The 72089-nt window shown below is 38.4% G+C and overlaps 2 protein-coding genes, 2 long non-coding RNA genes and 3 other non-coding genes across 11 annotated transcripts; 5 read left to right on the top strand and 2 right to left on the bottom strand.

Annotated features, from left to right (window-relative positions):
- Positions 1–5288: 5288 nt before the first annotated feature.
- LOC130376928 (zinc finger protein with KRAB and SCAN domains 1-like) lies at positions 5289–13271 on the top strand. Of its 5 annotated transcripts, XM_056583862.1 has the most exons (11): positions 5289–5844; positions 6823–6875; positions 6951–7006; positions 8352–8586; positions 8709–8982; positions 9151–9241; positions 9421–9686; positions 9865–9931; positions 10434–10699; positions 10878–10944; positions 11446–13271. In XM_056583862.1, exons 1-11 carry the CDS (start codon positions 5563–5565, stop codon positions 12456–12458), a joined length of 2670 nt encoding a protein of 889 aa, XP_056439837.1. In that variant the 5' UTR covers positions 5289–5562; the 3' UTR covers positions 12459–13271. The 5 variants fall into 5 exon arrangements, with proteins under 5 accessions (XP_056439837.1, XP_056439836.1, XP_056439834.1 ...); XM_056583861.1 differs by having other exon boundaries at positions 6823–7006; positions 9868–9931; positions 11446–13270; XM_056583859.1 differs by having other exon boundaries at positions 6823–7006; positions 11446–13270.
- Positions 13272–13983: 712 nt separating this feature from the next.
- On the top strand, positions 13984–25328 carry LOC130376939 (uncharacterized). Its single transcript, XR_008894105.1, has 3 exons — positions 13984–14815; positions 16376–16550; positions 23913–25328. It is a non-coding gene; the product is annotated as an uncharacterized LOC130376939 (long non-coding RNA).
- On the bottom strand, positions 17563–26432 carry LOC130376938 (polyunsaturated fatty acid lipoxygenase ALOX15B-like). Its single transcript, XM_056583874.1, has 13 exons — positions 25757–26432; positions 25554–25641; positions 25154–25294; positions 24550–24653; positions 23895–24061; positions 23573–23716; positions 23230–23433; positions 22851–22937; positions 22506–22675; positions 21406–21527; positions 21183–21283; positions 20069–20239; positions 17563–17919 (listed from the first exon to the last, which is right to left on the bottom strand). Exons 1-13 carry the CDS (start codon positions 25974–25976, stop codon positions 17740–17742), a joined length of 1899 nt encoding a protein of 632 aa, XP_056439849.1. The 5' UTR covers positions 25977–26432; the 3' UTR covers positions 17563–17739.
- Positions 26433–37250: 10818 nt separating this feature from the next.
- On the bottom strand, positions 37251–38848 carry LOC130376941 (uncharacterized). The gene is made up of 5 exons (XR_008894106.1): positions 38269–38848; positions 38065–38166; positions 37622–37753; positions 37391–37471; positions 37251–37301 (listed from the first exon to the last, which is right to left on the bottom strand). It is a non-coding gene; the product is annotated as an uncharacterized LOC130376941 (long non-coding RNA).
- A 12103-nt stretch (positions 38849–50951) lies between these two features.
- Positions 50952–51070, top strand: LOC130377772 (5S ribosomal RNA). The gene has a single exon (XR_008894356.1). It is a non-coding gene; the product is annotated as a 5S ribosomal RNA (ribosomal RNA).
- A 6111-nt stretch (positions 51071–57181) lies between these two features.
- On the top strand, positions 57182–57300 carry LOC130377771 (5S ribosomal RNA). The gene has a single exon (XR_008894355.1). It is a non-coding gene; the product is annotated as a 5S ribosomal RNA (ribosomal RNA).
- A 1588-nt stretch (positions 57301–58888) lies between these two features.
- LOC130377770 (5S ribosomal RNA) lies at positions 58889–59007 on the top strand. Its single transcript, XR_008894354.1, has one exon. It is a non-coding gene; the product is annotated as a 5S ribosomal RNA (ribosomal RNA).
- Positions 59008–72089: the final 13082 nt, after the last annotated feature.

The raw sequence follows: 72089 nt of genomic DNA, 5'->3' as shown, positions 1-72089 counted from the left end.
CTAATGGATTGATTCATATTTTAAGGTTCTCGGAGTGAGACTTTAAGTGGCTGCAGCAGAAGTGTTGAGACGAAAGATGATATCAAGAGATTTATAGAATATTCCCATTCACATTATGATTCTTCGTCGTAACATCCGACCAAACATCCTTCACATTCACAGAGCGAAGATTATGAAAGTCCAGGCTCAATAAGTGCTCCATCTCGTTGCACCTGCACCCAGCGGCTCGCTTGCAAGATTTTGGCCTGAAGATCTTCCCAGACCAACACCCTAGCCATCCAACATGCATATCTGAGAATCAGGCCTCTCTTTAATAATGACATAAAGTTATGAGAGAAACACACATTAACTTTTTGTTATCTCATAAGCGGCGTGGTGCCGGCTCCTTTTGACCTTTTGACCCCAGACTTCAAAGACGTGGCCACAGGCCAGCTGTGTCTACACACATTAAGCCACAAATGTACACCTCCATCCCGCAAAAAATGGGGCCTAGAAACTAACCTCTGTCTTATATACATTGACTGTACTGTTGGAGGTCACGCCCCTTTTCCAGCCTTTTCGAGATAGCTAGGGATGCTAAAATGTTGACACACATTTCCCGGGGCCCCGAGAACGACATATGCAAGATTTGTAGTTCTAGCCCATAGAGAAAAAAAGTTTTCCCAAATGGACTGTCATTTGGACAAAGCCCCTTCAGAAGTGTTGCCTGCGAGACCTAATGGTTCAGAATGTGGTGGAAAAAAAGTTTTTGAGATAGGAAGGTCCTACCGCCCTGAAATTTGAATACCATATTCTAGGGCCTAACTGGGACCCCCGCACCGAAACTTGGCCCGGTCGGACCCCGAGGGCAGGAAGGGGGGGCCTGCCCTCGGGGTCTGACCGGGCCAAGTCTCGGGCAGGAAGGGCCCCCCCTTCCTCCCCTCGGGGTCCGACCGGGCCAAGTTTCGGTGCGGAGGTCCCAGTTAGGCCCTAGAATAAGGTATTAAAATTTCAGGGCGGTAGGACCTTCCTATCTCAAAAACTGTTTTTCCACCACATTCTGAACCATTAGGTCTTGCAGGCTACACTTCTGAGGGGCTTTGTCCAAATGACACTCCATTTGGGAAAACTTTTTTTCTCTAAGGGCTAGAACTCCAAATCTCGGATATGTCGTACACGGGGCCCCGGGAAATGTGTGTAAACATTTTAGCATCCCTAGCTATCTCGAAAAGGTCGGCAAAGGGGCGTGACCTCCAACAGTACAGTAAATGTACATAAGACAGAGGTTAGTTTCTAGTCCCCATTTTTTGTGGGATGGAGGTGTACATTTGTGGCTAAAGGTGTGTAGACACAGCTGGCCTGTGGCCACGTTTTTGAAGTCGGGGGTCAAAAGGTCAAAAGGAGCCGGCACCACGCCGCTTATGAGATAACAAAAAGTTAATGTGTGTTTCTCTCATAACTTTATGTCATTATTAAAGAGAGGCCTGATTCTCAGATATGCATGTTGGATGGCTAGGGTGTTGGTCTGGGAAGATCTTCAGGCCAAAATCTTGCAAGCGAGCCGCTGGGTGCAGGTGCAACGAGATGGAGCACTTATTGAGCCTGGACTTTCATAATCTTCGCTCTGTGAATGTGAAGGATGTTTGGTCGGATGTTACGACGAAGAATCATAATGTGAATGGGAATATTCTATAAATCTCTTGATATCATCTTTCGTCTCAACACTTCTGCTGCAGCCACTTAAAGTCTCACTCCGAGAACCTTAAAATATGAATCAATCCATTAGAAGTATGAAAATATGTTCCCGGTGGTGCAACAGAGCAAACAAGGTGTCCTTTGACATCTACGTTTCGAGACGATTGCAACAGTGCCACACATGATCATATTTGAATATGTTTCGGGGTAGTAATTAGCTGTCGATTTTGGAGGCCTTTATCAATAATGACCAGCTATAGATTTGCTTCCCGATGGAGATTTTTGACAAATTACATGTTAATTAGCATCTACACGTTAAGCTGAGTCCAATGAGATCAAGCTCGGCCTCTTGCTACACCGAGATCATGTCCTAGACCTAGGTGTACCATGTCAAATACATGTTACCATTAGCTAGAGTGTCGTTCTTGGTGTCATTGGACTCAGCTCAACGTGTAGATGCTAAATAACATGTCATTTGTGACAAATCTTTATCGGGAAGCAAATCAATAGCTGCTCAGTATTGATTAAGGCCTCCAATTTCGACAGCTAATTACTACCATTAAACATGTTCGAATATGCTCATGTGTGGCACCGTTGCAATCGCCTGGAAGCGTAGATGCTGAAGGACACCTTGTTCGTCCTCTTACCCCACCGGAAAGATATTTACATGCTTCTGATTGACTAATGAATTGATTCAGCTATTCCCCCAGAAGTCTGGGGTCAAAAGGTCAAAAGGAGACAGCACCACGCCGGGGTGGATCCAGATCTCGGGCAACAGCGCAGGGTTGCCAGGTCCTGCAAAAAACGTGCCCCCCACATACCGTTCAAAATCCACCCAAAATGTCCTGGAAGCATCCCAAAAAAAAAAGATATTATTGGCCATTTTGGCCAACGTTTTGAAAGTAATAATATTTGAGGAAATATTTTTTTGTTGTTGTTTTAGCAGCGAAATGCACCGTGTGCGTGTGTGCGTGTGTGTGTCTGTGTCTGTGTCTGTGTGTCTGTGCGTGCGTGTGTGTGCTTGTGTGTGCTTGTGTGTGTGTGTGTCTGTGCATGTGCGTGCGTGTGTGTGTGTGTATAACACGCTATTTTATGTTGAAATGCGACGTAATCCAGTGTTCACGAAACGTACACTGTCAACGTAGGTATGTTTTTGGCGACTGGGTTGGCTCTCAGATATACGTGTTTCTAACAAGATGATATCATTAAAAGTTACATAAAGTAACAGTTTAATAACACAAACGCAGTAAGCACGTGAGCTGCTAGTTTAGCGAAAGCAACCTGACGTCGTTGAAACATGCGAGCGAGCCGATCAACTCCTAATAACTATAAAACTAAAGATCAGACACAATCACTGACTGAAGATTATGCAATTAAAAAGTATATTTCTCGCTAGAAATGTTATTAGAAACACGTTTAACGGTGAATCGGTCCTAAAATATTGCATTTCCCATTCAGATAATAAAGATTAATAAAGATCATACACATTCACTGACTGAAGATTATGTAAGGAAAATGTACATTTCTCGCTAGAAATGTCATTAGAAACGCGTTTAATGGTGTATCTGTCCTAAAATATTGCATTTCCCATTCAGATAATAAAGATTAATATAAGCTACGCCGTGTTCCGGAGCCGCGGGGGATTCTGGGAATTGGGGTTCTCAGTTGACAAATGGGGCTTTTGTTAACTTGTTTTGTTGTTAGGATTAAGTGGGGTTAATGGGTTCGGGATGTTATGTGGTTGTGTGTTGTTCTATTAACATTGTCCGTGTGTTCATTATTGTCGACACCGTCACCGAGAGTGACGTGACCATCGTTTCGCGCAGCTGTTCCGTGTTGAAGTCTCGTTCAATAAAAACCAACTCTCGTTGTCGAGAGTTCAATAAAAACCAACTCTCGTTGTCGAGCGTGCCCCCCCCCTACAAACGTGTCTCACCCCCCCTCAACAAACGTGTCCCCCCCCCCCCCCTTCAACTAACGTGTCGTCGTCGTCCCCCCCCCCCCACAATCGTGTGTCGTCCCCCCCCCTCAACAAACGTGTCTCCCCCCCCCTCCCCGGTCAACAACAGTCTCTCCCCCCCCCCTAAACAATCGTGTCCACAATTTGCCGCGAAAGCCGTGAAACCCAAACCCCGAAACCCGCCTCCACAGCGGCACACGTGGATACTGTAGGTATAACACGCTATTTTTTACGTTGAAATGCTACGTATCCAGTGTTCATGGAAACGTACACCACTGACGTTTTTTCTTGGCGACTGGGTTGGTCAACCGCCACACAAGCATCGGTTTTTAGACCCTTCTCGTCCTTCAGTTGCCGCAAACGTTCAAAAGCAGCGCCTAGGATTATTCTTGATTTCAGTTTTTCTCTTTCAGCGTTTTTATTATCAATTACTCTCTGAAAAATAGTTTTCCTTCTCTTTGCTGGTGGTGGTGGTGGTGGTGGTGGTGGTGGGGATGGTGGCGTCTTTTCTGCCATGGAAATTGTCTTCTACTGCTAGGTCCAAATGTGGATTAACTAGTTCCAGTAGATACCGCAGGATAACAACAAACAGGAGCTTGCTCTGGGTCACGAGCTCTGGGTCACGAGTACTGCACGAAGGGGTCGCGCGCGGGGGAGGGGGGAGGGGGAGTACAGTACGACCGTTTGATTGACGTACTTACTGTCCAATGAAACTCGGTGGCAATGGAAATGATTGGCTGGAGTTTTTCGAGCCCTGCCCGTTCCACAGATGATTGACAAGTTTAATTTTCATGTCAGTACTTCTAACTCAGTGGCTGTAAGCGGGTTATGATAAGGATTTCAAGTAATTTTGCAAAAAGGGCCAAAAAAGCGAATCACCTGCGCAACCTTTAAATATATTAAAGATTTGCGCGAGAATCTATATCTCTCCACTCCAGCAAAAAGTCATCCAATATGCCAAGATGTCGAGCCGTGGTCTTATCAATCGCTCCCGGTGGATTGCACGTATAATTTGCGCTCTGATATCAGCAGTTCTCTCATCAAAAGGGCATGCCATTGTGAACACATGAAATCTGCGGTGAACGCCGGTTGAAATACCCAAAACCGGGTTATGTTTCAAACTTAACCTGCGCAAAACCTGGTCCGACCAGGTTTGATTCAGAGCATATGTTGCAATAGCAACTAACATACCGTGATCCTTTTGGAACGGAAAACCTAGGGTTACAGCAAACCCTGGGTTAACTTACCCGGTTATGTGATAAAACCGGCTTTGTGGAACACCCGACAGTTCTCACCACACAACGACGTCTCATCTTTGCTCCTTGAATGTCGATATGTAATGGTATGGAGTTATTGAAACTTACTACGTGTAAAAAAGACTAGAAATTGAATATTTATTTTTCATTGAATGTTTACATAAAGTTGCACTGGGTGCCTTTAAAGGGCCTAGTATGCTTTTCTTTATTTTTTTTCTCCTATTGCGCTTTATGTACTACACAGGAACTTGTGCGCTTTACAAGTTCCTGTGTAGTGAGTGTAACATAATTCACCTACAGTATTTTGTAATGTGTTGTTCTTTACACTGTGTTAGGCATGTCGATTGTCTTGGTGGTTCAGGGATCGCTGTCCCTTTAAGGATTACGAGCGTCTCACGACGTGGAGCCCGATGCGGGATATGTTTACTTGCAGCACGTTTTGATTTCCGGTTTCCTCTCTAACTAAATAAACGAGTCGCACAGTCTGTGTGCTCAACGTGCGAAATTGTATCTTTCATTCAACGCAAATTTCCACACCGGTACGAGGTGACGAAAAGTTGTACTTTGGCTGGGAGTCAATGGCATAGATATATTATCGGAGCGCTTCATCAGTTCACAATCACTAAGAAGAACAGTTTGATTTAGCTACTCTCAGCTAGTATTTGTTTAACAATGGTAAGAAGGTGTTTTTTTCGTTGTGAAGGAACATCTCCCTTGTATGCGTTGCCAAAGCCAGAGCCTTCACGTAGCCATTGGCTGGAGTTCATTTTTAACCCTATTTTTAACCCTATTCCCCCAACTGTACCGAACCTTTTTCTGTGTCGCCACCACTTCACGGAGGGCTGCTTCAAGAACCTGCGTTCGTTCACTAGTGGATTCGCAAAGCTGCTAACTCTGAGGATAGATGCTGTTCCAACTCTGTGTGGCCCAATGGGTGAAGATGTCTCTCAACATGTAAGTAAACTGATCATGAAAAAGTGTCTCTGTAGTGTTTTATCCAGATGCCTCGGACTCCAGCCTTAATACCACGTTGGTCTTTTTAATGTTGATTTTAAATACTCTTACAAACTTGAATACATTGCTACTTTATTCCGGTCACCAATTGATGCATTGCACGATCTTGCTGTGGGTGCCATACAATGTCAAGTTGTGGTGTTTGTTTTCGAGCTGGTTGCTTAAGAGGCTAATGCTGCTATCCATTTGGATGGTACGCTGGTACGAACGACCAGCTTCAGCGAGAACGTGACGCATTTCCCTTGCTCCAGCCTTCCAGTTTGCCATTTGTGTTTCTGTCGAGCCACGAGGGGGAGTAGTAGCAGGCTAGTCATCATTAGCGACATAGCCTCTTTAGCAAACCAGCTTCAAAACAAAGCTTTACATTGAATTGCACGCAAAGCAAGACCGTGCAATGCATATATTGGTGACCGGATTAAAGCAGCAAAGAAATAAAGTGTGTAAGAGGCTTTAAAAACGACATTAAAACCACCAACGTGGTACAAATAGAAAGAAAATACATCTCATCCCCCATTAACAATGGGCGCAGCCATCTTCTTTGCGAGTTGTACAGCTCTGCTCGCTCTACTTTGATTGAAGGGGTCGTGCCTCAGTGAAATGCCGCAAGAAAGCTGGGAGATTTGCGACTTTAACACTTCGTAAATCCAAATGGATAGCAGCATAATGTAGCTAACAATAATAACGACTAGCCAATGAAAAAAGGGAATGCTATAAGTGCTGCAAGCCAGGAAATTACGTCACGTTGTCGATAGAGCAGGTCGGGCGTACCGGTGTACCATACAAATGGATCACAGCATTAGCTGTGTGTGAGGTGTTACTATCAGGCGGGTTAAATGGCCACAACCTGTTTCAGAGGTTAATTGTAAGTGTGTACTGTGTAAATTAATTTTCGTCGTGATTTGTGTGTGATCATTTCAGCAGGACTGCAGTGCCTATTATCGCCCCTTCCAACACGTCGGATGCCAGACCGACTCGCCTCCGATTATATCGGCGGGAACCCAAACCATCACGTCTGTGGGAATACAAACTGCACGGTTCAAGTCGACATCAGTCGGCACACAGTTTTCCATGGGATCGCTAAAGACGCGCGTAAGAACCAAAGGTATGTACTTGGGATCGACCATATAGATTTTTTTTTCATCAGCCTTAGCCGATAACCGATAACGATTTTCTTGAGCATATATTTGGAGCAGATACTAGCCTGGAAATTCAGAGATCTCGCGAGAGCACAATCTGAATTTGCTCAGCCAGTCATTCTAGGAACGAGCAATATAGTTTTTTGTATATTCTGGGCCTCCCCTGGACCAGAACATTAATCAATCACATCGAGGTATCAATATAGGTGGGCCTAAAGTGTTGCTGTTTTACCGACCCGATACGGCAAGAGTCTTAACTATTGGTAACCACTGGTTTGGATATGTCACCCCTTGTATTCTTCTGATATTTTCAAATGCATGCTTGGTGCGGCCCCTCGAGTTGGGCCTTTTTCATTACTCGTTATCGGACCCTATGGCAACTAAGTTTGGCCTCGGGTCATTTTTTTTTCCAGCCAGTGGGTGGCGGGCCAGAACATATATTGCATAGTTTCCAATAACTCCCGCCCAGCCCCTCGCAGCTTACCGTGACCGTGGAGTAGTAGCAGGATTTGATACATTTAAATTCAAAAAGGGTTGTGAAAGAAGAAAAAGTTCACTGTATCCGGCCCTTTACCTCTAATAGATATAGATATTTGATATTCTAAAACTTCAAATAAATAAATAATATTATGTAACTTCAGAATAATCTGGTGGTCCAGATATTATTTCTTGCGGGACAGACATAATTGCCAGGTGCCAACCCCTGCCCTATTGGCTTTCTAGATGTGGGTCTGGATTTCCTGGTTAAGCCTCCCTCAATTTACATCATAATAATGACACAATGATGATAACCAATGTTATAATGTCTCAATTTAAAAAAAAAAGAAGGAACATTTATTGAACGTTCTGAAAATCATGCCAAAAAAATAAACTGAAATCGATACCGATACATGAAAAAACGCAAATATCGGCCGGCCTATATATTGGTCTGCAAAACAAAGACACTGAGAGTGTCTTTAGTATTTCATACTAAACTTTGTGGAAGCATCTTTTTCCTGTGTCTTGGGATGGTGTCTTTTTTTCTCTTTTCTTGGCGTACCTAGAATCTGCAGTCCAGTATTCTATGTGATGTCCCTCTCTTGCTGTCTGTTGTGTTGCTAGAATATGGGCTACACATTAATTAATTTATAAAGTATCACATTACTTTTTACTAACGATTCGATAAAAGCGTCTGCTAAATAACATCATACCCATAACCAAGTAGGATATATTTTGTTTGCAAATCTTCATCGTTACTCCAGTACCAAGGACAAAACATCCGCTAAATTATTATTTCCAGTTTCTAATACGATTTGTTTCTGTTTTTTGTAGCCATGCAGACACAGGTGTCTCCTCTCAGTGTAGACTTAGGAACAACCTCTCATTTGCCAGACTCACCGCTGACTTCTACATCAATAAAGGGCCAGGGCTGGAGACCTAGCAAGAGACCACGGCTTGAGTTGGAAGAAGAGGAGGAGAGTGACTCCTCAATTGAATCACATAAAGAACCGCTGGACTCTACATACAACTCTGGAGACTCTGTTCTTACAGAGGAATCTGACGTCTCGTAAGTTTTTAGTATTGGCCGCATTGTACTAAAAGCAGCATTGGCTAGGGATTGGTAGTATGGCTATGAGTAATACAGTATTTCTAATAGTATTCTGCCTTATGTTTTTTTCCTTATGTTAGGTTTGAGACTCGGCTCAAACAGAATGAGGCAAAGTATATTGTCTTTGAAAGCTGCCTCAAACAGCTGTTTGAAAACTGTCCCGCGTGTCAGGGAGGCTGTGACCTTCAACAGCGAAGGATCGGTACCTATGTGGCTTTCACTCAGCGATGTCTACACTGCAGCTACTTCAGACAGTGGGAGAGTCAGCCCATGGTTTTAAACACCCCCATTGCCGACCTGCAACTTTTGGCTGCTACCGACTTCACAGGGTCCTCCTTCACCCATCTACAAAAGGTAAACATTTTACCATTATGTGAAACTCACTAGCGATGGACTCTTCTTAAACACAGCTTATGTGCCGTTCATGTAAAGGTGTGTGAGGCCATGCAACTCGAGATATTTCAGTATGACACCTTCAGGAGGCATGCAAGGAATAACATGCAACTGTCTATTGTTCACAAGTGGAAGATGGATCAGCAGCATCATTTCCAGGAACAATTGCGCCTTCGTGGGTCAGTTGCAGTGGGAGACGAAATGAGGGCAGATTCTCAAGGTTTGTAGAAATGTGAAGGTCTGACAACTGAATTATTAGTCTGCATTCTGAATCATATGATGTCCCTTGAACATACACATACATTTAAATAGTTTCTTTCACGTGTACAAATACACGCTGTCTCCTTTTGTGCAAATAATGTATCTAAACAATTACTTTTGACTAATTACCCTCTGCAGAAGACTGCGATGACTTTGTAGACCACAGCACACAGACTCTGCATGTGGACGCACCTGGCTCCTCCCACATGTCCAGTCACAACGGGGAGCTGCGGATCCTGAGTGTCCACGGAAAAGGGGAGGGCCCACTGGCGGTGGACGGTCATGATACCCTCGTCACCGCGTCTGAGGTCGAGGCCCTGAGCTCGCCGTCTGCGGACCACAGCGCGGCCAAGAGCCTTGAGCGCGGTGAGCTGCTGGTCCGCCACGAGGAGCTGAGTGTGCAGGTTGGAAATCATCTTCTCATTCACCATCCAAAAGAGAGGCTTCCTCTGTTACCACTCCAGCACACACCCATAGAAAGCACCAGCTTTATGATTCAACGGTTCGTCAGTGGGGATTGACAACTATTCTGTGCAAATGTAAGAATATGTCTTGTGTGTGTTTCCTTCTTTATGTGGATAGCAGCAGACCCCAGACACCATTGTAATCAAGGTTGAAGAGGATATTGATGGAGGCATGCCAACTGTAGGTTAGTAACACACATTGCATATATGCAAGCAAACGACCTGGATCAACTGAGAATTTACTAGATTCTACCTGCGCTAAAAAGCCTGGTCCTCTTTTGAAAAGCATCATGACCAGAGCCCTGCTAAAACACAAGGACTTATTATGCAGTTTATAGTAAAATGATTTACATCTTCTTCATGAGAGACAGGTCTCAGGAAGGCCAAGATCAGCTCTGATCCCAATTTAACAACAGTAATTGTAAAACAGATGATAGGAAACAACAGATGACCTTGGTTGTGTCTTAATGACCTCACGTTGCGGTGCTTTTTCAGCTGAAGCCTCTGTCCCTTGACCACCCTGAGGGGAACAAGGAAAAGGCATAATCAGCAAATAGAAGTTAGAAAAAATGTGTCTAAACATAAATCTTCCAATACACAAGTGTGTACAACGTACATACCGTATCCCTTTCTGCAAATAATGAATTAACCCAATTACTTTCTCTGTTTTTTTATTTCTCTCTGCAGAAGACTACAATGACTTTGTAGAGCACAGCACACAGACTCTGCATGTGGACGCCCCTGGCTCTTCCCACATGTCCAGTCACAATGGGGAGCTGCGGATCCTGAGTGTCTACGGAAAAGGGGAGGGCCCACTGGCGGTGGACGGTCATGATACCCTCGTCACCGCGTCTGAAGTCGAGGCCCTGAGCTCGCCGTCTGCGGACCACAGCGCGGCCAAGAGCCTTGAGCGCGGTGAGCTGCTGGTCCGCCACGAGGAGCTGAGTGTGCAGGTTGGAAATCATCTTCTCATTCACCATCCAAAAGAGAGGCTTCCTCTGTTACCACTCCAGCACACACCCATAGAAAGCACCAGCTTTATGATTCAACGTGTCGTCAGTGGGGATTGACAACTATTCTGTGCAAATGTAAGAATATGTCTTGTGTGTGTTTCCTTCTCTATGTGGAAAGCAGCAGACCCCGGACACCATTCTAATCAAGGTTGAAGAGGATATTGGTGGAGGCATGCCCACTGTAGGTTAGTAACACACATTGCATATATGCAAGCAAACGACCTGGATCAACTGAGAATTTACTAGATTCTACCTGCGCTAAAAAGCCTGGTCCTCTTTTGAAAAGCATCATGACCAGAGCCCTGCTAAAACACAAGGACTACTTGTTCAGTTTATAGCAAAATGATTTATATCTTCATGAGAGACAGGTCTCAGGAAGGCAGAGATCAGCTCTGATCCCAATTTAACAACCGTAATTGTAAAACAGATGAAAGGAAACAACAGATGACCTGGGTTGTGTCTTAATGACCTCACGTTGCGGTGCTTTTTCAGCTGAAGCCTCTGTCCCTTGACCACCCTGAGGGGGACAAGGAAAAGGCATAATCAGCAAATAGAAGTTAGAAAGGATGTGTCGAAATATAATTCTTCCAATACACAAGTGTGTACAACGTACATGCTGTATCCCTTTCTGCAAATAATGAATTAATACAATCACTTTCTGTCCGTCTTTGTTTTCCTCTCTGCAGAAGACTGCGATGACTTTGGAGACCGCAGCACACAGCGCGGCACAACCTCAGAGAATCTGCATGTGGACGCCCCTGGCTCCTCCCGCATGTCCAGTCACAACGGAGAGCTGCGGATCCTGAGCGTCGACGGAAAAGGGGAGGGCCCACTGGCGGTGGACGGCCATGACACCCTCCTCACTGCGTCCGGCAAGGAGGCCTTGAGTTCGCCGTCCGCGGACCACAGCGCGGCCAAGAGCCTGGACCGCGGTGAGCCGCTCGGCCACCCCGAGGACCTTATTGGGGCTCAGGGCGGCCCCAAGCTCCGGCCTCGTGTGTTGTCTGGCGAGGGTTTTCCCGACAATACCAAGATGACCATCCATATGGTTACCCACACCAGCAAGAAGCCGTACGTGTGCGACCAATGCATGAAGCACTTCAGTACAAGCTACAACCTAAAGAAACACATGAGGACTCACTCCGGGGAGAAGCCCTACAGCTGTGACCAATGCATGACGCGCTTCGGTACAAGCTACAACCTGAAGAAACACATGAGGACTCACTCCGGGGAGAAGCCCTACAGCTGTGACCAATGCATGACGCGCTTCGGTACAAGCTACAACCTAAGGATCCACATGAAGACTCACTCCGGGGAGAAGCCCTACAGCTGTGACCAATGCATGAAGCGCTTCATTCAGAATTCAAGCCTGAAGATGCACATGAGGACTCACTCCGCAGAGAGGGCCTACAGGTGTGACCAATGCATGAGGCGCTTCAGTACAAGCTACAGCCTGCAGTTCCACATGAGGACTCACTCCGGGGAGAAGCCCTACAGGTGTGACCAATGCATGAAGCACTTCAGACAGAACTCTGTCCTAAAGGACCACATGAGAACTCACTCCGGGGAGAAGCCCTTCGGGTGTGCCCAATGCATGAAGCGCTTCGGACGGAGCTCCACTCTGAAGATCCACATGAAGACTCACTCCGGGGAGAAGCCCTGCGTGTCTGCAGTGCAACGCCAGCTTCAGCGACACTAGCAATTTGCGTGTGTAGATGCTCAGGCACACAGGCAAAGGGGGGCTTGGACACTGGGCAACGTGACACTTTGATTGACAGCTCTATCTTTTATTCGTTGAAGTGATTGTAGGTTTTTTTTCATCATGATTAAAGACGCTTTCCAACTTTTGATTTGCTTTCTTGTATTATTGCTGTAAAACTTTCGTGGACACAAAATATTTGATTTAATTTTAGAGTATGATCATTTATAGGGAGAAGATAAAGGCAGCAAAGTTACCAAACATGCATTCATTGAGACAATGGGTGTACATGATTCTTATAGGAAACTTCACATCGTGGGTTATTAGAACAGTGATCGCCCCCTTTTTGAACAGCGTTGGTTCTGGAGGTAAATCTCCACAACACAGAAGTCAGTCGATTGCCCTCAGTATTAGACTTCTAGGCAATTTGCAATGCAAATTAAAGTATCGCAACACCTTTCAATTAGAGAGGACGGGAGATATCTCTAGGTCGAAGGAGATATAGATCTTCCTTTAAATTGGCTACATGCAATATATAATTGTGTATTATGGTTAGGTTAGTGCTGCATGCAATGATGAATAACAAAGATGGAGGACTAGTTGCATCTTGGAGTAATGACTACAAGAGTTATTTGCTTGAAAAGGGCAGCCCCTGGGATAGGCTCTTCTTGGGTGTCTGAACACCTGGTTATTTTTTTAATTTAGAGGCCCATATCTCGACTGAGTGATAAAAAGTTTTCAAACTTGTCAGACCTTTAATTATACCTCTAACTTGGCTTTTTGCCATTTGGACCCATAATGTCCATCAGAATAGATTTTGCTGCACAGTGTACATATTGTAAAAGACACTTGTTGGTGGGTCATATGTGGTTAATACGTCACATATGAAAGGGTAGTTAAACCCTTATTTTAGAATTTATGTCCTGGAGATTTAAAATAAATGCTGATATAAGGAAGGAAAAAGTAATAAAAGGTAGTCAGTGGCGGACTCAGACTGTTTGAAGGGCAGGGGCGGAAAAATAAAAAGGGCACATTCTGCACAACATGGGGCCCAACCAGTGTGCAAAAAGATATGATGCATCATGTATGGCCCTTTCTCTCGTATTCACCACTCTAGAGGGCACTTTTTCAACCATGGAGGCACAGTAAGGGCATTAAGAGGGTACTCATTGAGGCACGTTATTGAATTTTCTTGTTCTAGAGGGCTCATCTTCATAATTTATTGCATGAAGGGGCACCAGAGGGCACCCAATAATTTATTTCACATGTAAAGGGCAGCCAATAAGGCACTTTCTCTCGTATTCGCCAATCTTGAGGGGCACTTTATCAATCAAGGAGGCACGGAGGGGCAGTCGCCCCACCCCCCCTCCCCCTGCCCCCCTCCCCCTGAGTCCGCCACTGGGGTAGTGCTATCGCGCTCTCCACTTTTGCTGATGATATGCTGCACATTTCCCCGCTGTTGATGACTTAGGGTGCACTCACATTAGGCCATCTGGCCGTGGCCTGGCCGCGAATTTATTTATTTTTTTGCAGGGTGGTAGCGGGAAGCTCGTGAATATTCATGAGGGAACTGATCCCTGATTGGCTGGGACTTGTTGGCTGGGACTTGGCTCGCTGGGACTTTGTCAGAGGGCTTGTGTGAAAATCACGAACGCAAATGAATTAAACGTTGCTATAAAAACGAATAATTTGACACATGATACCCACCTACTACACGGCAACTCTATAGCTACCTTTCTGTAAGTACAAACGTTAGCTCACTCGTCTAAAAGCCCCTGTGAAACTGTTATGTGTCACGGGGGCTACTGTAGTAAATCCTTTTTGTATTCATTATATTTTATAACGTTATGTATAGCGCATCGGCAAATGAATTAAACGTTGTTATAAATTAACACGAATCATTTTAGAAATAATGTGACACATGATACCCACCTACTATACGGCAACTCTATAGCTACCTGTAAGAGCCATTTTCCTGTTTTTCAGTTATGTTGTAATGTCTGTGTTGACCACTGAGTGGTGTTGCCGTATTGCGGGTACAGGTGTTAAGGGGACGTCATTTGGGGTACCTCTGTTGTTTGACCCCGGAAGGGCATACGGTTTTTGACCGCAAGAAATACAAAGTTGTTGTTATGTCACTGAGGATCTATGAATGTATTCCGTATTCCCATGCAATTGGTGTCATGGTGAGGAAATAAACGGGTTGTAAATCGGAGACGATCGCACGGATCAATCTTTGCTTCACGTAGCTGCATAGTAGGCTACTGGAAACATCAACACAGCGCGTCAACCAGGTCACCCGGGGGTCAAACCACACGGAGCACACCCATTGGATGTGGCTCGTATACTACCTTTCTGTAAGTACAAACGTTAGCTCACTCGTCTAAAAGCCCCTGTGAAACTGTTGTGTGTCACAGCCTGGGCTACTGTAGTAAATCATTTTTTTTATTTATTATATTTTATAACGTTATGTATAGCGCATCGCAGTGCTTTCGGCAGCTGGTGATTGTTTCCAAGTTTTTTTTTTCTAATTGTTGTCCATCCATGTCTTGATATTTCCATTAAGATTCCATTCTGTTCTGTTTCTAGAAGTAGTGAGCATAATGGCAGGATTTATTAAAGCTTGCAACATTTGCCAGACACATGTCAACTTTGAGGAGATGGAGCTGCTGGAGGTTAGGTGTAGATGGATAAGAATAAACCGTATGATTTCTGATATTTGTTCATAGTGGTTCTGCCACACCCCACAACCAATTACATCATAGAAAGAAGGGCCATAAAATCTGTAGGCCTATCCATAGAATATTTTCGCGTAGGGCTAAATTAATTTTAATATTGATTTTCACCTATCAATCCACCTACTACACGGCAACTCTATAGCTACCTTTCTGTGAGTGCCAAAACAAACGTTAGCTCGTAATGCTAACTCGTCTAAAAACGACTATTGTATAACATGTTTCACACTATTGATACAATGATTTGTGTTGATTTATAACAACGTTTCATTTATTTGCGTTCGTGATTTTCACAAGCCCTCTGTTTTCACAAGCCCTCTGATAAAGACCCAGCGAGCCAAGTCCCAACCAATGAGGGATGAGTTCCCTCATGAATATTCACGAGCTTCCCGCTACCACCCTGCAAAAAATAAACTCGCGGGCTGGCCGCGGTAGGCTCTTGTACATACGTCATCACGTCGTAACACGTCATCACCAAGCGTCCGCTGCATGGACCATAATAAAGTCTGCCGCCAGTCAGAGTTTTAAAAACAATGGACAACAACACAGAGAACACACCAACAGTTGAACCGCTTGACGCGATGTTTACCGTTTAATGGGAAAGAAGACTCGTCGCCTTTATTATGTCCGTGGTCGTCGCATGGACTACATCCAGCTCAGGTTGCGTAGCCGTGCGTGTGCGCGTGTTGGCTCATTAGCATCTGTACCGTAGCGGCCCGTACCGTAGCAGCACATCTCTCCCAAGTGGCCATTTTGGCCTGGCCTGGCCAGACTGGCCACACTCACACTGGCAGATTTGAGCATGGTTAGGTGTGAAAACGGCCACGGCCACGGCCAGATGGCCTAGTGTGAGTGCACCCTTATTCAAGGAATATTTTCTTATTTTCATCTTATCTCATAACTGGTGAATATGGCGGAGTTTCCTCCTTCCTAGCCAAAGTTAAAGGTGGATACACATTCTTTCAGACTGCATTTTCAACCTTCTAAACCTTCATCATACCCAAGAACCTTGTTGAATATGGAGAGCGGTTTCCTCTTTCCCAGCTAACGTTAATAGGGATACACATTCTTTCAGACTGCATTTCAACCTCCTACAAATGTTTGTAGGCCTCTCTGAAATCTACATTTGTTATTGTCATAATAATAAAGATGCTTTGTTAACATCTCAACTTTTTTTTGTAGAGAGGAAACATGTTCCTGGTGGGTGAGGCTGCCTCTGACTGAAGGAGCTGCCCAGTGCAGTCAGTGTGTTGTGCATGCTTTGGACAAGTTCCCGATCAGGCAGGATAGCCTGGCCATCATTCTACTGTCTCCCACCCCCTCAAATTGGTCAATTGGGCCTCCAAAGGGTTATCAGGTACGATTTGAAGAGTAAAAAATTCAACACAGTAGGTCATCATCTGTACATTATAGAGGGGGTTACATATTTTGGTAGAAGCATGTCCAGCCTGGAAAATTCACTCAATGGCTTTGAGTAATGAAAAGGGCTATATTAATTCAATACATTATTATCATGATCATTTTTATTATTTACCCTTTGAGGAGGTGGAATTCAGAATCCTTTACAACAATATCCTAAGGTAGGCTTACATTTGTAGTGGATTAAAGAAACAAAATGTTGTTTACAATGCTTCATTCAGTTAAATGTAAAACTTGAGTCAAGTAAATTTAATTGAGGCGAGTAATTGCATCTTGATTTTACTGTATCGAATCTGAATTTGAATTGACCAAAATCCTTAAATTACAATTAAAGGATGAAGAATTTGACCAACATTGTCAAAATATGGAATGAAAAAAAAAATATATATATTTGTTTTTCCCGTAGACTTTCTCAATTCAGTGCAATTAATTATACAAAGGTCGACCGCACGTATAGAAGAAGCATTGCTTTTGAGAGATGATCAAAGGGTTACTTTGATAATCTCAAGCAAAACCTTCTTGATAGGTGTTGAATCAAACAAACCAAATGTGTCTAATTTATAATTAAGAGATCATAGCGTAGTAATGTAGCTCCCTCTTCCCTTAATGCATGCGTGCTCCCGCAAACGGGGACACGCTTTATATCGAGGGCATTTACTCGGCATGACACCTGTGGATGTTCTTGACATGTAGGATGAGCATGAGAACAATTATAAAAAAAACAGCTGAAGAAATGTTGAATGTGTTATTGTTTTGCATGTCAAAGTGATGCAGAGTAGTGAAATATAAAATTGTGAAGGAGGTAGGCCTACATAAGCAGAAGTAAAGAAGCGTTCACAATGGAGTGTTTAGAATGTAAGACATGGTTAATGTTACTTTTTTTTGTCAGGAACCAACAATTTCAGAGGAACAAACACTTGCATATATTATCAGTTTTTGCTTCTCCCAGTTCTAAAGATTTGAGAATTAAATGATTACGATTTTAATGTTTTTTTTTTTTTTGAATAATTGATATTGTATTGTAGGCAGCAGACCGTGTAGACAATGGAGTTTGAACCCAAACCTTCAGCTGGGAGTCCACCTTCAGGACCACCAGAGCCTCCTCCTTCCCCCCATAGCTCATGCTATCAGATTGCTACACTATTCTCCAGCAACGCTGGGTCCAGAAACGTGTACGGGATTTTCAGACCCAAGTTTCTGATTTCAATCTTTGAACTTAAAAGTTCAACTTCCCCTTTAAAGAGCTGCATGTGCTGGTGTGGAACTCTTTCAGAGAAATACTCTTCAGGGTAGTGGCCAAGGGGCACCTGTTGGGATGAACACAGGTTAAATACATGTAATAACGCACGCACGCACGCACGCACGCACGCACGCACGCACGCACGCACGCACGCACGCACGCACGCACGCACGCACGCACGCACGCACATTAAATATAATACTATAACAGAGCACATTAATTAATACGACATTCAATATAACACATACAGAAGATAACTTTACTCACCATACTATAAATATGACAGGGAGTAAGCCTTAGGTCTCAGCGGCTTTGTGAATAACTTAAGAAAAATCTCCTACGTAAAATGTTTTAGCGCGAGTTAGGAGCACTCCTAGCGGTAAGATAAAATGCTTTGTGAATTCGGCCCCTGAGCATTTACACCAGCAATGCAGGTAACTTCAAACGGTTTACAAGAGCCAACGCTACATCAGTATTTTTGATTGCCTACACAAAATTTACTAAGTAAAATAAAAATACTAACGACGTAACATGGCAACGACTCAGAATGATAACTAATTGTGAGTTAGTAATCTTGAGTTAACTATGACATTAATGCTATTTAATATTTAAATCGATTGACAGCAGTAGTTGTAACACATAGTCCCACCTCTTTGGCTGGTTGATGGCGTCTTTGGTTGTAGTACAGCATTGTGTGGGTCTGCGTTTGAGGGGATATGTTGTTGTGCTACTGTGGTGTGTGTATTTGGGTCTGACTTGCTGGCTGTTTTGCCCTGGAATACTTTGTGGATGACCCCTTACTACAAAAGTTATTGTGTGGTACAAGCCCCATGAGCTGGTGTAATGGATTTGATTCATCATCATCTATAGATTGCAGACATTACATTATACAAGCGAGATACTGTGAGGATAAGACGTCCGTTCACTGAAGCACACGCGTGCGTCGTAAAGCCACTGAAACGCCACTGTCGTAAACTCACTGAAAGCCCAGAAGTAAGTAAGAGACACTGCAGTTTAACAGTGAAAGGTGGTTAACGTTCCTGTCATTCACCTGTCTCTGCAATTTTAAGGCCCATGTAAAGGCCTATGTTGTAGTGTAGGGACTGTAGGGAAATTAAAACAAAACTGTTGGCATGTTTTATGGAAAAACAAGAGGACAATGGATGGAGATGGAGGATTAAGAAGTTGTTTATTAGTGCTAAATGTAGTTATGTTTTAAAACGTGGTAAAAGTTCAATATGATATTATGAAGGTACATTAGTAGAAATAAAGAAGCAAACACAATTTATGAGTTTTGAATTTACACAATTAGCTTCAGCAACATAGTTTAAAATGTATGACAGGCTACTGTGTGTCAAATGTTTCATTTTTAAATGAACAAAGCATTTCAGAGGAATATTGATTTGTATATGTTTATGAGTAATTTTTAAAAAGCATTGCCTCTACATGTTTCCATATAGTGGCATGGTAACAAATCACAAATCAAACAAAAATAATGCATATAGGATATAGAGCTCATGATGTTGTGAATGATTGACGTGTGAGTACATACGTTTTGGTGTGTGAATTAAGTTGATTAAGGAATTGAGGAATTATATGATTACGATTTTAGATGCTTAATTATTCGTAATGTGTTGCACAGGTGACCTTCAGAAAATGAGGTTTTGAACCCAAACCCTTTAGCTGGGAGTAAAACCCTTGTCTCACTGCTAGACCATCCTGCCCCCTTTAGCTCAAACAACTGACTAGATTGCTATGCTATTCTCCACGAACTCTGGGTCCAGAAATGTGTACGGGATTTTGAGACCGTTGTTCCTTTTTTTAATCTTTACACTTAATTGTTCAAGCTCTTTTTTAAAGAGCTCCATCTGCTCTTGGGGATGTTTTTCGCAGAAATGCTCTCCGGGGTAGTGGCCCAGTCGCACCTGGGATGAACACACACATTAAATAAATACTAGATAAGACACATATGTTAAATATAAAACACATGGTAAATTCATACAGACCTACTATAGGGCTTGTACATCAGAACGCATCACGAAAAGGCTTTGCATGAATATACCATAGCCTAGCCTAATGAAAACGTCTCACTCAAATACTACTGTAAGTACTTCTATAGCTCTGGGAAATCAATTGACTGCTAATATTGCAGAATGTACTTGCATAATAGTGTGGTTAACAGTTCAAGGAATCTCTAAAAACCAAGGGGAACTTACAAAATCGCTGGGCGTCTTGCTGAGCACCCACATGATATTCACGCCTTGAACGGTGGCGTTGATGTCAGGGAGAGCATCCAGGAGAGATCTTTCATCTGCAGTTCCCTTGATGGCCGGCGGGGGGCGCTGTAGGGTCGGTGGAGTGTTGGGCATCCATCCGCCGTAGTCAAACTAAAAAGGAAAATACAGATATAGAATGCGAAAATAATACAAAATGATTTACGAGGTAACTGACTCTTTCCTTCATTCTGAGAACCTTTCATTCTGAAACTGAAAACTGGAAAGGGGGGGAATTGCCAGCATGCTGTGAGAATTATTTAGATTATTTTGAATTTCGGGGTTAAAGGGGAAGTTTAGAATTTTGGACATAGGGCCTGATTCCCAAGTTAGCCTTGGTGTTCTTTATCATTGGAGACAGTTTTCAAGACATTTCATTCAGTCCTTCTAGTTGTAGAGTTTGCTCGTGCTAGGATAGCGCACGGCAATGGGCAATGCTAGCCTGCTAATAAAACAGTCTTACCCACTCCACAGTACACCCGAGGTAAATAAATTACAACGCCAGACAATAGATGTAAATATCTGCGTTGATAGAATAATGTTAGAAATAAAATTAACCGCGCATCGCATAAATCATCGCATTTTGAGGGCTACTTTCTCAGCAGCAGCGGAATTTAACCTAGGTATCAGTCCGCCGCTGCAGTAGCCTACTACCAGGAATATAACACTGCTGCTGAGACACAGCAAGTCCCTCAAAATGCAATGTAATGCAAGGTTGGTTTCATTTCTAACATTATTCAGAGACATTTACATCGACCGTCTGGCGTTATAGTTGATTTGCCTCGGGTGTACTGTGGAGTGGGTATTAGCAGGTTAGTATTGCCCGTTGCCATGCGTTAGCCTAGCATGAGCAAATTCTGCAACTAGAGGGACTGAATGAAATGTGTTAAACTGTCTCCAATGATAAAGAACACTAAGGCTAACTTGGGAATCAGGCCCTATGTTCACAATTCCGAACTGCCCCTTTAATATCGGAATTTCGACAATAAATTGGAGTTACATTTCCAGTTTTCACATTATGATGAATTAAGTTGTTATTAACGTTAATTAACAAGACCTGGCCACTGTTGACTGCAGCATGCTGGGCAGAAGTGGTGAATATCACCATGGAGACGAATTTCACCAGCTCAGCTACAGTGCGCAATCCTTTCGGCATTCCTGTGTAGTGTATATATATATATATATATATATATGTGTGTGTGTGTGTGTGTGTGTGTGTGTGTGTGTGTGTGTGTATCATAATGTATGACATATTTCTGGATATTTCGGTGAAAGCTCACCAGATTCTGGCCGTGAATTGAATCCGTGTTTGAAGATGTCCAGAACCCAGGTCTGTAGCTCTGTGTCCCGCTGGACATCAGAGTCTTCTTTGTAGTAGTAGCCAAGAACTCCCTCAACAAACCTGTATCAACATTCCAAACGCATATTTAAACCCATTGTGAGATCGTGATGCAAAGAGAGATTTCTTCCGTCTAAACAGTTGTACGAAAGAAGTAGTCAAACCTCATTCAATCTAGGTTCCCACCCCTCTATTATATCATTAAACTTGGTTTGAGACATTATTAAATCAATATTAACAGATACAGCACGTTCAAAATGTAAACATCAATTCTCAGGTCTACTTATAAACATTATTTTTTTGCTCCACAAATATATTATACTTCACATAATTGTGATTGCACAAGTACTAAACAAAGAAAGGCAGTTAAGCAACTAACCAGAACTGCAAAATTGTTTGAAATGTAGTTACAATGCCCATGAATTTCCCATGCATTCTGAAAGGCCCTATCCAACAGAAGTCAGGTGGCATTTTTGGGAAGTCGTTTGCTAGGTGGCTGCATAAAGAGGTTGGTGCGGGACATTGCTTTTTAAAAGTGGGAGGGTTTGAAGTGGCTATAGTAGAGCTTCATCTTGATATTTGAATCTGTCAAAAATCATAGCTAGCTTTTAATCCCCCTACCATGAGTTAGAGTTGATAATAGAGCAATCTAGTTTGACAAAATACTTCAGTTTAAGGCAAGTGCAGGCATGTGTCATAACTACAGAAAACAGCCGTATATCAAAAGTAAGCAAAAGTGCAGTGAAGTAGTTCACGTTTGAAAAAAATAAAATACATTTTATATTGAAATAAATGGATCCTGACTTGACATAGACCTCGACTCATAGGTAATGGCTTATCAAAAAAAATTCTTTGCATAAAAGCTGACTGTGAAGCCACCAATAATTACAAATATTTGGCAAATATTATGCATTGGAAAAGCTGCAATGTTCAGTGCTATCAGGGAATCCGATACTAGTAGCTTAGAAGTAGTTGCCGGCATTCATTCTATTAACAGGTTCATGCCTGTTGTTCAACAGTTATTATAAGTGTTTCTATTACCTGTTGATGATGTCCAAAATCTGGAAGCCATCGTCTCTGTAGTAGAAGTTGGGCACAGACTCCAGCCCTCTCTCCTTGATGTCGTCCCGAATGCAAAGCGAGGTGTAGGTTATAGATGATGTGGCTCGTTGCAGGATTATATCTGCACCCTCTTTGCCAGAAGCGGTGAACTTGGGAAGCAATCACAGTGTTACACTCAAAAGCAGGATGGAAATAATGACAACATTGACTATCAAAAGGTCTACTACACTATACTTTACACATGCATGAATGAACGGCAAATAAAATATTGTCTAGGCTCCATTTATTGAGGTCACACGGACAAACATTATTATCGCTCAATACCTTTGGGAAAAATCCACCTTCTCCTAAGAGCTGCTTCCGGCCTTGGAAGTTGATCTGGAGGGAGTAGCGAGTGTGGGGAACCAGGAGCTATCTAAGAAATTGTGGAAGAAATGTTGAGTTTTCAGGTAAACCATATAAAAATATTTGTTTCATAATGTTTCAAATACAGAGGTTAAGATGTACCGTTGGAACTCAAGTTCCCCTCTTTAAGTTAAACACATGCTATTGCATTTCAGGGAACGCTTCAGGAAAGTATTGTAGGACTGAATGAAAATACCTCAGTAGTGCATCTTTTGACATTTATTATAATGGGCTGTGACTAGCTCAGACAGAGTGCTTGCCTTTCATTATAGTGTTCACTCAAAATTTATATTTTTACCTTGAACACTGGATGTACCATGGGAAGTTTACGCAGTAGGGCGACAGAAAATACTTCTGCCAGAAGATGAGTGCGGAGCAAGTGGGAGTTAAGCTGGTGATCCTGGAAATCTGCACTTCTGACAAACAACTTGGCCAACAACCAGTCGTACTCTGAGTCGGCAGGAACAAAAATTGGGTTGTCCTCTGATGGTTCCTGCTTCAACTACAGAAAAAGGCAAAGCATAAAAATCTGGTTCAGTAGCACCAGTGAAATCACTTTTATCAAGATGAGGAGTTTCTAAAAGTTTCCATATATCAGCCATAATTTGGGGATGGGATTTAGTGTAAATATCAACCCTTACCTGGATAGCTATGGGCAGCAGCTGATCCTCAGGGGTTTTGTGGAGCAGGATGAGTGGGGCCATCAGGTACTGCTGCTTGCCATTAACCATGTTGGCTTTCAATCCATCCAAGACTTTGTAGTCACACAGGAATATGTTGCCCCTCTGTTAACATGTGAGAATTCAAATCATGTTTTAAATGTCATTGCTTTTATTTATTTTTATATATTTATCTACGCTATTGACGACCTGTCCTGGACATCAATAGCGTAGTTAAATATGGACAGGACAGGATATGATATGTTATATACTTCAAAGAGCAACATTCCGTTGACACACACACCTTCATCTCATCTGCTAGGCTCCTCCCACCGCGGAGGAACACCGTGGCATCGGTGACTTGAAGGTTTTCAGGCAACTCCGAACAACGACGGATCACCATTGGGTTGACACCATTTAGAAACTGGTAGCCAAAAAGAGAATCCTCCTTCCAGTTCTTCTGGACATGTTCTACAGTTCGACATGTAGTGAACGGATTAACAGAAGCCAACGTGAAAAGAATCACGTTCTGCAACATCAGTCAATTTGACGAGTAGCTGAGTGTGATGGTTCCCCTTAAGATATTTAATAATTACAATTAATTCTTTACAGGGTAAGAAAACCCCAACAGATTTTTTTTCAGCTGAAAACCATTATGTCTGGAACAGCTCTGTGTTGTTGTTTTTTAACCTAAATATAGAGTTAACAGTGGATTTTCTATTGGCAGTGTGGCTTTTATCGAGCGACTTTGATGTGCGCTTTGACCTCGAACGTGTTTACTCCTATTAAACCGAATGTGTCATTTCTAAATCCTGTTTGACTTATTTACCCCTCAGATCAGTATATTTTTTATCTTCTTGGCATAATTACACCTTCTAAAATGGAGGGCTTACCTAGACGGTCATACCTAAAGTATTAACAATAAATTAACAATTAACATGACATTCAGACATTTGTACCAGATATTGGAGTTTGTTTGCAGCTGAAGACCTTGCTGATTTCGTCAATGCTTTCCCACTGTTCTGTAGAACATACATATCCTTGGAGTGTCAACACCGTGATCCTGGACAGGGAAAACACAAATACTTTTGTTTCAACATGATACAACATGTATTAACGGACAATGGGATGCTGGATAATCAAACCGTCTCTTCTGGCTTCAGTAAGACATGTTACCAATATAATTAGTCAAAATAAATGCATTGTGCCTGTGACAAATGCAAAGTATTTTGTTGGTCAGTACTCCGTACTGACCAACCCACATTAAGTCCAAGACAGACAGATGCAGTATTGCAGTACATTACTTACAAGGATACATACTAAGTATCCTTGTAAGTAAATTACTTACAAGGATACATACTAGCAGGCTTATCTATGCCTCATATGCACCCATACGGCCTCATTAATATATATATACACTTTTTCTTCTACCCTTTACTTAGTAATGCTACATTTGTAATCATAAAATGCATCATATATTTTACATAGGCTAGCGCAAGTCCATATGATTTAATTCTGTTAATCTCAGACAAACACTTAAAATAAAAATAAAACAGGCTTTACCCTCGTCCAATGTTAAAAAGGAGCACAGTTTTCTTGGTGAAGGAGAAACGGACCTCATCAGGCAGAGAATCAACATCCTCAACACCGTTTGCATCCAGCTCCACCTTCATAAAGTCAGGAATCCCCTCTGCAACGCTCCAGCTAGGAAATATTTAGGGGAATAAACAAAGCTTGACCAATGTTGTAATAAAACCAACACGCAGCCATTGTTAATAAATTGGTAATGATAATTGGTCATTAAAATTAGACCTGTTGCTTTGTTAAGGGTCATATTTCTATCTCCATCATTTCTAATAGCTGTTTCTTTTTTAGGGTACATGTTTTAAAGGTTGATTTCCCGAAAATAGCAAATTAATTTGTATTTGTCATTATGCACATTATGAATATAAGTATAACGTACTCATACTGTACGCTTCTTTCATCCAACTCATCCTTCCTGCTATATCTATCAATCTCCGGTTGGGTTTCTGGTACAAATCCTGGCTTAGCTGTAACACAAGAGAATTACAAACATAAAATAAAGATTATATTTAATCTGGCAAACATTAAAATATAAAATACATTAAAGCAACATAATACAGAAAACAATAAAGAAATTCCAACCTGTGCCCTCTCTGAACAGATGAACCTGATCGTCGTCGATCCAGCGATAGATGGGGAACTGAAAGGTCTCTCCTTTTGGCGACTTGACTTGCACCTTGGCAGGGAACCAGGCTTCTGGCTTAAGACGTTGTTTTTTTTTCAGCTCAATCAGTACCAGTTTGCCAATGGACATTGGGCAGTCCATCTCAATTTCTACGTAGAAAACAATGACCGCAACCATTTAAGTAAATCCATGTCCAAGAATGGGAGAGAGAAGTGTGATACACAGTGTGACATGTTTACTAGCATGAGATTTCACGACCATTAGTATCGTGGAATATAGCCACTAATTGCCCAATTGCATTGATTGAGCTTTTATTAAATTTTTCAAATATTAATACCGAAACATCAAATATAAATGTTGAACTTACTGTGACTTTTCCTAAGATTTTATTTCGGAGATTTGCCTGTTCACTCGTCCCATCTGTCCCCACCAGTTTAATGCTGGTTTTGTCCCAAGTCGAGGAGCCGAGATTGCCATTAATGGTCAAAGAACCACTGTACTTCTGCATCTTCGGTCGTTATTATTTGAGTAGTCTACCTTAGTTGTCTTTTTAGAATGCAACAAGAACGACGTAGATAGACGATAATAGTGAGAACGTGTAGAACTTTCGCACTTTCTCTGCACTGAAATGGGATGCTTGGTATTTCTTCCTTTTATACACTTGTGTTTCAAGGCGTGTCACATTTTTACCCAACACAATGCCTAAACTTAATCATAATATTCATGTTGTATGAAACTGTACGATAAGGAACAAGGGAATGTGATAAGGGTGCAATTATAACCACAGAAACATAAATAAATAAACTGCCACATTGAGTGTTTTTTTGCTGCAGTGTTAAAGAGTGACTGGTGAGGTGCACGTGTACTGTTGATTTGTCCGTCAACAGTCAGGCGCTGGTGCTGCATTCCAACTGAAATGTCCTCAATGCATGGCATAGCAACATAACATAACAAAAAATAACATGGATGCACACGATGTGTGCCAGCAGATTTATTATGGTTATCAAGTGAGCGCATCTACAGTTTTCAGCAGTGGTGGCAAAGGTGCACACATTCTTTACTCAAGTAGAAGTACCTATACTTGTGTAAAAAGACCCTGGTAAAGCTAGAAGTACGAATTCAACTTATTTACCAAAGTAAAAGTGGAAAAGTACAGGCTAAAGGGTTAAAGTTAAACCATTCTCACTTAGAAGAAAATAAGGAACTTTAACCTCGCTCCAATGTGCAAATCAGTTTTCAATGCCGGCAACCGAACATGAAACATTACGATCGAAAAGAGAATGCAATCAGGTCTAGTAAGGCCTTAAACTCTTTAAGGCCTTAAATTACCTCACCCTTCCAGGAATACCAACATCTTTTTAGGTTGCACTCCTCTTCCTGGCGCACCCTCCAACAGCACCTTTAATGGAATTATTTAAACAATTACAAAATGACAGAAGCACTTTGCTACGTTGATCACCCTTGTGCCTAATTTACTTTTACAAATTTCCCCGAAGGTTCACATTGGAGGGGATGCAGATGTACACCTACATGTCGTTGTATATGGTGCAAAGTCTAGTTATTGCTGGTCTACAGAGTCAAAGAACCTCCATGACCCTGTTGCTAGTATTATTTCCTATATGGCTACTTGAGGATTATGGGCCTTATTCACAGATGGCTGCTGGGTGAATAAGGCCCACAGGTTACTTGTGGGCCTGTCTTAGGGTAAGACATGCTATGTTACTCTGTGATATGGGCTTAGCTTCATTTCAACATGCATTACTCGTATGCATTGCAGTATTTTCTATGCACTACATTACTTGTAATTAGACTAATTTTACAGAAATCAGTGATAATCGGCCATACTGTCTAATTTTCCCTGTCAGTGTTCTCAATTCACTGAATACATGCATTCCTTATAAGTAAGTAAGTCAAGTTTATTTATAGAGCACATTTAAAACACAGCTCGCACTGCCCAAAGTGCTATATATAGCACATTAGCAAAATACAAAAATACACTTACAAATCAGTGATTTAAACTAAGACGAGTAAGACTGAGACAAACAATTAATCAAAGACATAATAGGGTAAGATAATTAATACACAGGGAGGGCCAGTGTGAAAAGACGTGTTTTGAGCCTGGATTTGATTACTGAAATGAAGGCGGCATTTCTGATGTCGGTTGGCTACATGGGGGATGAATGATGCCAGCTATGTAGCTGGGGGCCAGGGCGTGAAGAGCTTTAAACACAATAATTAGCATTTTAAATGTATCCGACTGAACTGAAGTCAGTGCAATGAGGCTAGGACAGGTATAATGTGCTGACGTTTCGCTGCATTTGGACCATCTGAAGCCGTGGCACCAGAGTCAGAGGGAGACCAAAGTAGAGAGAATAATAGTCTAGATGGGAGGTTATGAAGGCATGGAGGATTTTTCCAGATCATTTTATGAAAGGACAGACTTGAGTTTGGAAATTATTCTTAATTAATGTAAACAGTTTTTTACAACAGATGAGATTTGTTTTTCCAGGGTAAGATGGGAATCTAAAATAACACCCGGGTTACGTGCATGGGAATAAACATAGGGGGCAGGGGGACAGAGGTTGCCAGGGAGGGGATTTTTTTGATTTCAGAGGACCAAAGACAATGACTTCAGTTTTGTCATTACTTAACTGAAGGAAGTTATTTGCTATCCAGTTTTAAATTTCTTCCAAATAGTCTAAAAGAGGCTGCATGTAGTTGCCAGATTTAAGTGGTATGTACAGTTGTGAGTCGTCTGCATAGAAATGAAATTAAATATTGAATTTTCTGATGATGTTACCTCGGGGGAGCATGTGGAGGCAAAAAGCACTGGGCCTAGAATGGATCCCTTTGGGATACCACAAGACACAGGGGCAGGGAATGAAGAGCACTGGGCCTAGAATGGATCCCTTTGGGACACCACAAGACACAGGGGCAGGGAATGAAGAGCACTGGGCCTAGAATGGATCCCTTTGGGACACCACAAGACACAGGGGCAGGGAATGAAGAGCACTGGGCCTAGAATGGATCCCTTTGGGACACCACAAGACACAGGGGCAGGGAATGAAGAGCACTGGCCTACGGAAACTGAGAAAGATAGAGGTAGAGGTGGAGGTAGGAGTGAAACCAAATTAGAGCGGTACCCTTAATGCCGACCCACTGTTCAAGACGATCCAGTAGTGTACTATGGTCTACAGTGTCAAATGCAGCACTTAGATCCAACAGGACCAGAATGGCATTATCTCCTGACTCAAGGGTGAGCAACGGGTAATTTTTCACCTTTAACAGGGCTGACTCAGTGCTGTGACAGGCTTTGAAACCTGAGATTGAAATGGCTCTAGGATCTCTGTTGAGTTGAGGAATGAAAACAGCTGAGTAAACACCACCTTCTCCAAGATTTTTGAGATAAAGGGCAGTTTGGAGATTTTTTGTGGCATTTTGCATCCATTTTATGACAACCGCATGCTTGAAACAGGTAGGAACGGTGCTAGTGGCAAGGCAGGAGTCAAGAATAAATTGAATGATAATCTGTGAAGGAATAGGATTGTGTGGGGCTGTTGATGGTTTCATGTGCTTTAATGTCCCACAGTTCAGTGTAGGACACTGCTTGAAATTGATGAAAATGATGCTTATGACAAAATAATAATTACGACATGTTATTACTGCAATACAACAAAACTTTCTTTCGAGCTGCTTTTTTAAACTGAAACCATAACGTTTATTTAACGATTATGTTTTATGGCTACAGGATAGGAAACCAGTCTTAGTCATCTTTCTCTTTTATGTTATAAATGCATGACCATGTACTTTATGTGGGTGAAAATAAAAATTACGAGGAAATAACTTTTTACCTATGACATTAACAAATGAATAATCAAAAGTGAATCATTATTTAAGGGTGTAGCAGGTTCACAGAGCGAATGGACACCGGGGTTGCTCTGAAGCACAAACACATCTTTTATTTCCACGAATTAGGACAGTCCAGAAATCATAAACCTATGACCGCGGTCACTGGGTGCGTTCCAGGATACTTTCTCGCAATAGTAGTCCATGTGCTCGAGTCCTTCGTCTCCGCTCCCGCTCCTCCTCATTACAAGATAAATAGTCACATAAATACACAGTCCCTGATTGGTCTGATTGTGGGCACCTGCCCGCAATCAGACCCATCCACCCAGCAGATCCGGTGTGCTCCCAACATGCCCATTCTCCCCCTGCAGGCCAGACGCCGTACGTCCCACCACAAAGGGTCTACAAGGATTACCTTGTTTTACATCTATCTTAACAGCATTGTGCTGAAAGACTTAATTGTATCCCTGTCTATCTTGCTTTTTGTCATCTTCTCCCAAAGGTCAGAAAAAGGCTATTAGGTACATATAAAAGTTAGTTCTCCTCAAACGGGCCCACCCTAATAAACCGGAACGAACTCCAGCACTGCCATGGCATGCAGGGAATAATGAGCATTCCCTCTTCCAACCATACCTAGAGCCAGTTTAAACCTGACCAACCTGCGAAAATGTTTACTTTCAAGCCAAACAACGTTTCCAGACCAAAGAACCAATGTCCAATGTGTTACATACTATAAAAGGAATCTCAGGCAGCTGAGTATTTTGTCGTATTATTTACACTATATATACAGTATATCTATATACAACAGCACATGAAGTAGTAAAACTACAAAATACAGTGTTTAGAACGCTAATTTTTTTGTCCGTCTGTCACTGTCTGGCTTGATGAATCACAACAGCACTGAAATAAACAAATAAATATAAATATAATTCATAGGTTATAGATCTCAATATATTCATACATAATAATAGCGTTTTAATTTAATGTTTGTTTATAAGCCGGGCCTTTGGCACGTTAGACTGGGGTCGAAAAATGTATGGGGAATTTAAGAGCATGTGTTTGTCGGACCAAGGAAGCAACATGTCTTATCTTTGAGGAATTTAGAAAAATAGAAAATTAGAAAATGTTTTCCACTCGCCTTCACTGTATTAATCATCATCCTGCAAGACATGCTTAGATTAATATTGACACTTGTCAATATGTTATCATTCAGAGACAGCCTCAATTTAGATTTAGTTTATGTATTAAGACTGTCAAGTAGCCTTATCCCTGGAGCACAGCTTGTTCATTCATCCAACCGACCGACCACGCCCGACATCCACGCCACAGTGACGGCCCAACATGAGGACCATGGTGGCGACCCAGGTCATATGGACCACCTGTCATGATGGGAACTATTTTCAACCAACTCCAATTTGGTCTTATGTTGAAGAATCAAATCAGATTATACAGTATGTCAATTATGTAAATTAAATTATATCATTTTTCAAAACTGGTCGCAGGACAGACTTGGCGACGTCAGGTCAGGATGAGAGGGGTTTTCTTCCAACTCCAATTTGGCAGTTTTCTGAAAAATAATTATTAGATATTGGAAACAATGTGTACATATTGTACATATATTGTTAAATAAACGTCCAATAGACAACAATTTTCTTTCATTTTTTTTTTCTTTTTACCAAACCATCAATCTTGACAGCTGTCAGTTGTCACACCGCTTAGAGGAAGCGCCCCACTCCACCGCGAAGTGGAAGGAAGTGGAAGGCACACAGGCCCTCTGGATAGTGTTGATAACCACTGCTGGCGGTCTGTCCCCTGCCGGATCAACCTCTCAGAAGCCGTCCTGGCACATCGGGGGGGCTAGTGGGGCGAGCAAACCGCCGCTGTAGTCTGTGTAGCGTGAGCAGACCCAGGGGGACCACGGGGTGGGCAGCTGCCATCAGCCCCAACAGGTGGATGATAGACATTGCGGACATACTCCTACGAAGGGCCAACAGGGCCGCATCGGGCCGAGCAGGCCTTGCTATAATCGGGTCTAGGCAAAGCCCCGGAAGGGCAGGAAGGACGGAGGCCAGTAAGAAACTTAATGAGGCAGATTGCTCTCCTCGGTACGTCGGTGGAGGATGTTCCCTTGCGTGGCCGGACCCCACACAGAGTGCAGGTCTTCACGTTGCTCCCTCGGCTCCGGCACTTTTGGTGACCCCCCCCCCCGCCGTCAGCAAAGAAAATGCAAAGAAAATAAAAGCCTCCTTCAACAGAGGATATGACGAGTCATTTTCCTCTGTTGGCTTTGTTGCAACAGATACCTCACATGCAGCTAGGCCCCTGTATGTGGCCTGTGGGCAGGCACTTTTAAATGAGGCAATGACGCCACCGAAACGTCTCCCATACCTAGAGTCCGATAGGATAAACCGGTCTAATAGTTGAGCGTATGAAGGGTAAACAAGCTAGCCAGGTTTGGAAAGCCATCTCATCTGTAGAGACAGCTGCTCTTCCTTCATCATTTCTTGTGGCTAACTGTATTGCAAAGGCCAAGAAGCCTTCTGCAATCGGAGAGGAAATCATTTTACGTGCACCAAGGACATCTGTTGCCAGCTGTTTGCAGAGACTGCAGTCAATAAGGTATCCAAAGTTCCACTTTTGACACTCTGGCTCGGAGGATTGATGACATGGCTGAAAATGTTGACGGACAATGTTTGAGAGACTCAGTAAGTCTCTGCGTGGTACAAGTTGATGAATCAACAGACTTGGATCACAAAGCAATACTGCTTCTCTATGTGCAATATTTCTTTAAAGAAGATTTACATGAGGATATGTTATGCTCCCTTTCATTGCCAAATAACACAACAGTGGGTGACATATTCATGGCGTTGAATGACAACATGACAAGAATAACAAATTATTAATATATTTTTATGATTTTGATGATTTTGAAATACCTTTATTTCACAAACCAAATCTTTGGTGTTGGAGTTTCTAAACTTAGGATAGGCTTGAGATATTGATATTACCTGAATAATAGTAATAATTACACCTATAATATTAGTTTACCCATAGTTTACTTCAATAAAGAAGCAAGTTAAATTCAAAATAAAAGTTTTCCAAAAATTCAACACCCTTTTAACAACGCCAGAATTAGGAAGTAATTAAAATTAGGAATTTTAATTACTATTTTAATTCCATATTTTTTCCTTTGAGGGCGACCAGCGGCCACCACAAGGTGGCGCGCCCGAGCTTCGCCCGTGATTGGTGGGATATGATGCCCTCATCTTAACATGGTGGCACTGTTTCTCTGCACCCTGTCCGCAAGTCTACCTGCACATTAAATTACGCTCTGATAATCGGTAAGAAGCTATATAAATAAGGGGGCCCTTAATACAGTATTTGAAGATGTTCAAGAAATTCAGCCTTGGTGCAGAATTACAGCCACTACGAGCCAGTCCCACAATGAGCTTTCCAGCTAATTTTGGGACTGAGCAGCTTGCGGCCACAGTACCATGCGCTTGTGTTTACAGTGGATGTATCGCAATAGCGAGATGCACACAGCTCTTGGCCATGTTCTGTAAATATTCTAGAACACTCCGGGTGGTCCGGCGGGAGTCCTGGAGCTCTATATCTAAATCATATCATATTATACATAGATAACTATATCACATGATATATATTATCACGGCCAAAATCTGTCTGCGCCTCCAGACGATATTATGAACCTCAAATGACTGCGTCGGGTTCTCCGACGTCTCTGCTTCTTCCACATCAATCTGAAGTAGACTGAACCGCGACATGGAGGAGAAAGGGATTGTTGCCCGCGATTGTTTTCCCCACTGCCTCGGCAACGGGCACCGGGGCAGAGGGCAGCGGGCAGCAGGGCTCGGGCTGGGGACACCCGCGGTCAATCCCTCTCTCCTCCATGTCGCGGTTCATGTACTTCAGGGAGTCAAAGCCAAAGTTCCATTCCCCCCGATTGCTTCTCAACCATGGCTGAGATAACCCCCACTACGAGTCTAGTTGTGGAAATACCAGAGACGTCAGAGAACCCGACGTGTTATGCGCCATAACACCAACAGCAGAACGGTTATCCAAATAACAAAGAAGTGTACAACACTTGCGTTACAGTGTGTGTATTCACACACACACACATACACACTTGTGGCGCTTGCACGATCGTAGCTCATTGGGCAAAGCAGAGAAAGGGGAGGTAACATGTCCCCGGGGATTAAATCCAAATCGGCGCGTCTGAGCTTTTTTTTTCAAAGGCAGAGCAGGATAGCTAGTGTTCGTTTTACACCTAACGTAATTTCTAGGAACTCGTATAAATCATGTTGGAAAACCTCATAAAGTGAATTTTTCATGCCATGGGACCTTTAAGATCTACATGACGGCCTATATATACCCCACTCTGAGCCACATAGTGCCCTGCCAGATGTAATCATAATAGAAGAAAACTCTCATTATGAAAATTAAAGCAATGTTAAAACTAAAATAACTATGTGTTTGTTTGTTGTATTTCTTGTCCAGCTAGGAAGGCGCTCCTTCTAAACACATGGGTCGACTTTTACATTAAGCGTTAGTGCCAGTGGTGCAGGTTAAGCATACCTGTGCTCGCGCACACACACACACACACACACACAGACACACACACACACACACACACACACACACACACACACACACACACACACACACACACACACACACACACACACACACACACACACACACACACACACACACACACACACACACAGTGGCGCAAAAAGTCTATAATGTCTCGCTGCGGCTTGTAGGACATGGACATCCAACGTCCAAGTGCTGTCACGTGATTCCACTTGCCAGCCCCACTGACGTCACTGGCTAATGACTGAAACAACCTAATTCTGATTGCAAAAACATGCGTTTGTGAAATGAGTTTTTGATGGGTCCACTCCTTAAGCCAGGGGTGTTACTAGGTTTCATAAACATCCGGGGCTTAGACCAGACGGAAAATAAAAATGCCAAAAAAATGTCATAATGCTTCACCTAAATAAACAAATTGCGCAGTTTATTATAGATTAAAACAGCTACCTGACTGCTGTGCTGCTTATCCCCAAATGTCTAAAGTGAGACAGACTTTACACACACACATCTGACTGGGGATAGGATAGGTTAATTCACTTGAGGTGGTAAAAAGGTTATGTTTTTAAACTGTTTATTCGCTTGCAAGAAGGAGTATCTAGACTAGGCTAGTACTTATAAATAATTATAAATATTTTTACTTTTATTTATTATTTTAACCCAAAAATTATATTTGGGGCTAGGGGCTAGGTGAGGTAATTAAACACAGGGTCTGTGATGATTAGGATGTCTGAGTTCAGAGTCTGCGTTCAGGGCCTAATCGACCAGGTAAACACGCGTCCCTCCGTCCTCCGAGCTCCAGGAAACCAAGTTCCAGGTGGTTAATATTTAGCTCAGACGTCGTTCACTCAATACATTCATAATCCAAAATCTGACCGCAGCTGACCTCAGATCTGGTGAACTGGGCTTTTATTTCTTTCACTTCATATGTTTCGACCAATCCTGTTGCTGGAGGCAGAGTTATTTGCAGACAAACTAGACCAGCCCATGAACAGTTTAAAATGTAAATACACAGACATTCCTGTATAATTAAGGTGTATGACAGCTCCCTCTGCTGGACAACAGTCTCACACCAAACTACATTTTCCGTTTGAACCAACGTAGCTATAGTACAATGGAATGAGACGGGTTGGCGGATTGAACGTGTTGTAGTAGCAGAGAATGGCCTGCGGGGCAGTATGTACATTGTTAAATACATGATTAGCTTGAATTTAGTAGTAATATGGAGGTTTCATATTTTTACAAAATGGATTATGTGAACATTGCTGAATAACAATCACGTATATTAAATGTAATGCAGGAGTTTAGCTTGACATTAACCAAGTTAAAGGACAATTAAATGAACCGCACCAAACATGTAGAAGTCAATGTGGGATTTTAATATATAAACAAAAACACTTGACAGAAGTTTAATACAATTTTGTAAAGGAAAGCAGAGGAAAACATTTTCCCAAATGAATCTTTTCAAAATGTCACCACCATTCCGAAAGCAAGAGAAGAGGTTTGTGTAAAAGCAGTCCTCCCTGACCAGCTCTGTCCCTGACTCTAAACTCTGACTCTCAACCCTAACGCTAAACCCTCTGAGGGCAGGAAGACGCGCCTTCAGTGTAAAGGTTTGAACCACAGAGAAGGAAGAAAAGAGGAAGCAGGAGAGAGTAGTGAAGTAGTGAGGTAAGTGACAGACGTGAGGGAAAGGCGTGTGGAAGCACACGGTTACATGTGGGGTCAAGAAGATCACTCCCACTGGAGGTCATTGATCCATCAGCCTCAGACTGCTGAGCTCAGCAGGTCTTCTGGAGGACGAGGCTCAGATGAACTGAGGAGACGGGACCATTAGGATGCCAGGATCAGGGCGGGCTTAGCTCAGGTGTGTCTATCCCCGACCAAACAATATCAGGTGAGGTTCAGCTCAGGTGTGCCTGCCCGGACCAAACAAGGGCATTGATTAGGTTCAAAATTCAAAAGATGCAACATTATCTGAACCAAAGATAAGTCATTAAGGATCAGGCAGGCTTTTGGGTGCCTTGCTCAAGGACGCATCACTGTATTCTGAGGACTTGAACCCCGCACCATTGGTTTGAGAGTTGAACACTCAACCCCCTACCTAGTCCAGATAATGCAAACTTATGAGGAATCCTTTATGGTAGAGTACTGGTGGTCCTCAGGATTTGCCTTCCAGATGTACGGCTTCACCATCATTCCTCCAGATTCCTGGTCTGGTTACAAACGCAATTTGTCTCCAATGTAATATAACAAACACAGTAGTAGTTTGTCTCTAATGAAAGGTAACAAACACAGTAGTAGTTGGGCTCTAATATCAGGTAACAAACACAGTAGTAGTTTGTCTCTAATGTAAGGTAACAAACACAGTAGTAGTTTGTCTCTAATGTAAGGTAACAAACACAGTAGTAGTTTGTCTCTAATATCAGGTAACAAAGTAGTTGGGCTCTAATGTAAGGTAACAAACACAGTAGTAGTTTGTCTCTAATGTAAGGTAACAAACACAGGAGTAGTTTGTCTCTAATGTACGGTAACAAACACAGGAGTATTTGGGCTCTAATACAAGGTAACAAACACAGGAGTAGTTTGTCTCTAATATCAGGTAACAAACACAGTAGTAGTTTGTCTCTAATGTAAGGTCACAAACACAGGAGTAGTTGGGCTCTAATGGCGCGTAACAAAGTAGCAGTTGTAGTTTGTCTGGTAAACAACCATAATAGTATGCCGTAACTTGTACTGGACAAACTAATCCTGCGTTACAACAAGTCCACTGTTTATTTTAGGCAAACTTAGGATCCTGGTTGGTGGAGTGATGTCGTCCTCCAGAGTCTTGGCTCCTCCATCAGCTCTCCTCAGCCAGAGTCCTGGTCTGGAACAAACAGAGCGAGTCTGGCCCTAAAGTCTGGTAACAAACAAAGAAAATGTAGTTTGTCTTAATTTTCAGCCCTTTATTTCCAGTGTGTTTGGTTATTACAAACTTGTGATCCTTGTTGGTAGAGTGATGGTCATCCTCCAGAATCACCGCTCCCCTACCAGAAACACGTTCTAGTAAGAAAACACATCGGTAGTTGGTTAACTTATATCAAAGTGTATTTTGCCTTTTAAGTCAACCATGTAAGTAAATACAAACTTACGAGGAATCCTTGTTGGTCGATTCCTAGTCGTCCTCCAGCGTCTCAGCTCCTCCAGCAGCTCTCCTCAGACAGAGTCCTGGTCTGGAACAAACAGCGGAAGTCTTGCTTCAACATGTGGTAAAAACAGATGTAGTCGTCTGGTATATATGGTACAAACGCCGGTAGTTTGTGGTAGCAGTACGAGAAGTGGCACTGAGTGTGATGATCACTTCAGAGTCAAGCTCCATCTACCCCACGACAGACGTCCTTCACCAGGCAGGGCCTCCACCAGCTCCTCCACAAGGCAGGGCCTTCAGCACGACTCCTCCATCAGCTCCTTCAGCACGGCTCCTCCATCAGCTCCTTCAGCCATGTATTCCTGGTCTGGTTACAAACACAGTTGGTCTCAGCAGTAAATCACCTGGGGACGCAACACACCCCACCTCCTGCATCTGAGGTTCAATTGTAAATTGGAAGACAAATATAAACACTTAAATTAGACAACGTCTGCAGATTGTCGCAGACTACGGTCGTAGCAGAACTAGTAACATTGATGGCTCATATGACTCTTGCATAACCCCCGTATGAATTAACTCAAATCACAGCTTGGCACAGATTTAAAGTCATAAGATGATCAAAACCAGACCTAAACTACCGTGGATTTTAGTGTTTCAGATGAGCTTGGTGATGGTTACCCTCTGGTCCGGTGCTGCAGGCCGCTGGTCTCCAGCCTCAGTCTCCGGTCCACCCTGGCACCACAAGCCTCCGGTCCCCAGCCTCTCAGCCTCGCCTTTCAGCTACAGCAGCAGGTTTATATCAGCATTTGCTCAACAATAATATCAATTGACTCATCCGAAACCGAGTTACGCAATTAATTGAATTATTATTTTATAACTGACCTGTTCTGGAGGACTTCTGACAGGAGGTGGAGGTCTGGCTCTGGGTGAGGAGGTGGAGGTCTTGCTCTGGGTGAGGAGGCAGGCACCTTGGAACAAACTACATGTTACCTTTTTAACCTTGTACAGTTCTAGAGTATCTTCTACTGTAACATCTGGGAATGACGGCCATTATTTTAGCTTTGATATTATCCAGTTGGTAACTCTGCACCAAAGTCGTTGTTTAACGTCATTCCATTGGGTAGGGTTTAACTTCTGTGGCAATTAATGACAGCAGATATTTAGAACGTACAAAAGCTGAAGTAACAAAGATCGCTAAGCAGTTTCAATATTAAATCAAATATAATCAACCATATTCAGGTGCTGGGTTCCGTTGAGAAATGTCAAATTATCTCCCACCTTGAAATGATTTTCAGCCTTCCCTGATGTCAAAAATAGTAGAACGCTGTTTTCTACGCAGTGAGAGTCCCGTCACGTCATCGTGGTTAAAAGTACGGCGCAACCATCGGAAATTATCAACATATTGTTTGACGTACGTGTCCGTATGTATTTAATATCAAACTTAAATTGTTTAAGATAGGGGGCAACAATTCCCAATGGAAACCGACTGAAAAATTGTTTCCGTTGGCAACGGCTCGAGGTTACGCAATTACAATCCAGAACGTTCCGCAAGATTCCCTCAGGGGACTCCCGTCCAACTAACTGCCAGGTGGTTTCTTATTGTGGTCAAGGCTACAACGTTCTAACCATTGGGACTAAATCAAGTAACCACACTCAGAACCTTCCACGGCGGGAAGCACAAACCGTCCGACCGGAATCCGAACATTCCGGACGGAACCAACCAAAGAAAAAACAGAACCAGCGCCTCACCTTGAGCTGAACGGAGGAAGATCCTGAAGTCCAGCGATAGTCTTCATTAAAACACAGCCAATAGACTTACCTTGAGGAGATCTGTTTGTTGATGTTGGTCATTACTACTATTCAGTGTACCTTTACATTATTATGCACCCAGTGTGTACAAGTGTATCACTCAAAACCATACAAAGAACCAAACTACCATGTACGTCCCACAACAACTTTAAACCTAAAATCCTGGAATCATTAAATACAAAACCGTGTCTACATTTTACAATTATCTAGATTATTCAGGGTACAAACCATACAGAGCAAATCTAAACGTTGAGCTCACAGAGAGCCGACCACTGCCCTGCAACGTCACCCTGACCGCCTCATCACCAACAGCAAATCATGCCAGCCAGCCAACACATGTACAGCTCCAGTGAGAAGTGGGCATCTGAGTAAAAGGACTGCCCATAATAAAAATAAGCCATATTCCTGAACTATCCAACCATCTTCATGGTTTAAAGATTTACAGACTTGACATTCCATTGTGTTCTAATCACCTTAGTCTGCTCCCTCGTTACTTATAAAACTCTACATCGTCATCACTAGAGTGTTGCAGCCTACTAATGGGTGTGTGGTCTGAGTGAGCAGAGATGCATGCTGGGATACAGTGCTGTCTGAAGTCTTCAGTTCTATAGACACTCCCCTCAGGAGAAACCAAGTGTTTGAGAATCTGTCGTGACATCAGTTACATGAGCTGGAATATCCTTTAAGATGGCGCCAGGATTCTCAGAGGAGAAAGGCCAAGAGGAAGATGTTTGGGTTCTTCCTCTCAGCCAGTGGAACACAACAACGGTCTTCATCAGAGTACCATGGAACACTTTGAAACATTCTCATCTTTACACCTTGAAGCCCCAGTGAAGGTTTCCTAACCTCCACAGCTGAAGAGCACAACTTCAGCTCGAAGAGCGCACTAGCTGGAGTTCCCGGATTGGTTCTGATTTAAGGGAACCAATCGTTCAGCTAGTAGTCCTGTCCACAGGGCTCTCAATCAATCCAGCAAGGTAGGAAGAGCCGTCTCATTACGGGTCTGAAGGTCATCTTGAATATCCATTTAGGTCCCTTTCCAACGTCAGACTCTCCTTGTGGAATTCCTTTTGGTGTCCATCCTCCATTGACCCTGATTGGTGTAGTCCTAGTTTGAAGTCACTGATCTGAACACGCCGCTTGCATCCTTTAACACTTGAGTTGGATACTCTCCTTCCTGCCCAGTGTGTTGGATATCGCTCCGGAGCGTCGCTCAGGGCTCTTCAAGTCTACGTAAGTAAACGTGTGGCCGTCCATCAGGTATGATTTAGTTGACCATTCCAATATCCCAAGCCAATCACACAGACCCCCGTATGAACATTATCATTGTCAAAGTAAGCCGGACACACACACATAGAACCCAGGACAGGCACGTACAACCCCATGCCAGGTGTGAGAGACACAGACACAGTAGAACCCTAGCGATGCTCAAAAATCTTCCATCTCATGTCAAACCCAAACACACACACCACTGAGCCATAAAAGGCCAAACAATCATGCAAGTCTACAGACCTGTAGACTTCAGACAGCTCTGTATCCCAGTATGTACCTCTGCTCACTCAGACCACACCCTCATCAGTAAAGCAACCCTCATGTGATGAAGATGCAGAGCTCAGGAGAGTAGAATGAAAGAAGACTGAAGATATCAGAACCCAACCCATTACTCCAGCTTGCAACAATAACTTGGAGCCTGTAACCATTTTAACAAATCTTTAAAACCAACATAAACCAAACCTAACCTTCCCGCTTCCCTGGATAACACTGTTGTTTTTTATTGGTCGTCATGAAAAAAACACAAGGGGTAACACTGTTGTCTTTGTCAAATAAAATATAAGGGGTAACACTGTTGTTTTTTATTGGTCGTCATGAAAAAAACAATAAGGGGCAACACTGTTGGCTTTGTCAAATAAAACAGTGTTTTATTTGACAAACATTCTCCTTTAACACTTGCATCCTTTAACACTTGAGTTGGATACTCTCCTTCCTGCCCAGTGTGTTGGATATCGCTCCGGTGGAACGAGCGATATCCAAAAAACTGTCGTTTTTTATCAGTCGTCATGAAAAAAAACATAAGGGAAATAATAGAAATACACATATACATTTTAATGTCATGTATATCCTCTTCATTGTATTGGCATCGCCTCAGTGGTGCAGTGGAGTGCACTCTGCCTAACCCACTGGAGACCGCGGCTCAATTTCTGTGGATAACACAATATCTTTAATTTATATTGTCTGTGGTTATATATTGTCACATATAACCACAGACTTATTTAAATTACAAATCTCAATGGGAAGTGGAGAGAGCTGTGAGCTAACCCTCAGGAGTCCGTGGTTCGTGGTGGCTTGATGTACTCTGTTGGAAAACTCTTGTCTCTATTTCATGCAAATTATAAAGTCAAGTATAACCAGTGTGTTGATATTATTCAGTGTCTTGATGGTGCATTGATAAGTTCGGAGGTTAACACTCTAAACAGCTCAGGTTCGGATCCCCGCAAAAACGTCGATAGGGGTAGGCCTACCACTGTTGTTTTTTATTGGTCACCATGGAAAAAACATGAGGGGTAACTGTCGTTTTTTATCAGCCGTCATGAAATAAACATAAGGGGTAGCACTTGATATTTATCAAATAAAACATAGGCTACATACACAGTTGTTTTTCTTTGGTCGTCATGAAAAAAACACAAGGGGTGACACTGTCGTTTTTTATTGGTCGTCATGAAAAAAAAACGTAAGGTGTAACACTGTCTTTTTTATTGGTCGTCATGAAAAAAAACATAAGGGGTAACACTGTCGTATTTTATTGGTCGTCATGAAAAAAAAACATATGGGGTAACACTGTTGTTTTTTATTGGTCACCATGAAATAAAACATTGGGGGTAACACTGTCGTTTTTTATTGGTCGTCGTGAAAAAAAACATAAGGGGTAACAATGTCGTTTTTTATTGGTCGTCATGAAAAAAAAAGTAAGGTGTAACACAGTCTTTTTTATTGGTCGTCATGAAAAAAAACATAAGGGGTAACACTGCCGTATTTTATTGGTCGTCATGAAAAAAAAACATATGGGGTAAGACTGTTGTTTTTTATTGGTCACCATGAAATAAAACATAGGGGGTAACACTGTCGTTTTTTATTGGTCGTCGTGAAGAAAAACATAAGGGGTAACACTGTCGTTTTTTATTGGTCGTCATGAAAAAAAACATAAGGGGTAACACTTTTGTTTTTTATTGGTCGTCATGAAAAAAAACATAAGGGGTAACACTGTTCATATTTAACACTGTTGTTTTTTATTGGTCGTCATGAAAAAAAACATAAGGGGTAACACTGTTGTTTTTTATTGGTCGTCATGAAAAAAAACATAAGGGGTAACACTGTTGTTTTTTATTGGTTGTCATGAAAAAAAACATAAGGGGTAACACTGTTGTTTTTTATTGGTCGTCATGAAAAATAACATAAGGGGTAACACTGTTGTTTTTTATTGGTCGTCATGAAAAAAAAAAAAAGGGGTGACACTGTTGATATTTATCAAATAAAACATAAGGGGTAACACTGTTGTTTTTTATTGGTCGTCATGAAAAAAATCATAAGGGGTAACACTGTTGATATTTATCAAATAAAACATAGGGGGTAACACTGTTGTTTTTTATAGGTTGCCATGAATAAAAACATAAGGGGTAACACCGTTGTTTTTTATTGGTCGTCATGAAAAAAAACATAAGGGGTGACACTGTTGATATTTATCAAATAAAACATAAGGGGTAACACTGTTGTTTTTTATTGGTCGTCATGAAAAAAATCATAAGGGGTAACACTGTTGATATTTATCAAATAAAACATAGGGGGTAACACTGTTGTTTTTTATTGGTTGCCATGAATAAAAACATAAGGGGTAACACTGTTGTTTTTTATTGGTCGTCATGAAAAAAAACATAAGGGGTAACACTGTTGTTTTTTATTGGTCGTCATGAAAAAAAACATGAGGTAACACTGTTGATATTTATCAAATAAAACAGGGGGTAACACTGTTGTTTTTATTGGTCGTCATGAAAAAAACCATAAGGGGTAACACTGTTGTTTTTTATTGGTCGTCATGAAAAAAAACATAAGGGGTAACACTGTTGTTTTTGACTGGTCGTCGTGAAAAAAAACATGAGGTAACACTGTTGATATTTATCAAATAAAACAGGGGGTAACACTGTTGTTTTTTATTGGTCGTCATGAAAAAAACCATAAGGGGTAACACTGTTGTTTTTTATTGGTCGTCATGAAAAAAAACATAAGGGGTAACACTGTTGTTTTTTATTGGTCGTCATGAAAAAAAACAAAAGGGGTAACACTGTTGATATTTATCAAATAAAACATAGGGGGTAATACTGTTGTTTTTTATTGGTCGTCATGAAAAAAAACATAAGGGGTAATACTGTTGTTTTTTATTGGTCGTCATGAAAAAAAACATAAGGGGTAACACTGTTGTTTTTTATTGGTCGTCATGAAAAAAATCATAAGGGGTAACACTGTTGATATTTATCAAATAAATCATAGGGGGTAACACTGTTGTTTTTTATTGGTCGTCATGAAAAAAAACATAAGGGGTAACACTGTTGTTTTTTATTGGTCGTCATGAAAAAAAACATAAGGGGTAACACTGTTGATATTTATCAAATTAAACATAGGGGTTATTTTCAAGATTAGTATTTTTCAATCAAAACTTTAAAAGGACAATTTCAGTTGACTAATACTATCAAAATGCAGCATTGGTCTTATCTTTTTCATCATACTCATTGTTGTTATTTATTAGTTGCCATTAATAAAAACATAACACTCACTGTTGTTTAAGGGGTAACACTGTTGATATTTATCAAATTAAACATAGGGGTTATTTTCAAGATTAGTATTTTTCAATCAAAACTTTAAAAGGACAATTTCAGTTGACTAATACTATCAAAATGCAGCATTGGTCTTATCTTTTTCATCATACTCATTGTTGTTATTTATTGGTTGCCATTAATAAAAACATAATACTCACTGTTGTTTTTTATTGGTTGCCATTAATAAAAACATAAGGGGTAACACTGTTGATATTTATCAAATAAATCATAGGGGGTAACACTGTTGTTTGTTATTGGTCGTCATGAAAAAAAACATAAGGGGTAACACTGTTGTTTTTTATTGGTCGTCATGAAAAAAAACATAAGGGGTAACACTGTTGATATTTATCAAATAAAACATAGGGGGTAACACTGTTGTTTTTTATTGGTCGTCATGAAAAAAAACATAAGGGGTAACACTGTTGATATTTATCAAATAAAACATAGGGGGTAACACTGTTGTTTTTTATTGGTCGCCATGAATAAAAACATAAGGGGTAACACTGTTGTTTTTTATTGGTCGTCATGAAAAAAAACATAAGGGGTAACACTGTTGTTTTTTATTGGTCGTCATGAAAAAAAACATAAAGGGTAACACTGTTGTTTTTTATTGGTCGTCATAAAAAAAATCATAAGGGGTAACACTGTTGATATTTATCAAATAAAACATAGGGGCTAACACTGTTGTTTTTTATTGGTCGTCATGAAAAAAAACATAAGGGGTAACACTGTTGTTTTTTATTGATCGTCATGAAAAAAAACATAAGGGGTAACACTGTTGATATTTATCAAATAAAACATAGGGGGTAACACTGTTGTTTTTTATTGGTTGCCATTAATAAAAACATAAGGGGTAACACTGTTGTTTTTTATTGGTCGTCATGAAAAAAAACATAAGGGGTAACACTGTTGATATTTATCAAATAAAACATTGGGGGTAATACTGTTGTTTTTTATTGGTCGCCATGAATAAAAAAATATGGGATAACACTGTTGTTTTTTATTGGTCGTCATGAAAAAAAACATAAGGGGTAACACTGTTGTTTTTTATTGCTCGTCATGAAAAGAAACATAAGGGGTAACACTGTTGTTTTTTATTGGTTGTCATGAAAAAAAACATAAGGGGTAACACTGTTTTTTATTGGTCGTCATGAAAAAAAACATAAGGGGTAACACTGTTGATATTTATCAAATAAAACATAGGGGGTAACAATGTTGTTTTTTATTGGTCGTCATGAAAAAAAACATAAGGGGTAACACTGTTGTTTTTTATTGTTCGTCATGAAAAAAAACATAAGTGGTAACACTGTTGTTTTTTATTGGTCGTCATGAAAAAAAACATAAGGGGTAACACTGTTGATATTTATCAAATTAAACATAGGGGGTAACACTGTTGTTTTTTATTGGTCGTCATGAAAAAGAACATAAGGGGTAACACTGTTGTTTTTTATTGGTCGTCATGAAAAAAATCATAAGGGGTAACACTGTTGATATTTATCAAATAAAACATAGGGGATAACACTGTTGTTTTTTATTGGTCGTCATGAAAAAAAACATAAGGTGTAACACTGTTGTTTTTTATTGGTCGTCATGAAAAATAACATAAGGGGTAACACTGTTGTTTTTTATTGGTCGTCATGAAAAAAAACATAAGGGGTGACACTGTTGATATTTATCAAATAAAACATAAGGGGTAACATTGTTGTTTTTTATTTGTCGTCATGAAAAGAATCATAAGGGGTAACACTGTTGATATTTATCAAATAAAACATAAGGGGTAACACTGTTGTTTTTTATTGGTCGTCATGAAAAAAATCATAAGGGGTAACACTGTTGATATTTATCAAATAAAACATAGGGGGTAACACTGTTGTTTTTTACTGGTCGTCATGAAAAAAAACATAAGGGGTAACACTGTTGTTTTTTATTGGTCGTCATGAAAAAAACCATAGGGGGTAACACTGTTGTTTTTTATTGGTCGTCATGAAAAAAAACATAAGAGGTAACACTGTTGTTTTTTATTGGTCGTCCTGAAAAAAAACATAAGGGGTAACACTGTTGTTTTTTATTGGTCGTCATGAAAAAAAACATAAGGGGTAACACTGTTGTTTTTTTTTGGTCGTCATGAAAGAAAACACAAGAGGTAACTGTTGTTTTTTATTGGTCGTCATGAAAAAAAACAAAAGGGGTAACACTATTGTTTTTTACTGGTCGTCATGAAAAAAAACATAAGGGGTAACATTGTTGTTTTTTATTGGTTGCCATGAATAAAAACATAAGGGGTAACACTGTTGTTTTTTATTGGTCGTCATGAAAAAAAACATAAGGGGTAACACTGTTGTTTTTTATTGGTCGTCATGAAAAAAAACATAAGAGGTAACACTGTTGTTTTTTATTGGTCGTCCTGAAAAAAAACATAAGGGGTAACACTGTTGTTTTTTATTGGTCGCCATGAATAAAAACATAAGGGGTAACACTGTTGATATTTATCAAATAAAACATAGGGGGTAACACTGTTGTTTTTTATTGGTCGTCATGAAAAAAAACATAAGGGGTAACACTGTTGATATTTATCAAATAAAACATAGGGGGTAACAATGTTGTTTTTTATTGGTCGTCATGAAAAAAAACATAAGGGGTAACACTGTTGTTTTTTATTGTTCGTCATGAAAAAAAACATAAGTGGTAACACTGTTGTTTTTTATTGGTCGTCATGAAAAAAAACATAAGGGGTAACACTGTTGATATTTATCAAATTAAACATAGGGGGTAACACTGTTGTTTTTTATTGGTCGTCATGAAAAAGAACATAAGGGGTAACACTGTTGTTTTTTATTGGTCGTCATGAAAAAAATCATAAGGGGTAACACTGTTGATATTTATCAAATAAAACATAGGGGATAACACTGTTGTTTTTTATTGGTCGTCATGAAAAAAAACATAAGGTGTAACACTGTTGTTTTTTATTGGTCGTCATGAAAAATAACATAAGGGGTAACACTGTTGTTTTTATTGGTCGTCATGAAAAAAAACATAAGGGGTGACACTGTTGATATTTATCAAATAAAACATAAGGGGTAACATTGTTGTTTTTTATTTGTCGTCATGAAAAGAATCATAAGGGGTAACACTGTTGATATTTATCAAATAAAACATAAGGGGTAACACTGTTGTTTTTTATTGGTCGTCATGAAAAAAATCATAAGGGGTAACACTGTTGATATTTATCAAATAAAACATAGGGGGTAACACTGTTGTTTTTTACTGGTCGTCATGAAAAAAAACATAAGGGGTAACACTGTTGTTTTTTATTGGTCGTCATGAAAAAAAACCATAGGGGGTAACACTGTTGTTTTTTATTGGTCGTCATGAAAAAAAACATAAGAGGTAACACTGTTGTTTTTTATTGGTCGTCCTGAAAAAAAACATAAGGGGTAACACTGTTGTTTTTTATTGGTCGTCATGAAAAAAAACATAAGGGGTAACACTGTTGTTTTTTTTTGGTCGTCATGAAAGAAAACACAAGAGGTAACTGTTGTTTTTTATTGGTCGTCATGAAAAAAAACAAAAGGGGTAACACTATTGTTTTTTACTGGTCGTCATGAAAAAAAACATAAGGGGTAACACTGTTGTTTTTTATTGGTTGCCATGAATAAAAACATAAGGGGTAACACTGTTGTTTTTTATTGGTCGTCATGAAAAAAAAACATAAGGGGTAACACTGTTGTTTTTTATTGGTCGTCATGAAAAAAAACATAAGAGGTAACACTGTTGTTTTTTATTGGTCGTCCTGAAAAAAAACATAAGGGGTAACACTGTTGTTTTTATTGGTCGCCATGAATAAAAACATAAGGGGTAACACTGTTGATATTTATCAAATAAAACATAGGGGGTAACACTGTTGTTTTTTATTGGTCGTCATGAAAAAAAACATAAGGGGTAACACTGTTGTTTTTTATTGGTCGTCATGAAAAAAAACATAAGGGGTAACACTGTTGTTTTTTATTGGTCGTCATGAAAAAAAACATAAGTGGTAACACTGTTGTTTTTTATTGGTCGTCATGAAAAAAAACATAAGGGGTAACACTGTTGATATTTATCAAATAAAACATAGGGGGTAACACTGTTGTTTTTTATTGGTCGTCATGAAAAAGAACATAAGGGGTAACACTGTTGTTTTTTATTGGTCGTCATGAAAAAAAACATAAGGGGTAACACTGTTGTTTTTTATTGGTCGTCATGAAAAAAAACATAAGGGGTAACACTGTTGTTTTTTATTGGTCGTCATGAATAAAAACATAAGGGGTAACACTGTTGTTTTTTATTGGTTGTCATGGAAAAAAACATAAGGGGTAACACTGTTGTTTTTTTATTGGTCGTCATGAAAAAAAACATAAGGGGTAACACTGTTGATATTTATCAAATAAAACATAGGGGGTAACACTGTTGTTTTTTATTGGTCGTCATGAAAAAAAACATAAGAGGTAACACTGTTGTTTTTTATTGGTCGTCATAAAAAAAAACATAAGGGGTAACACTGTTGTTTTTTATTGGTCGTCATGAAAAAAAACATAAGGGGTAACACTGTTGTTTTTTATTGGTCGTCATGAAAAAAAACATAAGTGGTAACACTGTTGTTTTTTATTGGTCGTCATGAAAAAAAACATAAGGGGTAACACTGTTGATATTTATCAAATAAAACATAGGGGGTAACACTGTTGTTTTTTATTGGTCGTCATGAAAAAGAACATAAGGGGTAACACTGTTGTTTTTTATTGGTCGTCATGAAAAAAAACATAAGGGGTAACACTGTTGTTTTTTATTGGTCGTCATGAAAAAAAACATAAGGGGTAACACTGTTGTTTTTTATTGGTCGTCATGAATAAAAACATAAGGGGTAACACTGTTGTTTTTTATTGGTTGTCATGGAAAAAAACATAAGGGGTAACACTGTTGTTTTTTTATTGGTCGTCATGAAAAAAAACATAAGGGGTAACACTGTTGATATTTATCAAATAAAACATAGGGGGTAACACTGTTGTTTTTTATTGGTCGTCATGAAAAAAAACATAAGAGGTAACACTGTTGTTTTTTATTGGTCGTCATGAAAAAAAACATAAGGGGTAACACTGTTGTTTTTTATTGGTCGCCATGAATAAAAACATAAGGGGTAACACTGTTGATATTTATCAAATAAAACATAGGGGGTAACACTGTTGTTTTTTATTGGTCGTCATGAAAAAAACATAAGGGGTAACACTGTTGTTTTTTATTGGTCGTCATGAAAAAAAACATAAGGGGTAACACTGTTGTTTTTTATTGGTCGTCATGAAAAAAAACATAAGTGGTAACACTGTTGTTTTTTATTGGTCGTCATGAAAAAAAACATAAGGGGTAACACTGTTGATATTTATCAAATAAAACATAGGGGGAAACACTGTTGTTTTTTATTGGTCGTCATGAAAAAAACATAAGAGGTAACACTGTTGTTTTTTAATGGTCGTCATGAAGAGAAACATAAGGGTTAACACTGTTGTTTTTTATTGGTCATCATGAAAAGAAACATAAGGGGTAACACTGTTGTTTTTTATTGGTCGTCATGAAAAAAAACATAAGGGGTAACACTGTTGTTTTTTATTGGTCGTCATGAAAAAAAACATAAGGGGTAACACTGTTGTTTTTTTATTGGTCGTCATGAAAAAAAACATAAGGGGTAACACTGTTGATATTTATCAAATAAAACATAGGGGGTAACACTGTTGTTTTTTATTGGTCGTCATGAAAAAAAACATAAGGGGTAACACTGTTGTTTTTTATTGGTCGTCATGAAAAAAAACATAAGGGGTAACACTGTTGTTTTTTATTGGTCGTCATGAAAAAAAACATAAGGGGTAACACTGTTGATATTTATCAAATAAAACATAGGGGGTAACACTGTTGTTTTTTATTGGTTGCCATTAATAAAAACATAAGGGGTTAAACTGTTGTTTTTTATTGGTTGTCATGAAAAAAAACATAAGGGGTAACACTGTTGTTTTTTTATTGGTCGTCATGAAAAAAAACATAAGGGGTGACACTGTTGATATTTATCAAATAAAACATAGGGGGTAACACTGTTGTTTTTTATTGGTCGTCATGAAAAAAAACATAAGGGGTAACACTGTTGTTTTTATTGGTCGTCATGAAAAAAAACATAAGGGGTAACACTGTTGTTTTTTATTGGTCGTCATGAAAAAAAACATAAGGGGTAACACTGTTGATATTTATCAAATAAAACATAGGGGGTAACACTGTTGTTTTTTATTGGTTGCCATTAATAAAAACATAAGGGGTTAAACTGTTGTTTTTTATTGGTTGTCATGAAAAAAAACATAAGGGGTAACACTGTTGTTTTTTTATTGGTCGTCATGAAAAAAAACATAAGGGGTGACACTGTTGATATTTATCAAATAAAACATAGGGGGAAACACTGTTGTTTTTTATTGGTCGTCATGAAAAAAACATAAGGGGTAACACTGTTGTTTTTTAATGGTCGTCATGAAGAGAAACATAAGGGTTAACACTGTTGTTTTTTATTGGTCATCATGAAAAGAAACATAAGGGGTAACACTGTTGTTTTTTATTGGTCGTCATGAAAAAAAACAAAAGGGGTAACACTGTTGATATTTATCAAATAAAACATAGGGGGTAACACTGTTGTTTTTTATTGGTCGCCATGAATAAAAAAATAAGGGGTAACACTGTTGTTTTTTATTGGTCGTCATGAAAAAAAACATAAGGGGTAACACTGTTGTTTTTTATTGGTCGTCATGAAAAAAAACATAAGGGGTAACACTGTTGATATTTATCAAATAAAACATAGGGGGTAACACTGTTGTTGTTTTTTTTTATACAGACGGCCATACCAACCTGAACACGCCCGATCTCGTCTGATCTCGGAAGCTAAGCAGGGTCGGGCCTGGTTAGTACTTGGATGGGAGACCGCCTGGGAATACCAGGTGCTGTAAGTGGTGTCGGGTGGTGGCCAATAGGTGGCACTCTTCCCTCTGGCCCCTTCACGCATTAATCCCGATGCCCCAGTGCAGTGATGGGGACACTGTGCTGTGGAAGGTGCCGTCCTTCGGAGGAGACGTAAAACCGAGGTCCTGACTCACTGTGGTCATAAAAGATCCCAGGACACTTATCGCAAAGAGTAGGGGTTTCCCCGGTGTCCTGGCCCAACCAGGCTCATTCAATCTGGCCCCCTAATAATCCTCCTGTACAATTGGCTGACTCATCACTTTCCACCTCAAGCTGGTGTGTGGTGAGCGTTCTGGCGCAGATTGGCTGCCGTGCATCACCCAAGTGGGTGCTACGCACTGGTGGTGGTGAGTTAGGTCCCCCCCTTCTGTAAGCGTCATTGGGTCATTGAAAAGCGCTATATAAATTTAATGAATTATTATTATTATTAATTATTATTGGTTGCCATGAATAAACCAATAAACTGTCGTTTTTTATTGGTCGTCATGAAAAAAAACATAAGGGGTAACACTGTTGCTTTTTATTGGTCGTCACAAAAAAAAACATAAGGGGTAAAACTGTCGTTTTTTATTGGTCGTCATGAAAAAAAACATGAGGGGTAACGCTGTCATTATTTATTGGTCGTCATGAAAAAAAACACAAGGGGTAACACTGTTCTTTTTTATTTGTCGTCATGAAAAAAAACATAAGGGGTAACATTGTTGTTTTTCTTTGGTCGTCATGAAAAAAACACAAGGGGTAACACTGTTGTTTTTCTTTGGTCGTAATGAAAAAACCACAAGGGGTAACACTATTGTTTTTTATTGGTTGCCATGAATAAAAACATAAGGGGTAACACTGTTGTTTTTTATTGGTCGCCATGAAAAAAAACATAAGGGGTAACACTGTTGTTTTTTATTGGTCGTCATGAAAAAAAACATAAGGGGTAACACTGTTGATATTTATCAAAAAAAACAAAGGGGGTAACACTGATGTTTTTTATTGGTTGCCATGAATAAAAACATAAGGGGTAACACTGTTGTTTTTTATTGGTCGTCATGAAAAAAAACATAAGGGGTAACACTGTTGTTTTTTATTGGTCGTCGTGAAAAAAAACATAAGGGGTAACACTGTTGTTTTTTATTGGTCGTCCTGAAAAAAAACATAAGGGGTAACACTGTTGATATTTATCAAATAAAACATAGGGGGTAACACTGTTGTTTTTTATTGGTCGTCATGAAAAAAAACATAAGGGGTAACACTGTTGTTTTTTATTGGTCGTCATGAAAAAAAACATAAGGGGTAACACTGTTGATATTTATCAAATTAAACATAGGGGTTATTTTCAAGATTAGTATTTTTCAATCAAAACTTTAAAAGGACAATTTCAGTTGACTAATACTATCAAAATGCAGCATTGGTCTTATCTTTTTCATCATACTCATTGTTGTTATTTATTAGTTGCCATTAATAAAAACATAACACTCACGGTTGTTTAAGGGGTAACACTGTTGATATTTATCAAATTAAACATAGGGGTTATTTTCAAGATTAGTATTTTTCAATCAAAACTTTAAAAGGACAATTTCAGTTGACTAATACTATCAAATTCAGCATTGGTCTTATCTTTTTCATCATACTCATTGTTGTTATTTATTGGTTGCCATTAATAAAAACATAATACTCACTGTTGTTTTTTATTGGTTGCCATTAATAAAAACATAAGGGGTTAAACTGTTGTTTTTTATTGGTTGTCATGAAAAAAAACATAAGGGGTAACACTGTTGATATTTATCAAATAAATCATAGGGGGTAACACTGTTGTTTGTTATTGGTCGTCATGAAAAAAAACATAAGGGGTAACACTGTTGTTTTTTATTGGTCGTCATGAAAAAAAACATATGGGGTAACACTGTTGATATTTATCAAATAAAACATAGGGGGTAACACTGTTGTTTTTTATTGGTCGTCATGAAAAAAACATAAGGGGTAACACTGTTGATATTTATCAAATAAAACATAGGGGGTAACACTGTTGTTTTTTATTGGTCGCCATGAATAAAAACATAAGGGGTAACACTGTGGTTTTTTATTGGTCGTCATGAAAAAAAACATAAGGGGTAACACTGTTGTTTTTTATTGGTCGTCATGAAAAAAAACATAAAGGGTAACACTGTTGTTTTTTATTGGTCGTCATAAAAAAAATCATAAGGGGTAACACTGTTGATATTTATCAAATAAAACATAGGGGCTAACACTGTTGTTTTTTATTGGTCGTCATGAAAAAAAACATAAGGGGTAACACTGTTGTTTTTTATTGATCGTCATGAAAAAAAACATAAGGGGTAACACTGTTGATATTTATCAAATAAAACATAGGGGGTAACACTGTTGTTTTTTATTGGTTGCCATTAATAAAAACATAAGGGGTAACACTGTTGTTTTTTATTGGTCGTCATGAAAAAAAACATAAGGGGTAACACTGTTGATATTTATCAAATAAAACATTGGGGGTAACACTGTTGTTTTTTATTGGTCGCCATGAATAAAGAAATATGGGGTAACACTGTTGTTTTTTATTGGTCGTCATGAAAAAAAACATAAGGGGTAACACTGTTGTTTTTTATTGGTCGTCATGAAAAGAAACATAAGGGGTAACACTGTTGTTTTTTATTGGTTGTCATGAAAAAAAACATAAGGGGTAACACTGTTTTTTATTGGTCGTCATGAAAAAAAACATAAGGGGTAACACTGTTGATATTTATCAAATAAAACATAGGGGGTAACAATGTTGTTTTTTATTGGTCGTCATGAAAAAAAACATAAGGGGTAACACTGTTGTTTTTTATTGTTCGTCATGAAAAAAAACATAAGTGGTAACACTGTTGTTTTTTATTGGTCGTCATGAAAAAAAACATAAGGGGTAACACTGTTGATATTTATCAAATTAAACATAGGGGGTAACACTGTTGTTTTTTATTGGTCGTCATGAAAAAGAACATAAGGGGTAACACTGTTGTTTTTTATTGGTCGTCATGAAAAAAATCATAAGGGGTAACACTGTTGATATTTATCAAATAAAACATAGGGGATAACACTGTTGTTTTTTATTGGTCGTCATGAAAAAAAACATAAGGTGTAACACTGTTGTTTTTTATTGGTCGTCATGAAAAATAACATAAGGGGTAACACTGTTGTTTTTTATTGGTCGTCATGAAAAAAAACATAAGGGGTGACACTGTTGATATTTATCAAATAAAACATAAGGGGTAACATTGTTGTTTTTTATTTGTCGTCATGAAAAGAATCATAAGGGGTAACACTGTTGATATTTATCAAATAAAACATAGGGGGTAACACTGTTGTTTTTTATTGGTTGCCATGAATAAAAACATAAGGGGTAACACTGTTGTTTTTTATTGGTCGTCATGAAAAAAAACATAAGGGGTGACACTGTTGATATTTATCAAATAAAACATAAGGGGTAACACTGTTGTTTTTTATTGGTCGTCATGAAAAAAATCATAAGGGGTAACACTGTTGATATTTATCAAATAAAACATAGGGGGTAACACTGTTGTTTTTTACTGGTCGTCATGAAAAAAAACATAAGGGGTAACACTGTTGTTTTTTATTGGTCGTCATGAAAAAAACCATAGGGGGTAACACTGTTGTTTTTTATTGGTCGTCATGAAAAAAAACATAAGAGGTAACACTGTTGTTTTTTATTGGTCGTCCTGAAAAAAAACATAAGGGGTAACACTGTTGTTTTTTATTGGTCGTCATGAAAAAAAACATAAGGGGTAACACTGTTGTTTTTTTTTGGTCGTCATGAAAGAAAACACAAGAGGTAACTGTTGTTTTTTATTGGTCGTCATGAAAAAAAACAAAAGGGGTAACACTATTGTTTTTTACTGGTCGTCATGAAAAAAAACATAAGGGGTAACACTGTTGTTTTTTATTGGTTGCCATGAATAAAAACATAAGGGGTAACACTGTTGTTTTTTATTGGTCGTCATGAAAAAAAACATAAGGGGTAACACTGTTGTTTTTTATTGGTCGTCATGAAAAAAAACATAAGAGGTAACACTGTTGTTTTTTATTGGTCGTCCTGAAAAAAAACATAAGGGGTAACACTGTTGTTTTTTATTGGTCGCCATGAATAAAAACATAGTGGGTAACACTGTTGATATTTATCAAATAAAACATAGGGGGTAACACTGTTGTTTTTTATTGGTCGTCATGAAAAAAAACATAAGGGGTAACACTGTTGTTTTTTATTGGTCGTCATGAAAAAAAACATAAGGGGTAACACTGTTGTTTTTTATTGGTCGTCATGAAAAAAAACATAAGTGGTAACACTGTTGTTTTTTATTGGTCGTCATGAAAAAAAACATAAGGGGTAACACTGTTGATATTTATCAAATAAAACATAGGGGGTAACACTGTTGTTTTTTATTGGTCGTCATGAAAAAGAACATAAGGGGTAACACTGTTGTTTTTTATTGGTCGTCATGAAAAAAAACATAAGGGGTAACACTGTTGTTTTTTATTGGTCGTCATGAAAAAAAACATAAGGGGTAACACTGTTGTTTTTTATTGGTCGTCATGAATAAAACATAAGGGGTAACACTGTTGTTTTTTATTGGTTGTCATGGAAAAAAACATAAGGGGTAACACTGTTGTTTTTTTATTGGTCGTCATGAAAAAAAACATAAGGGGTAACACTGTTGATATTTATCAAATAAAACATAGGGGGTAACACTGTTGTTTTTTATTGGTCGTCATGAAAAAAAACATAAGAGGTAACACTGTTGTTTTTTATTGGTCGTCATGAAAAAAAACATAAGGGGTAACACTGTTGTTTTTTATTGGTCGCCATGAATAAAAACATAAGGGGTAACACTGTTGATATTTATCAAATAAAACATAGGGGGTAACACTGTTGTTTTTTATTGGTCGTCATGAAAAAAACATAAGGGGTAACACTGTTGTTTTTATTGGTCGTCATGAAAAAAAACATAAGGGGTAACACTGTTGTTTTTTATTGGTCGTCATGAAAAAAAACATAAGTGGTAACACTGTTGTTTTTTATTGGTCGTCATGAAAAAAAACATAAGGGGTAACACTGTTGATATTTATCAAATAAAACATAGGGGGTAACACTGTTGTTTTTTATTGGTCGTCATGAAAAAGAACATAAGGGGTAACACTGTTGTTTTTTATTGGTCGTCATGAAAAAAAACATAAGGGGTAACACTGTTGTTTTTTATTGGTCGTCATGAAAAAAAACATAAGGGGTAACACTGTTGATATTTATCAAATAAAACATAGGGGGTAACACTGTTGTTTTTTATTGGTCGTCATGAAAAAAAACATAAGGGGTAACACTGTTGTTTTTTATTGGTCGTCATGAAAAAAAACATAAGGGGTAACACTGTTGTTTTTTATTGGTCGTCATGAAAAAAAACATAAGGGGTAACACTGTTGATATTTATCAAATAAAACATAGGGGGTAACACTGTTGTTTTTCATTGGTTGCCATTAATAAAAACATAAGGGGTTAAACTGTTGTTTTTTATTGGTTGTCATGAAAAAAAACATAAGGGGTAACACTGTTGTTTTTTTATTGGTCGTCATGAAAAAAAACATAAGGGGTGACACTGTTGATATTTATCAAATAAAACATAGGGGGAAACACTGTTGTTTTTTATTGGTCGTCATGAAAAAAACATAAGAGGTAACACTGTTGTTTTTTATTGGTCGTCATGAAGAGAAACATAAGGGTTAACACTGTTGTTTTTTATTGGTCGTCATGAAAAGAAACATAAGGGGTAACACTGTTGTTTTTTATTGGTCGTCATGAAAAAAAACAAAAGGGGTAACACTGTTGATATTTATCAAATAAAACATAGGGGGTAACACTGTTGTTTTTTATTGGTCGCCATGAATAAAAAAATAAGGGGTAACACTGTTGTTTTTTATTGGTCGTCATGAAAAAAAACATAAGGGGTAACACTGTTGTTTTTTATTGGTCGTCATGAAAAAAAACATAAGGGGTAACACTGTTGATATTTATCAAATAAAACATAGGGGGTAACACTGTTGTTGATTTTTTTTATACAGACGGCCATACCAACCTGAACACGCCCGATCTCGTCTGATCTCGGAAGCTAAGCAGGGTCGGGCCTGGTTAGTACTTGGATGGGAGACCGCCTGGGAATACCAGGTGCTGTAAGTGGTGTCGGGTGGTGGCCAATAGGTGGCACTCTTCCCTCTGGTCCCTTCACTCATTAATCCCGATGCCCCAGTGCAGTGATGGGGACACTGTGCTGTGGAAGGTGCCGTCCTTCGGAGGAGACGTAAAACCGAGGTCCTGACTCACTGTGGTCATAAAAGATCCCAGGACACTTATCGCAAAGAGTAGGGGTTTCCCCGGTGTCCTGGCCCAACCAGGCTCATTCAATCTGGCCCCCTAATAATCCTCCCGTACAATTGGCTGACTCATCAATTCCCTCACTTTCCACCTCAAGCTGGTGTGTGGTGAGCGTTCTGGCGCAGATTGGCTGCCGTGCATCACCCAAGTGGGTGCTACACACTGGTGGTGGTGAGTTAGGTCCCCCCCTTCTGTAAGCGTCTTTGGGTCATTGAAAAGCGCTATATAAATTTAATGAATTATTATTATTATTAATTATTATTGGTTGCCATGAATAAACCAATAAACTGTCGTTTTTTATTGGTCGTCATGAAAAAAAACATAAGGGGTAACACTGTTGCTTTTTATTGGTCGTCATGAAAAAAAACATAAGGGGTAACGCTGTCATTATTTATTGGTCGTCATGAAAAAAAACACAAGGGGTAACACTGTTCTTTTTTATTTGTCGTCATGAAAAAAAACATAAGGGGTAACATTGTTGTTTTTCTTTGGTCGTCATGAAAAAAACACAAGGGGTAACACTGTTGTTTTTCTTTGGTCGTAATGAAAAAACCACAAGGGGTAACACTGTTGTTTTTTATTGGTTGCCATGAATAAAAACATAAGGGGTAACACTGTTGTTTTTTATTGGTCGTCATGAAAAAAAACATAAGGGGTAACACTGTTGTTTTTTATTGGTCGTCATGAAAAAAAACATAAGGGGTAACACTGTTGTTTTTTATTGGTCGTCATGAAAAAAAACATAAGGGGTAACACTGTTGATATTTATCAAATAAAACATAGGGGGTAACACTGTTGTTTTTCATTGGTTGCCATTAATAAAAACATAAGGGGTTAAACTGTTGTTTTTTATTGGTTGTCATGAAAAAAAACATAAGGGGTAACACTGTTGTTTTTTTATTGGTCGTCATGAAAAAAAACATAAGGGGTGACACTGTTGATATTTATCAAATAAAACATAGGGGGAAACACTGTTGTTTTTTATTGGTCGTCATGAAAAAAACATAAGAGGTAACACTGTTGTTTTTTATTGGTCGTCATGAAGAGAAACATAAGGGTTAACACTGTTGTTTTTTATTGGTCGTCATGAAAAGAAACATAAGGGGTAACACTGTTGTTTTTTATTGGTCGTCATGAAAAAAAACAAAAGGGGTAACACTGTTGATATTTATCAAATAAAACATAGGGGGTAACACTGTTGTTTTTTATTGGTCGCCATGAATAAAAAAATAAGGGGTAACACTGTTGTTTTTTATTGGTCGTCATGAAAAAAAACATAAGGGGTAACACTGTTGTTTTTTATTGGTCGTCATGAAAAAAAACATAAGGGGTAACACTGTTGATATTTATCAAATAAAACATAGGGGGTAACACTGTTGTTGTTTTTTTTTATACAGACGGCCATACCAACCTGAACACGCCCGATCTCGTCTGATCTCGGAAGCTAAGCAGGGTCGGGCCTGGTTAGTACTTGGATGGGAGACCGCCTGGGAATACCAGGTGCTGTAAGTGGTGTCGGGTGGTGGCCAATAGGTGGCACTCTTCCCTCTGGTCCCTTCACTCATTAATCCCGATGCCCCAGTGCAGTGATGGGGACACTGTGCTGTGGAAGGTGCCGTCCTTCGGAGGAGACGTAAAACCGAGGTCCTGACTCACTGTGGTCATAAAAGATCCCAGGACACTTATCGCAAAGAGTAGGGGTTTCCCCGGTGTCCTGGCCCAACCAGGCTCATTCAATCTGGCCCCCTAATAATCCTCCTGTACAATTGGCTGACTCATCAATTCCCTCACTTTCCACCTCAAGCTGGTGTGTGGTGAGCGTTCTGGCGCAGATTGGCTGCCGTGCATCACCCAAGTGGGTGCTACACACTGGTGGTGGTGAGTTAGGTCCCCCCCTTCTGTAAGCGTCTTTGGGTCATTGAAAAGCGCTATATAAATTTAATGAATTATTATTATTATTAATTATTATTGGTTGCCATGAATAAACCAATAAACTGTCGTTTTTTATTGGTCGTCATGAAAAAAAACATAAGGGGTAACACTGTTGCTTTTTATTGGTCGTCATGAAAAAAAACATAAGGGGTAACGCTGTCATTATTTATTGGTCGTCATGAAAAAAAACACAAGGGGTAACACTGTTCTTTTTTATTTGTCGTCATGAAAAAAAAACATAAGGGGTAACATTGTTGTTTTTCTTTGGTCGTCATGAAAAAAACACAAGGGGTAACACTGTTGTTTTTCTTTGGTCGTAATGAAAAAACCACAAGGGGTAACACTGTTGTTTTTTATTGGTTGCCATGAATAAAAACATAAGGGGTAACACTGTTGTTTTTTATTGGTCGTCATGAAAAAAAACATAAGGGGTAACACTGTTGTTTTTTATTGGTCGTCATGAAAAAAAACATAAGGGGTAACACTGTTGATATTTATCAAAAAAAACAAAGGGGGTAACACTGATGTTTTTTATTGGTTGCCATGAATAAAAACATAAGGGGTAACACTGTTGTTTTTTATTGGTCGTCATGAAAAAAAACATAAGGGGTAACACTGTTGTTTTTTATTGGTCGTCGTGAAAAAAAACATAAGGGGTAACACTGTTGTTTTTTATTGGTCGTCCTGAAAAAAAACATAAGGGGTAACACTGTTGATATTTATCAAATAAAACATAGGGGGTAACACTGTTGTTTTTTATTGGTCGTCATGAAAAAAAACATAAGGGGTAACACTGTTGTTTTTTATTGGTCGTCATGAAAAAAAACATAAGGGGTAACACTGTTGATATTTATCAAATTAAACATAGGGGTTATTTTCAAGATTAGTATTTTTCAATCAAAACTTTAAAAGGACAATTTCAGTTGACTAATACTATCAAAATGCAGCATTGGTCTTATCTTTTTCATCATACTCATTGTTGTTATTTATTAGTTGCCATTAATAAAAACATAACACTCACTGTTGTTTAAGGGGTAACACTGTTGATATTTATCAAATTAAACATAGGGGTTATTTTCAAGATTAGTATTTTTCAATCAAAACTTTAAAAGGACAATTTCAGTTGACTAATACTATCAAATTCAGCATTGGTCTTATCTTTTTCATCATACTCATTGTTGTTATTTATTGGTTGCCATTAATAAAAACATAATACTCACTGTTGTTTTTTATTGGTTGCCATTAATAAAAACATAAGGGGTTAAACTGTTGTTTTTTATTGGTTGTCATGAAAAAAAAACATAAGGGGTAACACTGTTGATATTTATCAAATAAATCATAGGGGGTAACACTGTTGTTTGTTATTGGTCGTCATGAAAAAAAACATAAGGGGTAACACTGTTGTTTTTTATTGGTCGTCATGAAAAAAAACATAAGGGGTAACACTGTTGATATTTATCAAATAAAACATAGGGGTAACACTGTTGTTTTTTATTGGTCGTCATGAAAAAAAACATAAGGGGTAACACTGTTGATATTTATCAAATAAAACATAGGGGGTAACACTGTTGTTTTTTATTGGTCGCCATGAATAAAAACATAAGGGGTAACACTGTTGTTTTTTATTGGTCGTCATGAAAAAAAACATAAGGGGTAACACTGTTGTTTTTTATTGGTCGTCATGAAAAAAAACATAAAGGGTAACACTGTTGTTTTTTATTGGTCGTCATAAAAAAAATCATAAGGGGTAACACTGTTGATATTTATCAAATAAAACATAGGGGCTAACACTGTTGTTTTTTATTGGTCGTCATGAAAAAAAACATAAGGGGTAACACTGTTGTTTTTTATTGATCGTCATGAAAAAAAACATAAGGGGTAACACTGTTGATATTTATCAAATAAAACATAGGGGGTAACACTGTTGTTTTTTATTGGTTGCCATTAATAAAAACATAAGGGGTAACACTGTTGTTTTTTATTGGTCGTCATGAAAAAAAAACATAAGGGGTAACACTGTTGATATTTATCAAATAAAACATTGGGGGTAACACTGTTGTTTTTTATTGGTCGCCATGAATAAAAAAATATGGGGTAACACTGTTGTTTTTTATTGGTCGTCATGAAAAAAAACATAAGGGGTAACACTGTTGTTTTTTATTGGTCGTCATGAAAAGAAACATAAGGGCTCACTGTTGTTTTTTATTGGTTGTCATGAAAAAAACATAAGGGGTAACACTGTTTTTTATTGGTCGTCATGAAAAAAAACATAAGGGGTAACACTGTTGATATTTATCAAATAAAACATAGGGGGTAACAATGTTGTTTTTTATTGGTCGTCATGAAAAAAAACATAAGGGGTAACACTGTTGTTTTTTATTGTTCGTCATGAAAAAAAACATAAGTGGTAACACTGTTGTTTTTTATTGGTCGTCATGAAAAAAAACATAAGGGGTAACACTGTTGATATTTATCAAATTAAACATAGGGGGTAACACTGTTGTTTTTTATTGGTCGTCATGAAAAAGAACATAAGGGGTAACACTGTTGTTTTTTATTGGTCGTCATGAAAAAATCATAAGGGGTAACACTGTTGATATTTATCAAATAAAACATAGGGGATAACACTGTTGTTTTTTATTGGTCGTCATGAAAAAAAACATAAGGTGTAACACTGTTGTTTTTTATTGGTCGTCATGAAAAATAACATAAGGGGTAACACTGTTGTTTTTTATTGGTCGTCATGAAAAAAAACATAAGGGGTGACACTGTTGATATTTATCAAATAAAACATAAGGGGTAACACTGTTGTTTTTTATTGGTCGTCATGAAAAAAATCATAAGGGGTAACACTGTTGATATTTATCAAATTAAACATAGGGGGTAACACTGTTGTTTTTTACTGGTCGTCATGAAAAAAAACATAAGGGGTAACACTGTTGTTTTTTATTGGTCGTCATGAAAAAAACCATAAGGGGTAACACTGTTGTTTTTTATTGGTCGTCATGAAAAAAAACATAAGAGGTAACACTGTTGTTTTTTATTGGTCGTCCTGAAAAAAAACATAAGGGGTAACACTGTTGTTTTTATTGGTCGTCATGAAAAAAAACATAAGGGGTAACACTGTTGTTTTTTTTTGGTCGTCATGAAAGAAAACACAAGAGGTAACTGTTGTTTTTTATTGGTCGTCATGAAAAAAAACAAAAGGGGTAACACTATTGTTTTTTACTGGTCGTCATGAAAAAAAACATAAGGGGTAACACTGTTGTTTTTTATTGGTTGCCATGAATAAAAACATAAGGGGTAACACTGTTGATATTTATCAAATAAAACATAGGGGGTAACACTGTTGTTTTTTATTGGTCGTCATGAAAAAAAACATAAGGGGTAACACTGTTGTTTTTTATTGGTCGTCATGAAAAAAAACATAAGGGGTAACACTGTTGTTTTTTATTGGTCGTCATGAAAAAAAACATAAGTGGTAACACTGTTGTTTTTTATTGGTCGTCATGAAAAAAAACATAAGGGGTAACACTGTTGATATTTATCAAATAAAACATAGGGGGTAACACTGTTGTTTTTTATTGGTCGTCATGAAAAAGAACATAAGGGGTAACACTGTTGTTTTTTTTTGGTCGTCATGAAAGAAAACACAAGAGGTAACTGTTGTTTTTTATTGGTCGTCATGAAAAAAAACAAAAGGGGTAACACTATTGTTTTTTACTGGTCGTCATGAAAAAAAACATAAGGGGTAACACTGTTGATATTTATCAAATAAAACATAGGGGGTAACACTGTTGTTTTTTATTGGTTGTCATGAAAAAAAACATAAGGGGTAACACTGTTGTTTTTTTTTGGTCGTCATGAAAGAAAACACAAGAGGTAACTGTTGTTTTTATTGGTCGTCATGAAAAAAAACAAAAGGGGTAACACTATTGTTTTTTACTGGTCGTCATGAAAAAAAACATAAGGGGTAACACTGTTGTTTTTTATTGGTTGCCATAAATAAAAACATAAGGAGTAACACTGTTGTTTTTTATTGGTCGTCATGAAAAAAAACATAAGGGGTAACACTGTTGTTTTTTATTGGTCGTCATGAAAAAAAACATAAGAGGTAATACTGTTGTTTTTTATTGGTCGTCCTGAAAAAAAACATAAGGGGTAACACTGTTCTTTTTTATTGGTCGCCATGAATAAAAACATAAGGGGTAACACTGTTGATATTTATCAAATAAAACATAGGGGGTAACACTGTTGTTTTTTATTGGTCGTCATGAAAAAAAACATAAGGGGTAACACTGTTGTTTTTTATTGGTCGTCATGAAAAAAAACATAAGGGGTAACACTGTTGTTTTTTATTGGTCGTCATGAAAAAAAAACATAAGTGGTAACACTGTTGTTTTTTATTGGTCGTCATGAAAAAAAACATAAGGGGTAACACTGTTGATATTTATCAAATAAAACATAGGGGGTAACACTGTTGTTTTTTATTGGTCGTCATGAAAAAGAACATAAGGGGTAACACTGTTGTTTTTTATTGGTTGTCATGAAAAAAAAACATAAGGGGTAACACTGTTGTTTTTTTATTGGTCGTCATGAAAAAAAACATAAGGGGTAACACTGTTGATATTTATCAAATAAAACATAGGGGGTAACACTGTTGTTTTTTATTGGTCGTCATGAAAAAAAACATAAGGGGTAACACTGTTGTTTTTTATTGGTCGTCATGAAAAAAAACATAAGGGGTAACACTGTTGTTTTTTATTGGTCGTCATGAAAAAAAACATAAGGGGTAACACTGTTGATATTTATCAAATAAAACATAGGGGGTAACACTGTTGTTTTTTATTGGTCGTCATGAAAAAAAACATAAGGGGTAACACTGTTGTTTTTTATTGGTCGTCATGAAAAAAAACATAAGGGGTAACACTGTTGTTTTTTATTGGTCGTCATGAAAAAAAACATAAGGGGTAACATTGTTGTTTTTCTTTGGTCGTCATGAAAAAAACACAAGGGGTAACACTGTTGTTTTTCTTTGGTCGTAATGAAAAAACCACAAGGGGTAACACTGTTTTTTTTTATTGGTCGTCATGAAAAAAACACAAGGGGTAACACTGTTGTTTTTCTTTGGTCGTAATGAAAAAACCACAAGGGGTAACACTGTTGTTTTTTATTGGTTGCCATGAATAAAACATAAGGGGTAACACTGTTGTTTTTTATTGGTCGTCGTGAAAAAAAACATAAGGGGTAACACTGTTGTTTTTTATTGGTCGTCCTGAAAAAAAACATAAGGGGTAACACTGTTGATATTTATCAAATAAAACATAGGGGGTAACACTGTTGTTTTTTATTGGTCGTCATGAAAAAAAACATAAGGGGTAACACTGTTGTTTTTTATTGGTCGTCATGAAAAAAAACATAAGTGGTAACACTGTTGTTTTTTATTGGTCGTCATGAAAAAAAACATAAGGGGTAACACTGTTGTTTTTTATTGGTCGTCATGAAAAAAAACATAAGGGGTAACACTGTTGATATTTATCAAATTAAACATAGGGGTTATTTTCAAGATTAGTATTTTTCAATCAAAACTTTAAAAGGACAATTTCAGTTGACTAATACTATCAAAATGCAGCATTGGTCTTATCTTTTTCATCATACTCATTGTTGTTATTTATTAGTTGCCATTAATAAAAACATAACACTCACTGTTGTTTAAGGGGTAACACTGTTGATATTTATCAAATTAAACATAGGGGTTATTTTCAAGATTAGTATTTTTCAATCAAAACTTTAAAAGGACAATTTCAGTTGACTAATACTATCAAATTCAGCATTGGTCTTATCTTTTTCATCATACTCATTGTTGTTATTTATTGGTTGCCATTAATAAAAACATAATACTCACTGTTGTTTTTTATTGGTTGCCATTAATAAAAACATAAGGGGTTAAACTGTTGTTTTTTATTGGTTGTCATGAAAAAAAACATAAGGGGTAACACTGTTGATATTTATCAAATAAATCATAGGGGGTAACACTGTTGTTTGTTATTGGTCGTCATGAAAAAAAACATAAGGGGTAACACTGTTGTTTTTTATTGGTCGTCATGAAAAAAAACATAAGGGGTAACACTGTTGATATTTATCAAATAAAACATAGGGGGTAACACTGTTGTTTTTTATTGGTCGTCATGAAAAAAAACATAAGGGGAAACACTGTTGATATTTATCAAATAAAACATAGGGGGTAACACTGTTGTTTTTTATTGGTCGCCATGAATAAAAACATAAGGGGTAACACTGTTGTTTTTTATTGGTCGTCATGAAAAAAAACATAAGGGGTAACACTGTTGTTTTTTATTGGTCGTCATGAAAAAAAACATAAAGGGTAACACTGTTGTTTTTTATTGGTCGTCATAAAAAAAATCATAAGGGGTAACACTGTTGATATTTATCAAATAAAACATAGGGGCTAACACTGTTGTTTTTTATTGGTCGTCATGAAAAAAAACATAAGGGGTAACACTGTTGTTTTTTATTGATCGTCATGAAAAAAAACATAAGGGGTAACACTGTTGATATTTATCAAATAAAACATAGGGGGTAACACTGTTGTTTTTTATTGGTTGCCATTAATAAAAACATAAGGGGTAACACTGTTGTTTTTTATTGGTCGTCATGAAAAAAAACATAAGGGTAACACTGTTGATATTTATCAAATAAAACATTGGGGGTAACACTGTTGTTTTTTATTGGTCGCCATGAATAAAAAAATATGGGGTAACACTGTTGTTTTTTATTGGTCGTCATGAAAAAAAACATAAGGGGTAACACTGTTGTTTTTTATTGGTCGTCATGAAAAGAAACATAAGGGCTCACTGTTGTTTTTTATTGGTTGTCATGAAAAAAAACATAAGGGGTAACACTGTTTTTTATTGGTCGTCATGAAAAAAACATAAGGGGTAACACTGTTGATATTTATCAAATAAAACATAGGGGGTAACAATGTTGTTTTTTATTGGTCGTCATGAAAAAAAACATAAGGGGTAACACTGTTGTTTTTTATTGTTCGTCATGAAAAAAAACATAAGTGGTAACACTGTTGTTTTTTATTGGTCGTCATGAAAAAAAACATAAGGGGTAACACTGTTGATATTTATCAAATTAAACATAGGGGGTAACACTGTTGTTTTTTATTGGTCGTCATGAAAAAGAACATAAGGGGTAACACTGTTGTTTTTTATTGGTCGTCATGAAAAAAATCATAAGGGGTAACACTGTTGATATTTATCAAATAAAACATAGGGGATAACACTGTTGTTTTTTATTGGTCGTCATGAAAAAAAACATAAGGTGTAACACTGTTGTTTTTTATTGGTCGTCATGAAAAATAACATAAGGGGTAACACTGTTGTTTTTTATTGGTCGTCATGAAAAAAAACATAAGGGGTGACACTGTTGATATTTATCAAATAAAACATAAGGGGTAACACTGTTGTTTTTTATTGGTCGTCATGAAAAAAATCATAAGGGGTAACACTGTTGATATTTATCAAATAAAACATAGGGGGTAACACTGTTGTTTTTTACTGGTCGTCATGAAAAAAAAACATAAGGGGTAACACTGTTGTTTTTATTGGTCGTCATGAAAAAAACCATAAGGGGTAACACTGTTGTTTTTTATTGGTCGTCATGAAAAAAAACATATGAGGTAACACTGTTGTTTTTTATTGGTCGTCCTGAAAAAAAACATAAGGGGTAACACTGTTGTTTTTTATTGGTCGTCATGAAAAAAAACATAAGGGGTAACACTGTTGTTTTTTTTTGGTCGTCATGAAAGAAAACACAAGAGGTAACTGTTGTTTTTTATTGGTCGTCATGAAAAAAAACAAAAGGGGTAACACTATTGTTTTTTACTGGTCGTCATGAAAAAAAACATGAGGGGTAACACTGTTGTTTTTTATTGGTTGCCATAAATAAAAACATAAGGAGTAACACTGTTGTTTTTTATTGGTCGTCATGAAAAAAAACATAAGGGGTAACACTGTTGTTTTTTATTGGTCGTCATGAAAAAAAACATAAGAGGTAATACTGTTGTTTTTTATTGGTCGTCCTGAAAAAAAACATAAGGGGTAACACTGTTCTTTTTTATTGGTCGCCATGAATAAAAACATAAGGGGTAACACTGTTGATATTTATCAAATAAAACATAGGGGGTAACACTGTTGTTTTTTATTGGTCGTCATGAAAAAAAACATAAGGGGTAACACTGTTGTTTTTTATTGGTCGTCATGAAAAAAAACATAAGGGGTAACACTGTTGTTTTTTATTGGTCGTCATGAAAAAAAACATAAGTGGTAACACTGTTGTTTTTTATTGGTCGTCATGAAAAAAAACATAAGGGGTAACACTGTTGATATTTATCAAATAAAACATAGGGGGTAACACTGTTGTTTTTTATTGGTCGTCATGAAAAAGAACATAAGGGGTAACACTGTTGTTTTTTATTGGTCGTCATGAAAAAAAACATAAGGGGTAACACTGTTGTTTTTTATTGGTCGTCATGAATAAAAACATAAGGGGTAACACTGTTGTTTTTTATTGGTTGTCATGAAAAAAAACATAAGGGGTAACACTGTTGTTTTTTTATTGGTCGTCATGAAAAAAAACATAAGGGGTAACACTGTTGATATTTATCAAATAAAACATAGGGGGTAACACTGTTGTTTTTTATTGGTCGTCATGAAAAAAAACATAAGGGGTAACACTGTTGTTTTTTATTGGTCGTCATGAAAAAAAACATAAGGGGTAACACTGTTGTTTTTTATTGGTCGTCATGAAAAAAAACATAAGTGGTAACATTGTTGTTTTTCTTTGGTCGTCATGAAAAAAACACAAGGGGTAACACTGTTGTTTTTCTTTGGTCGTAATGAAAAAACCACAAGGGGTAACACTGTTGTTTTTTATTGGTCGTCATGAAAAAAACACAAGGGGTAACACTGTTGTTTTTCTTTGGTCGTAATGAAAAAACCACAAGGGGTAACACTGTTGTTTTTTATTGGTTGCCATGAATAAAAACATAAGGGGTAACACTGTTGTTTTTTATTGGTCGTCGTGAAAAAAAACATAAGGGGTAACACTGTTGTTTTTTATTGGTCGTCCTGAAAAAAAACATAAGGGGTAACACTGTTGATATTTATCAAATAAAACATAGGGGGTAACACTGTTGTTTTTTATTGGTCGTCATGAAAAAAAACATAAGGGGTAACACTGTTGTTTTTTATTGGTCGTCATGAAAAAAAACATAAGGGGTAACGCTGTCATTATTTATTGGTCGTCATGAAAAAAAACACAAGGGGTAACACTGTTCTTTTTTATTTGTCGTCATGAAAAAAAACATAAGGGGTAACATTGTTGTTTTTCTTTGGTCGTCATGAAAAAAACACAAGGGGTAACACTGTTGTTTTTCTTTGGTCGTAATGAAAAAACCACAAGGGGTAACACTGTTGTTTTTTATTGGTTGCCATGAATAAAAACATAAGGGGTAACACTGTTGTTTTTTATTGGTTGTCATGAAAAAAAACATAAGGGGTAACACTGTTGTTTTTTATTGGTCGTCATGAAAAAAAACATAAGGGGTAACACTGTTGATATTTATCAAAAAAAACAAAGGGGGTAACACTGATGTTTTTTATTGGTTGCCATGAATAAAAACATAAGGGGTAACACTGTTGTTTTTATTGGTCGTCATGAAAAAAAACATAAGGGGTAACACTGTTGTTTTTTATTGGTCGTCATGAAAAAAAAACATAAGGGGTAACACTGTTGTTTTTTATTGGTCGTCCTGAAAAAAAACATAAGGGGTAACACTGTTGATATTTATCAAATAAAACATAGGGGGTAACACTGTTGTTTTTTATTGGTCGTCATGAAAAAAAACATAAGGGGTAACACTGTTGTTTTTTATTGGTCGTCATGAAAAAAAACATAAGGGGTAACACTGTTGTTTTTTATTGGTCGTCATGAAAAAAAACATAAGTGGTAACACTGTTGTTTTTTATTGGTCGTCATGAAAAAAAACATAAGGGGTAACACTATTGATATTTATCAAATAAAACATAGGGGGTAACACTGTTGTTTTTTATTGGTCGTCATGAAAAAGAACATAAGGGGTAACACTGTTGTTTTTTATTGGTCGTCATGAAAAAAAACATAAGGGGTAACACTGTTGTTTTTTATTGGTCGTCATGAAAAAAAACATAAGGGGTAACACTGTTGTTTTTTATTGGTCGTCATGAAAAAAAACATAAGGGGTAACACTGTTGTTTTTTATTGGTCGTCATGAATAAAAACATAAGGGGTAACACTGTTGTTTTTTATTGGTTGTCATGAAAAAAAACATAAGGGGTAACACTGTCGTTTTTTTATTGGTCGTCATGAAAAAAAACATAAGGGGTAACACTGTTGATATTTATCAAATAAAACATAGGGGGTAACACTGTTGTTTTTTATTGGTCGTCATGAAAAAAAACATAAGGGGTAACACTGTTGTTTTTTATTGGTCGTCATGAAAAAAAACATAAGGGGTAACACTGTTGTTTTTTATTGGTCGTCATGAAAAAAAACATAAGGGGTAACACTGTTGTTTTTTATTGGTCGTCATGAAAAAAAAACATAAGGGGTGACACTGTTGATATTTATCAAATAAAACATAGGGGGTAACACTGTTGTTTTTTATTGGTCGTCATGAAAAAAACATAAGAGGTAACACTGTTGTTTTTTATTGGTCGTCATGAAAAGAAACATAAGGGTTAACACTGTTGTTTTTTATTGGTCGTCATGAAAAGAAACATAAGGGGTAACACTGTTGTTTTTTATTGGTCGTCATGAAAAAAAACAAAAGGGGTAACTTTGTTGATATTTATCAAATAAAACATAGGGGGTAACACTGTTGTTTTTTATTGGTCGCCATGAATAAAAAAATAAGGGGTAACACTGTTGTTTTTTATTGGTCGTCATGAAAAAAAACATAAGGGGTAACGCTGTCATTATTTATTGGTCGTCATGAAAAAAAACACAAGGGGTAACACTGTTCTTTTTTATTTGTCGTCATGAAAAAAAACATAAGGGGTAACATTGTTGTTTTTCTTTGGTCGTCATGAAAAAAACACAAGGGGTAACACTGTTGTTTTTCTTTGGTCGTAATGAAAAAACCACAAGGGGTAACACTGTTGTTTTTTATTGGTTGCCATGAATAAAAACATAAGGGGTAACACTATTGTTTTTTATTGGTTGTCATGAAAAAAAACATAAGGGGTAACACTGTTGTTTTTTATTGGTCGTCATGAAAAAAAACATAAGGGGTAACACTGTTGATATTTATCAAAAAAAACAAAGGGGGTAACACTGATGTTTTTTATTGGTTACCATGAATAAAAACATAAGGGGTAACACTGTTGTTTTTTATTGGTCGTCATGAAAAAAAACATAAGGGGTAACACTGTTGTTTTTTATTGGTCGTCATGAAAAAAAACATAAGGGGTAACACTGTTGTTTTTTATTGGTCGTCATGAAAAGAAACATAAGGGGTAACACTGTTGTTTTTATTGGTCGTCATGAAAAAAAACAAAAGGGGTAACACTGTTGATATTTATCAAATAAAACATAGGGGGTAACACTGTTGTTTTTTATTGGTCGCCATGAATAAAAAAATAAGGGGTAACACTGTTGTTTTTTATTGGTCGTCATGAAAAAAAACATAAGGGGTAACGCTGTCATTATTTATTGGTCGTCATGAAAAAAAACACAAGGGGTAACACTGTTCTTTTTTATTTGTCGTCATGAAAAAAAACATAAGGGGTAACATTGTTGTTTTTCTTTGGTCGTCATGAAAAAAACACAAGGGGTAACACTGTTGTTTTTCTTTGGTCGTAATGAAAAAACCACAAGGGGTAACACTGTTGTTTTTTATTGGTTGCCATGAATAAAAACATAAGGGGTAACACTGTTGTTTTTTATTGGTTGTCATGAAAAAAAACATAAGGGGTAACACTGTTGTTTTTTATTGGTCGTCATGAAAAAAAACATAAGGGGTAACACTGTTGATATTTATCAAAAAAAACAAAGGGGGTAACACTGATGTTTTTTATTGGTTGCCATGAATAAAAACATAAGGGGTAACACTGTTGTTTTTTATTGGTCGTCATGAAAAAAAACATAAGGGGTAACACTGTTGTTTTTTATTGGTCGTCATGAAAAAAAACATAAGGGGTAACACTGTTGTTTTTTATTGGTCGTCCTGAAAAAAAACATAAGGGGTAACACTGTTGATATTTATCAAATAAAACATAGGGGGTAACACTGTTGTTTTTTATTGGTCGTCATGAAAAAAAACATAAGGGGTAACACTGTTGTTTTTTATTGGTCGTCATGAAAAAAAACATAAGTGGTAACACTGTTGTTTTTTATTGGTCGTCATGAAAAAAAACATAAGGGGTAACACTATTGATATTTATCAAATAAAACATAGGGGGTAACACTGTTGTTTTTTATTGGTCGTCATGAAAAAGAACATAAGGGGTAACACTGTTGTTTTTTATTGGTCGTCATGAAAAAAAACATAAGGGGTAACACTGTTGTTTTTTATTGGTCGTCATGAAAAAAAA

This window comes from Gadus chalcogrammus, chromosome 23, assembly GCF_026213295.1.
Source record: "Gadus chalcogrammus isolate NIFS_2021 chromosome 23, NIFS_Gcha_1.0, whole genome shotgun sequence".
In the NCBI taxonomy this organism is placed as follows: domain Eukaryota; kingdom Metazoa; phylum Chordata; class Actinopteri; order Gadiformes; family Gadidae; genus Gadus; species Gadus chalcogrammus.
The sequence above is the reverse complement of the archived record's forward strand: the minus strand, read 5'-3'. Positions and strand labels throughout refer to the sequence as shown.

What these genes read in the sequence shown, in the direction of transcription:
- LOC130376938 (XM_056583874.1), bottom strand. Translation starts at nt 25,976, where the DNA reads ATGGTTGCGGTCATTGTTTTCTACGTAGAAATTGAGATGGACTGCCCA. An exon ending in TGCTGCCCATAGCTATCCAG is followed by an intron (nt 23,434 to 23,572) that starts GTAAGGGTTGAT and finishes CTTTTTCTGTAG; the next exon opens with TTGAAGCAGGAACCATCAGA. An exon ending in CTGCAGTCAACAGTGGCCAG is followed by an intron (nt 20,240 to 21,182) that starts GTCTTGTTAATT and finishes TTTCCTTTTTAG; the next exon opens with TTTGACTACGGCGGATGGAT.
- LOC130376928 (XM_056583859.1), top strand. Translation starts at nt 5,563, where the DNA reads ATGGTAAGAAGGTGTTTTTTTCGTTGTGAAGGAACATCTCCCTTGTAT. An exon ending in GACGCGCGTAAGAACCAAAG is followed by an intron (nt 7,007 to 8,351) that starts GTATGTACTTGG and finishes TGTTTTTTGTAG; the next exon opens with CCATGCAGACACAGGTGTCT. An exon ending in AATGAGGGCAGATTCTCAAG is followed by an intron (nt 9,242 to 9,420) that starts GTTTGTAGAAAT and finishes TACCCTCTGCAG; the next exon opens with AAGACTGCGATGACTTTGTA.